Source organism: Bidens hawaiensis, unplaced genomic scaffold, assembly GCF_021521415.1.
Source record: "Bidens hawaiensis isolate Kalapana, Puna unplaced genomic scaffold, B.hawaiensis_p1.1 tig00000190_1, whole genome shotgun sequence".
In the NCBI taxonomy this organism is placed as follows: domain Eukaryota; kingdom Viridiplantae; phylum Streptophyta; class Magnoliopsida; order Asterales; family Asteraceae; genus Bidens; species Bidens hawaiensis.
This window is the reverse complement of record NW_027491020.1, coordinates 1-72,089: the sequence shown is the minus strand read 5'-3', so window position 1 is coordinate 72,089 and position 72,089 is coordinate 1. Positions and strand designations below refer to the sequence as shown.

Genomic DNA, 72,089 nt, shown 5'->3' with positions numbered 1-72,089 from the left:
TGACCTTCTAAAGTCAAATTGACATAGTCTTTCATTCTAATTAACTTACTAACTCTTATTAATACTTGAAGCTTATAGCACAACATATATATATATATATATAATATACATCCCTTGTTACCTTTGGTAGTTACTTATCCGGCCCCAGTTGGTTAAGTTTCGGACCTCGTAAGGCAATGCTTCATGGAGGACTTCGTGTCCTTGATATATATATATATATATATATATATACTTATATAACTTATTTATACATACTAACCATGCTTAACTTCTGCTCATTTTAGTTTGTTTATCATATTTATAAAGTTCCATGGTTATGGGTTTGAAGAGTCTAGCGTCGGTTTAACCGTAAATAGCTCCAAACCGTAAACCGAACTTGTTTACTAGTTTTGTTAAATAATTGTTTAAACATGCTTATTGTTAGATTTAAGATTCTAAAATCATTTTTATAAGTTCTATGGTTATGAATCTTACCTCGGTCTTAACCCGAAACAAGATCCGAACCAAAAACCGAACTTTCGTTTAAAAGACTTTATTGTTAACTTTTTGGTTGTAAAACTTAAGTATCTTCATTTATAAATTCTTATACAAGTTCCATGATATTTGGGCATGTGGAAACCATCTATGAACTTACTGTGAGATGGAAACCGAACCAAACCGAACTAAACCGATTTTCACTCGCTTAAGACACACAAGTGTGTTTTTAGCTATCAAGACTTGTATAAATCTTTAAAAATACTTTATAAACTGATTTTAATTATTTTCTTAAGTACTTGGAAATGTTGGATCCAACTTGATCTCATAACAAAGTTTGGACCGATAAAACCGAACACTCGCTTAACGTACGTTGTTAGTTCAAAAACGATAGAACTACATACTTTGTTAAGTCTTATTAAATTTTATTGAGTTATCTCATAACATTCATTATTTTGGAAAGTTGACTTTGGGTTTGACCAATTATCAAGACCCGAACCAACAACCCGAAACACTCGTTAAAACCCGTTTTAGTATCTATATTATAAAGGGACTTGCATTCTAGCATTTTTACCCGCCTTATTACTTAACATAGGTTGAGTAAATAATAAGGCTAGATATTTTAACCCGGTTTCGAGCAAACTTATATTTTTAAAGACTATTATTATAATTCCTTGAATATTTACATTTTAAACCTTAAACTTTAAATTGTTTGCATTTCTTATCTTTTATTTTATTTAAAGACTTCCTAGACAACCTCCCTAATACAAGACTTCCTTCCACCAAGACCTTGCTCGTTAAATCTCATCCTTCCGGTTACCCGTCATTTTACCAAATCAAGTTTGTAACTTGAGCGTGAGTACTTTCATACCCCGTTTTCCATCTTTCGTTTTGGGGGTGACAATTCATACTTACTTAAACTAAATGCTTTATACTTGAGCCTTGAACCACAAACGTTATTGTATACTTTACTTAAATAATTGCTCGATTTGGTGTTCTATGCTTACATGATTATATGCCTATGTGTTTATCGCTTTTGGTTGGTGGAACTATAAATCCTAGTCTATTTGGCAACCCCTTATAGCAATGCGTCGTTAATGTATGCTTATTAACGATAACTATAAAATCCTAGATTATTTGGCATCCCCTTATAGCTAGGTGTCGCTAATGTGTTTAGCGATATCTTTTTATCCAAGTTATTGCTATTATTTATTTTCTCGTATACAAGATTGTGGCTTTTCTTACTATATAATTATATGTTCAAACTTATGAATTGCTCACCAACCTTTGTGTTGATAAACTTTATTTTATGAAATGTTAGAGGTTGATTATAGTTGACTCGAGAACTTGGAGAAAACGTTATCAAGACTCTTAGGATATTAGCAAAACGAACAATATATATTTGTTTACTTGTATTCAATTTGTTTTGTATGAACAAGATGTGTTGTTTATTGACTTTATGAAATAAAATGAGTTGATTAAATATTGTCACTTTTCTTGTGTTTTGGGCAATCCGTTGCACCCCGGCATGTTCCGCCGCCTTTGGTCGGGGTGTGACAGATTTGATGTGTAAGAATTAATACATCTTTTCAACACAAAAATATCGCCAAATAAGTGTAAAATCGGCAAGTATATTAGATTAAATAACCACTAATTTTTATAATTTCTATCTATAGGTAAATATAGTCCCAAATAATAAAACAAGCTGATATATGAAGAAAAATAGAGATAAACGATGAAAACATACTCAACACACCCCATGGTGAATCAAGACATGGCCATGCCTAGAGCATACGAAGTAAGAACAAAAATTAGGAAGCCAAAACATGGACATGTTAACCAAGACACACCCATGTTATCAAGAACAAGAGAAAAGACAAAACAGAAGATTCTGAAGCAAAACATGGCCATGCCTTCCCAAAACACGGCCATGCCTTCAATACAAGAGAAAAGGACAAAATTATATGAAGTTTGGACTATTCTGGACTTAACACGGTCGTACCTTGCTTAACACGGTCATGTTAACCCATGTTGTACGAACTGAAGATGGAGCATTTAATGAAGCGGGGCAAAAAAGTCACCATGGCCTTGTTATACTCAGCACGGTCGTGTTTTGGACCCCAAGACAACCAAATTGAATGCTCGTCTCCTTCATTCAATACACTTTCCAAAATCATTTACTTCACTTCAACCACCTCTTTTCGACACCATTAATAAGGGAATTAGTATCATCCATCCAACCCTTGAAGATTAGGAAGATTAAGCTCTTGAAAGAGGTCATAGCATCAAAGATTAGTCATTCAAATTGGTTAGATTGTTTCAATTTGATCATGTTTGTGTCTATTACTCTGATGGTTAACATTATATTTATTTTTGGCTAAACATTCATAGTGTCATCTTAGTTTATAATGAATCTTAGTTAACATTTAATAATGTTAGATAAACGTGTGATCGGTTTTTAACAAGTAATGATTATGTTTCAGTTATTTTATGAGGAATGTTAAAATACTCATAAAAGATACCCCAAGTTTCAAGCTTGACGATAAGCCGAAAATAGCTAGTCTTGTGAGGCCTTGACGAACCTTAAATTAGACACCAAGTTTCGAGCTTCACGATAAGCCGGGGAACTGCCACTCTTGTGAGGACTTGGTTATTAAATTAAGAATCCTTAAATGAGCCGCCAAGTTCTGTGTTTGATGATAAATCGAGGAATCGCCATTCTTGTAAGGTCTTGGTTGGGGAAAAAACTTGAATCATAATATTGACATGGACCATGTGGAATATTAGTAGTGATTAATCATGTTCAAATGGAAACTATCAAATGTGTTTGTGGAAACGGATTGTTGATGTTCATCCACAAAAATCAGTTAATTACTCGATAAGTGAGTGCAACATAATATATTTTAACAACTCTTAGGTGGTTATTACATGAGTTCTATAATTGCTCAAGAATTGTGCGGATTAATACTTGGTAATTCAAGGTTAATCCTTTACAACTCAACTAATCGTAATTGACAGTTTGTGTATAATACAAGGGTTATTTTTACTAAATTATCATGGACAATTCACTTAGTAATTTAAGGGATTGTCTCATCTTTAAAGTTTTATTTAAATATTTATCATAAGCCACTTGCTTACATAAAATGATATTTTAGTGGAGATAATGAAGTTATACATATCTCTTTCTTTAATTATCATGGAATAATATGGCTTAGGAATAAGTTGTTATTCTCACATTTAATCATCATAGCAAGCTTATATCACATGCTTACCAATTCATTGTTAAACCAAAGTTAAGAGAAGCCTCTTCAGTCCAACGTCATGTGTTTCCCTCAAGCTAGCTGTCTTAGCCTATTTACCTGCGTGCATACTAAAAGTCAGCTACGTTGTTTCTAGTTAATCAGGCATCATACATTACATACACGTATTTGAATATGCATATTATATACTTAACCTGTTTACATTCATTTCATGCATAAATTCATACTTTTATATTATTCTTTTAACTTACTTTCAATAATTAGTATTTACATAATCATTCTATGTTTTAAAGAGTCTTTCACTCTATAATCTCCGCAGATATTATTAGGGTCTGCAGACCTTTATCCTTTGCAGATATCATTAGGGTATGTAACCCTTTAACCTTCGCATATTTTATTAGGGCCTACAATCCTTAACCATTCAACCATACAAACGATACATTCTTTACCATACACCATGCATATATATATATTCATATACATCCACATACATACTCTCAACTTGTTTATATCATTTAATTAACATGCATAAACATTCGTATAGCATACACTTACCAATTTAGGTATGTGTATTTACTAAGCACATAGGAGTATGCATACAACCTTGAAAAACATAACAAGGAATGGGGCTAGAAACTCACATGAGTCATGTTCTTTCTGAGTTAACTATGATACCCTTCCTTAGTTGTGTAGGCCTAACCGTGTCACAATTATAAGTATCAATTAAGTACCCCCTAAATAGTTAATATTCTAAGTAAGTGAAACCCCTAACGAAGGGAGGTCCGGGGGCAACACCCCAGGCAGCAGTGTCCTAGGGGCGGCAACCCCTAGCAGGGTTCAAGGGGCCTGGCTTCATTAAAAATTCATCAGAAAAATGCATCTTTAAACGATTCGAGTTTCGTATGAGTTGAGTTTAATTCTAATTGAATCAATTTTACATTCTAATCGAGTTTTCAATTCGATTCGCTTCGATTCGATTCGTTTCAATTCAATTCGATACGTTTTAATTCGATTCAATTCGTTTCATTTCGATTCGTTTCAATTCGATTCGATTCGATTAGTTTCATTTCATTTGAATTCGATTCGTTTTTCCTCAAAACGAATCGAGTTTCTTTGGAACTTGATTCGAATTTGGTTTTTCATGCCTATTCATTCTAATCACTTCCTTATAAAACGAGTTCTGGGCTATAACAACTTCCTTTTCCTGATTTAACTCGGTCCGAACATCACTAGTTCTTCACGATTCATCCCAAATAACTTTTTTATTACAAAGTTTACGTTTTTCTTGCATAGGAAGGTCTGATTTGCCTTAGTACCAAATCTTAAGGCAACTCGACACCTAAAACCTAACATTTATATCAAGAGCGTACCTTTTTGGGTTCCGGTTTAGTTTGGCTCGGATCTGGACCAACACATGAATCTAGACGTATTTCTTGTTTTTCTACGGAAATCGGCTGCAAATCACCCTCTTTATTGCTCGGCTCTGGATCCGGGATGAAGGAGAATGTTTGTGTGTGTTATGGAGTGTGTGGAGGCAAATGTGGAATGAGGGTTTTAGGAGGTTTAAGAGGGTGTATAAATATCCCTAAGCCCATGGACCTAATACCCATCATCATTCCTTATTCCATATTTTATTTTCCAAGCCCACATTCTATTATTATACTTAACTTAACTAAATAATAACACACAATTAAGTAAATTAAATTTTTTTTATTTATTATTATCAAAAGTAGGATGTTACAAGTTTAAAATCCTACTAATATTGACTAGGATTTAAAAATAAAAAAAGGGGGTCTTATAAGATTTTAACACATGATCTTTCAAATTAAAACAAGGGACTTACCACTACACCACAATGTTTGTGTGTGTTATGGAGTGTGTGGAGGCAAATGTGGAATGAGGGTTTTAGGGTTTTAGGAGGTTTAAGGGGGTGTATAAATACCCCTAAGCCTATGGACCTAATACCCATCATCATTCCTTATTCCATATTTTATTTTCCAAGCCCACATTCTATTATTATATTTAACTTAACTAAATAATAACACACAATTAAGTAAATTAAATTTTTTTATTTATTATTATCAAAAGTAGGATGTTACAAGTTTAAAATCCTACTAATATTGACTAGGATTTAAAAATAAAAAGGGGGGTCTTATAAGATTTTAACACATGATCTTTCCAATTAAAACAAGGGACTTACCACTACACCACATTACTATTAATGTTCCATCTATTAATTCTTATGGGGTCTTAAAAAATATAATATAATGTCTCTAATACTTTTTTAAAATACTGAGGTCCCTGACCCCAATCCACACTATGTGAGCTTGCCCCTTATTGCATACTAGTCGTGACCTTTAGATTATGCATTGTAGTTCACATCTTGGTTTTAGAAAGCGAAAAACACACCAAGACTACAAGGTCTATAAAAAGGGGCACAAATTTTAGTTGTAACTAAACTTTATATATGATTTAACATACAAATGACATATGTGTGCACTTTAAAAAGTAGTCGTACATCCTAATGCATTAAAAATCTCAATGTATAAGAAGAAGTTGTGCCTCAAGTCATTTTTGACGGGGTGTTTTATACAACTCATATCTCTTAAAAAAAGGAACCTACGCCTTACGCTTGGGTGCGCTTTTTATTACCAATGTTCACATGATTACATAATAAACACACAAGCGGGCGTTTCAGATTCCTTAGTTTACATTTTCCCAAATAAGTTACAACTTTGTAATTTGTTAACTTATCCCCTCACAATAAATTAAAATACCAAACCTTTTGGGCGCGTTTATTTCACAGAATTTGTGGGAATTCAAAGGAATTGGAATTAAAATCCCATGACATAGCGTGTTCATTTCGTTGGAATTGGAATCTTAATTCATGACATGATGTGTTCGTTTCGTTGGAATTGGAATTCAATTCCTTCAAATTCCATTAGATAAAGGAATTCCAAATTCTTCCATCATGTGAAGGAATTCAAGGAAATTCGTTGGAATCTTCAATCGGTCGACCGACATGGTCGCGTTCGGGTCAACATTTCAGGTGTGTTCACATTCAGGACGACGCTCCGGGTCGGGTCGTGTTTGGGTCAACACGCCGGTTCAGTTCGCATTCGGTTTGATGCCCCCACATCAAACAAAACACGAAAAAAAACATAAACCGAACCGAAACCGAAAAACTAGCCAAAACAAAACAAAAAAAAAGTTAAACTGAACCGAGTAAACCAACTAAAATGAAACAAAACAAAAGGGAACCGAATAAACCGAAACAAAAATATAAACGAAACCGAAAAAAAATGACATAAACGAACCCAAAAAATGACATAAATGAACCAAAAAAGCCTGAAGCAAGCCAAAAACCAAAAAACTGACCAAAAGAAGCAAAAACGAGCTTGAACCAAACATAAACCGAAAAACCAACCTAAACGAACCAAAAAGCTAAAACCGAGCCGAAACACAACTGAAAAAACTGACCAACCAGAAGCAGAAAATGAACTCGAACCGAAATGAAACAAAAAAAAAACAAAACGGAGCAAAAAAAAACCAAAAACAGGTCGGGTTGGGTGAAAACGGTTCGGGTCGTCGAGAGCCGGGTCATCCAAAAACGTTGTGGGTCGTCGCTAGAGTGGGGGATGAAAGTTTCCGACTCACTGGCCAACCAAACACGTTAGATGGAATTGAGATTCCAATTCCTTTAAATTCCGATTCCTATGCGAATTCCAATTCCAGTTCCAATTCAATTCTATTCCGCGAAACGAATGCACCCTTTAAGTTTTTTCAAAAGTTAATAAGTTGCTCAAAATAAGCAATCCCTAAGAGCATTCACATTCAATTTACCTTATTGTGTGAGTGGAGTTTTTATAATGTATGGGTGGTTTAGGGTGTTGTGAGTGAGTAAGAGGTGATTTTTCTGTATATTTGAAAGTTATTTTTTACACTATATAATTTTTTAAAATATTTTGAAAGTGATTGTGAGTGAAGGAAAGAGAAATGATAATAATATTAAAGTATTATTTAATTAAAATGAGAAAGAAAATGTAGTGAATTTTTAGTGTAATTTTGGATGTAGATATAGAAGATTGAATGCGAACGTTTTAAATCAATGAATAAGCACATAACTTTGGCCAAAAGAAAGGGGCGAATAGGCATTTTAGTAAAAGGTAGGGGCTAAAGATGAAATAGATAACTTGGGGCAAAAGCAGCCCTAAACGATTTCTTTCTACAAACCACCTTCACCTTCACCTTCACCTCACCTTGGGGCGATACAGATCTTGCTTCCGGTAATCCCAGCCAGGGTTTCTTTCAATCAATTTCATATATATTTTTTTGTATAACTCGTTTGCTTGCAATCATTTTACAGAAAAAACAATGACTCAGCAGGACGTTGAGATGAAAGAACAGCAGCAGCAGGTGGCAGTGAGCTCCACGTCATCCGCCACTCCTGTTTTACAGCGTAAGGATGCTTTGGTTTTTGAATTGGATATTTAGGGTTTAGTGTGTGCATTTGATGTTTAGATTTGAAAGAGATTGCGCAATTGATTGAGACCGGAGCCTATGGTCGTGAGGTTCGTCTGATTTTGAGGGCGGTTAGGTTGACCATTGCCTTGAGGAGGAAGCTGAAGGCGTCCCTCGTTTCCTCCTTTCTAGCTTTCGCTCTTGCTCCTGGATCCGAACCACACTCCCGCTTGTCTGCATATCTGCCAAAGGTATTCATTGATTGCTATGAGGTCCCTGACCCCAATCCACCAAGTTTGGATATGATATTGATTAATGCTATGTGAAGGATGATGAAAATGATATGGAAGTGGATACTGCAGCATCTGCTACCGTGAAGCATTCCTCAGAGCTCGAGATCTATTGCTACTTGCTTGTGCTCATATTCCTCATTGACCAGAAAAAGTACACTGAGGTCAGCAATCTTCATTTATCATTATTAGTTCATGCATAGCATCACTTATTCATTCTTCATCATCCAGGCTAAGGCTTGTTCTTCAGCCAGCATCTCCCGTTTGAAGAACTTGAACAGGAGAACAGTTGATGTTCTGGCTTCCAGGCTGTACTTCTATTATTCTCTTAGCTATGAACTCACTGACGATCTCTCTGAAATCAGGGGGTGTGTATTCTTATTTATCAATGTCTCGGTAAAATAGAATATAGTCAGTTATTATATTTTCATTTATTTGCAGTAATCTCCTTGCTTTACACCGGGCTGCTACATTGCGTCATGATGAACTGGGGCAGGTTTGTTTCTTCATCTATCTACAGCTTGTAGCTGTTGGCTATGCATGTGTTCATAAAAATAATAATAATAATTAATATTAGCATGAATGTTAATTCGTATTGTAATATGCAGGAAACCCTTCTCAACCTGCTGCTTCGCAACTACCTTCATTACAATTTGTATGATCAAGCTGAAAAGCTGAGGTCAAAGGCACCGCGTTTTGAAGCTCATTCGAATCAGCAGGTATGCTTTCATATCATTATTTTTATCAGTTATTTTTTAATAACAGCATTCACGTTGGAGCCTCTATATTCATACTTTCTATATAATATAGCGGAAACAATTAAACACCGCTACATTGAATTCTCTATAATAGAGAAACTTTTATAGAAAACTAAAGTACATCTCTATATTTGGTGGCTCATATTCAACACTCTTAATTTTATTGTGAGTGTATAAAAAAGAGGAAACTTAATAAAATGAGTGTGTGAGTAAGGTAGAGATGGAGAGTTTGATGTGGGAGGGTTTTTGAAAAATACACAAAACTTAAAAGAAACATGTGTTTTTTAGTTACAGTTATGTGAAAATTTATTGTAATCTTTTTTTATTTGTCTCAGTTTTGCCGGTACTTGTTTTACCTTGGGAAGATAAGGACGATCCAGCTGGAATACACCGATGCAAAGGAATCCCTTCTTCAAGCTGCGCGTAAAGCACCGGTAGCTGCTCTAGGTTTTAGAGTCCAATGCAATAAGTGGGCCGTGATTGTCCGCTTACTTCTCGGAGAGATCCCTGAACGAACTGTGTTTATGCAAAAAGGCATGGAGAAGGCCTTGAGGCCTTACTTTGAGTTGACTAATGTGAGTTGGTTTTTGACTTTTTACTTTTCTCTTCTTCCTAACTTCAGTTTGTATCTTTCTTAAACACAATTTCTTGCTTTTAGGCTGTTAGGATTGGAGATCTAGAGCTGTTCAAAACCGTAGCTGAAAAATTCTCAACCACTTTCAGTTCAGACCGGACTAACAATTTAATCGTGAGGCTGCGTCACAATGTGATAAGAACCGGGCTGCGCAACATCAGCATCTCCTACTCGCGTATCTCACTTGCTGATGTGGCAAAGAAGCTGAGACTGGACTCGCCTAACCCTGTGGCGGACGCTGAGAGCATTGTGTCAAAAGCAATCCGTGATGGTGCGATTGATGCGACGCTAGATCATGCAAACGGGTGGATGGTGTCCAAGGAAACTGGTGACATTTACTCGACAAACGAGCCTCAGCAAGCGTTTAATTCTAGGATTGCATTCTGTTTGAATATGCATAATGAGGCGGTTCGTGCTCTTAGGTTTCCTCCTAATTCTCATAAGGAGAAAGAGAGTGCTGAAAAGAGGAGAGAGAGACAGCAGCAGGAACAAGAGCTTGCCAAGCATATTGCTGAGGAAGACGATGATGATTTTTGATTCAGTCTATGAAATCATTTGAGGGAGCTCTGTTGCTTTATGTTCTTGTTTGAATATGTTAAAACCAAATTCTGGGATCTTTGAGAAAGACTTTTCAAGTAGACTTATGTATGTTTTTACATGTTATGGTCATCGTCTATGTCTCCCCTGTTTCCTTGATCTTGATAAACATTAACCAATTCTGGGATTTGTGGCATGATGGGTAATTTGTGTTTTAGGATTGTTGATCATCAATGGTTACTTGGATATTCGTACTATTAATAGCGGTCTTGAATAATTGTAGTAGGACTAGGATGGTCCAAGAAGACTTCTACTTTAAGCTATATAGCATGAAACATAGACGAATGAAATTAATTGCACTAAGCATGTCGACTAGTGTAAGCAGTTTTAGGTTTTGTTTTGGGATAACTACGTTTTTATTATTGAGTTTCTACAAATGCTAACGTTTCACTAGTATATGTGATAACCAAACTCTGTAAGTTGATTCAGAGAAAAAAAATGCACGTTAAGGATTTTTTTGGAAAAAGCTGCGATATCACTAAGTGTATGTATATATTAACCAACTCGAGTCGGTGAAATCATTCACTTGACTACAAAAGCATAAATCACACAGACTCCATCCGAGCTGGTTTATGTTAGAAATTACGTTAATAGTAGATTTGAAAAAAAAAAAGTGAAAAAGTTGTAGGTGCAAAGGTTGTTATCTAGATGGAGACTTTCGTGAATTTCTAATCCTCTATAACAAAGAAGCCAAATGCAAGAAATTAAAAGAAAACATCAATCTTTTGAACACTATTACAATTGAAAATAACATACTTTTAGTTAATTTAGGATATCACAATCACGTTGAATTTGGAAATATAACGGCTAATTTTTTATTTTTTTTTCCGAAAGCCTTTCAGGGATCGTTATAGAACTTTTCTAGTAATATATTTGCGTACACTAGTACACTAGGATAGAGCTCGTGTGGTAAACAAATACAACAAAAAAAAAGTTAAATTTAATAATATACATAATAACATACCTTATGGATTAATAAGATATAAATAATAAACAAAATTTTACAATTCATAAATCTCTAAAAATCTCTTTGTATACAACATTGGATAGTGACATGTGTGATTAGGAGAAATGTTAAGATGTGATATTTAAATATATTCAAATGTTAACTTATAACATGCTATTATAATATTTAATGAAATTGTGAGAAGATTTCTATAACTTATTTATTGCGATTTCCATATATAACATAATTGATTGGCTTGATAAAATAGGAAACTGTTCGCATGACATCTACGTGACATCCTATGAAAGTCCTATAATGATATCATAGAAAATCATCTTGCTTTAATAGTATAGTTATATTGTTAGATTGAATAATGTATGAACAAAACAAGATATAAAATTACTTGTAATTATATGTAATACGCAAGCCTAAGAACTAATTAAATTACATCGCAACAAGTTTTAAGGCTTGGATTCATTTGAAAAATATGTTCAAAGAGTAGGCTTTTGAGATCGTACCGAATAATACCTATACGGCTATACCAAAAACGAGTGAAAATATAAACCGAATATAATATTGATATTTTTAATTTGATACGATCAGTACTAGTATCATTGAAAGTGTTGAAAAATTACGAAAAATACCAGTATTTGGGGAAAAAGTTGCTTGTCCCTAGTTCCTAGACATTCATGATTATCTTTTGGAGTGCCCTAACGTTTTAAGGTGTATTATTACCTTCTAAAGCTATTTTCTCATCACAAGACCACACTCGTGAAGTTAACGCTACTCTCCAGTTAAGTCCAGTGCATAATAAAACTTATCAACTCTTGATAAGTTCAAGGCCATTGTGTATGTATGCCTAGACGCGTCTATAACAAGTAGTATTAGAGCGGATCTGTCCCTTCAGAGAGTTTCTGATGTGTTAATGTCTTTCTTCCGTTTATAATTGGTGATTGCATCATGATGATGAAAGCATTAATAAATCTGATGCAAGTCACATGCTAGTGAGCAAGATCATCATCATTCAACGATCGTCACGTGGACGACATGATGAGATGCCATAACTCCTATAATGCTCTTTGGTAATATTGGACCGTGCCAAAGAGAAGCGTTGGTTGTTGCACAATTGCATGTTGAAATTGGACCACCATAAAGAGTAATAGACCAACCCATTAGAGATTGTGATCAACTTTTATGGTCAAATGGATTTTCATCGATGAGACTGAGAGTAAGGAACCGGTGCAGGGAAAAAAAATTGATGCATATTCGAAACAAATTTGTGAATGCTGAGCACCGCACCTCTTTAGCTAGAAAACCAATATAAGGCCAAATCATTCTAAGATGTTGCAAGGCCTCTACTTAGCTCTTTTCTTTTTTCTTTTTTTTTTTCTTTTTTTTTGTTTAAACAAATAAATATTGCATCAAACAGAAAAGGTCTGAATCTATGGCCTCTACTTTCACACTTTAACCATCTCATCCAAGTGGTAATGAAGAATTATAACATATATATATATATATATATATATATAGGGTTTGGATCAAATACAAATGAAATTAATATGCTAAACGTGAGAATCAAGTAGAGTAATTATATATACAAGTAGAGTAATTATGTAATTACTCTATGATGTAATTACATAATTACTCTACTTGATTCTCACGTTTAGCACGTTAATTTCATTTGTACGTTAACCTTCCCATATATATATATATATATACTAGGCTATATGCCCGTGTGACACACGGGCCCGATAAAAATAGATGTGAATACATCAATTTTGAAATTGTAGTATAGTTAATGATATATGACAATGATATTAAAAAAAATATTACAAATTTATAAACACTTCTTTGTATACAACATTTGATGTTGTATTTGAAAGATTACCATCATTATCTAAAACAACAACTTTGATGCCATCTCATCTTGTAACTCTTGATAATGCAACATACAATTGGCCATAAGAGTAAAAACTGGTTTTTCAAAAACAAACCAACTTTTGATAGTGACTATCCTTGACTTTTGTTTATGGTCATTGCAAAACATACGGCAAAGGGGAATTGCCTTCTTTGTAGTTTAATGTGCAGTTTTTTGTCAGTAGGTATCAAAGTAATTCTTGAAATATAATGATGATCTCCAATGTGACTTCCGGATATAATTTCTACCTGTATAACACGATTGCCCAATGACACCACTTTTAATCTAGTTCTGTTACACAGGCCACTTTTTTGGTCAATATTTCTTAGAAGCATTACAGAAACTCCCACTTTTAATATTAATTTATGGTTTGGCAATCTTGAAGCTTTGATTCCATTAAGAATAGGTCTCATCAACTATATGTCAACCATTTTTATAACATGAATAATAAACATATTCTAATGTATTTAAAGACATCAAAGCAAGTGTCATGTTTAGAGAATAACTTGTTAACTATTTTGGTGTAATTCTTAAAAATATTAAAAAATAAAATAAGTAAACAGTTGTTCATGTGAAACATGAATATCTTATATTAATTTAAATTAAGACACGAATACTTTTAAAATTCAAAATATTTGTGTAAAGTTTTGTTAACATCAAATACAAAGTTCAAGTATGTTAGACTATAGAAAGTTTTAAAAGTATTCGATGTGGAGTGAATATATATATATATATATATATATATACTTTTTTAATTTAGAAATGGTTTATATAATAAAAGTTATTTAAAAAGTAGTTTAACCACCAATGATTATATTGACAAATGAGGTGATTATAAAGTTTAATACATTTATGGTGTAAACTCTTTAAAACATTATTCTAATCAATGAATCAATCTCAAACTAAATAGTTAACATATGAAATATGAAAACATAAATGCTATTTTCTAGTTTAAAAAAGTAGTTGGAATCCGAGTTTTGTAATACATATTCAAAAAATTATTCTTTTGTCTTGCTAGAGAACCCTAAATGAGGGTGAAAAAAGATAAGTCTTGTAAATATACAGGTATTAAATTCTTCTAAATTGTTTGAGTTTTGTTATGTGTTACCATATCTAACTACTTTAGCTATGTATCAAATCCCATGAACTAATGTATGTGTTGGAATTCGTGCTAATGTGTGATTTTAGTAAAAGTGTATGAAAACATGCATAAGTCTAAATCAACTATGTGTAAAGCCTTTTATAACACGGATAATAAACCTATTTTAAGGTGTTTGAAGACATCAAAGTAAGTGTCATATTTAGCGAATAAAGTTTTTAACTATTTTGTTGTAAATCAAGTCTTTATTATTTGAATAATCAAGTCTTATAAATTGTTTTGAATTTTGTTATGTGTTACCAAATCTAACTATCTTAGGTATGTATCCAATCCCATGAACTTATGTCTTTGTTGGAATTCGTGCTGATGTGTGATTTTAGAAAAAGTGTTTGAAAGCATGAATAAGTCTCATCAAGTATGTGTCAACCCTTTTTATAACATGGATAATAAACTTATTCTAAGGTATTTGAAGACATCAAAGTGTAACATCACAGGAATTTCGAGCCAAAAATGTCAAGTTTCCAAAGTTAAAGGACTAATTCTATCAATTTCCAAACTCTAGGGCTAAAATGAAAATTCTGCTTTCTTATCCTTTCGCGCTACGCGACGGGACAAAAGACAAGCCCATCGCGTACCGCGATGGGACTTGGTCAAAGATTCTAGAAGAGGTCAACGGCGATACGCGATCGCCGTTGAGCCTACGTCATCGCGTACTGCGATGACGTGGCCTGACACGCCTGACACCTTTTCACCACGTGTCACACGTGGCACACCGGTTGCCACGTGTCCCGACACGTGGCCACACGTGGCACGACGTCCGCCACGTGTCAACACGTGGCACACCATCTGCCACGTGACCACACGTGGCAGACCTACTGTGTGACGCATCTGAGCTACGTCGCGGTACGCGACGGGTTCCCAGGATGCAGGCGCGTACCGCGATGGAATCCAAAATTTGCCTATAAATAGCAGCCTCCGGGATTTCATTTCTTCACACCAAAATCTGCATACAATCCTCTCTCTACACATCTCACTAAACCTCGAAAATCGTACCTCGATCCGCCCCAAAAACCGTGCACGATTCCTCGATAAGCGTGCCACACCTCGATATTCGTACCACTCCCCGGCAACATCCCGAACAAGAAGGTGGTACTGTTATTACATCCCGAAGATCATCTCGAAGTGCATGCCGTGAAATGTTGGTGCCTCGAGAAGCGTACCGACGAGCGATAAAGATTAGTGATTTCGTTGGACGTAAGAAGGGTGGATCAAGTGGCGTGGAAGTGCTGCTCGAATCCTTAGGAATTTCTAAACGCCAACAAGGTTAGGCGTAATGTCAAATGAATATAATATTAAAGGCTTAAGCCCTAAGTCGAAATCATACTATACCTCGAGAATAAATGGTATAACAAAGAAAAGAAAGAAAGAAAAAGAAATGTATATATACTTATGTGTTATATAAATTCTTTGTTATAATAATTATTATTATTTAAGTATAATAAGTATTCTTAAATAATAAAGAAAAGAATACGTTTCTTAAAAAAGAAGAAACGTAGGATTTTTATAATAAACTAAAGGTTTATAAACAATACTTTTAAACTAAAGGTTTTCAAGTAATTGAGAAATGGACTAAAGGTTCACCGAGGTATAAGAAAGACAAAAGGTCTTAAGTCGGATTGTATATCCGACTAACGAATAGTTATACTCGTACTATAGGTGCGAGATAACAAGAAAGAGACGCAAGGACGGTGTTGGAAACCGATCCGGATCAAAGGTGAATACACCCCACTTTTACAAACTCGTTTTCAAACAAATAAATGTGTTGTGTGTAAAACTTTACATGACGCCACGTGTCTCTAAAAACATTGTAAATAAGAGTATGAGCCTAGCCCTCAGGCTGTAGTATATGTTTGTCTGGATCCTTACATATGTGGAAAGCGGTGGGCACATCGCACCACGCCTGGTCACGACCTCCAGCCACGATGGGCCGAACCAAAGTATGTTCGAGTGAGAATGACCTTGTGTATATTTATGGTACCTAAGTACGTCGAAACGCTGCGGTGTTTTGCTGGGTGACCTAGTGTAGAGACTCGAGTTTATAATGATGTTTTAACTTTGTTATTCCTAAGCCAAGATGTGTAACATTTCGGATTTTTCAAACCCGTATTCGTTAACATTTAACCCGACCCTGAAATATTTTAGTTCCTTAATATTAATCAGAATCAAATATTTATAAGTAAATAAGTTTCTAATATTTATTTTATACCCACCCTTAAAGTTCTTAAAGTTATTTATTCTTGGTTTAAACTTTAAAATAGTCAATAATTGAACATTTTTGAAAGTTTAGGGACCATTATTGCCAAAAAACCAAAGTTCCTTCCTTTTCTAGCCGGAGCGCTGCACGGGGAGACTCTCCACCCCCGTTGAGCGCCGCCTCCACACCACTGGTCAGATCGTTTAACTTTATTTCGTTTCCTAACTCGTTTAAGGCATAAAATCGTTTATTTTAGGCATGTTTGAGTGAATTAAGGTCCGAGTAAACATCCTGTAACTAAAATACAAGTGCTAATTCGTTTCTTACTGCCCAAGACCAGATCTTTATGTATAAATCGCTGATTATTTCCTTAAAACTTGTTTTACTTGCTTAAACGGGCCAAAAAGCCCATAATTAGTTTGTGTCATGTATTCTTATATAAACAAGCCCATTCATCTGCTGTAAACTTTAATCTAACCCTAAATAACATCCCATAGCCGTCACCTACCTCTGTTCATCCTCCAACCCTTCGGTTTTTGCATCTTCGTTAAAGATTCAAGACTTGTTCGTTGAGTTTGCTTGCTTAGGGATCTTTGACTTCCGTTTCTCGTCAATCCTTTCACTTTCCGGGTAAGTTGTAAACTTTAGAATTGTTCATACACACTCTTTAGTCAATATCCTTCAATCAATTTTTGAGATTGAAGGGTATTGACTGGTCAATTTCTTTAAAAACCCGATCAAGGGTAAAACAGTCAACAAGTTTGACTTTTCGTTTTATCATGCTTCTGGTTGGATTCAACGTTCAGTCCAGAAGAATTTTCTTCTCATAATTAAATTTTAAGGGTTCTGACCAAAACCCGACTCCCGAATCGAAGTTCGGATTCTGGTCAGACTCGACTCGTTTAAACATTAAAATCAACATAACTAGAGTTCTACCCATCCTTTTGGATTGATTCCAGCGGAATTAAGTTCGTTTTTACTTATAGTTTCATATCACAAAGTTTCAGATTCTGATAATTAATCTCATTGGACGCGTATTGGACGACTCGCTTAAATCATTAGTTCGTTGTCGAATTTATTAATCACTTGCCTTCCGTCTAAGGTGAGTACCACATTCCCCTATTTTACTTGTTTTTCCACGTTTTGGGGACATATGCGTAAATATATTTCTCATTATATACTTATACTTAAAACTGCAACTTTGTCTTATGTGTTAACAACTTATACCTTACTTGTTTATGTGCTTATTTGCTTTGTATGCTTTCGCATTCGGAGAGGTCCAACATAATCTCAGTCTAGTATGATCATACGCCAGTCGTTATAGCTTTGTGCTTCTCAACATCTCAGTTATACTTGCTTATTTAGTTAATTTGTTATACTCATATGACTTGTTGCAAATACTTATTTTCTATATGAACATTTAAAATGGTGTGTTGCTCACTCAACCTTGTGTTGACAAAACCATTCTATTTTTAACGCATATGCAGGTTATCGTTGATATTCAAGCTGGTTTGGAAGAAAAACTTAGGATTGCACGCTAGAGAGAATAAACAAGATTATAGACTTTGATATATTTGTATTGTTTTATTTATTTGATATATGGATTTTGTATTTGATGTTTTTGATTATTTAATTAACTTAATAGATATTGTCACATTTAATATTGCATGATAGTAACCTTTGAAAAGCTGTGAGCAATCAGTTCGCCCCGGCATTTCCGCCGTAGGTTGGGGTGTGACAGATTGGTATCAGAGCCGAAGGTTTAAGATAGGTCGTTAGAAATTGCCTTAGACACATGTTTAGGGACCCTATACGTGCCTATCTGTTTACCTTTGTGTGTTCAAATTAAATTGTTTACAGCTTTCTTAGATAATTATTATTTACTATCTATTGTATTGTTATGCACACACACACAAACTCCGAGGCTATGCCTCAACATTTAAAGAAAACTTTTCAAAAAGTAGATTGCTTTTATTTTCGGGAAATTCCTTAAGAATTCCCACCTGTAGTTTTTACTCGCACACCTTAAGGCTAGGTTATGTGGCATGTCCCTATGATGAATGAAAGGAGAAGAGAAACTGTGAGTTAGGCACTGACAAAACGGTTCCAAGAACCAAAGTTAAGATGTTATTCCTTACCTGGGTGATAACCTGACCACAGTACTCAACCCTATGGACCCGAGCGAGACCCATAAATGCCATATGACCGACACCTTAGGCTGATTTTTAAACCGAATTCACGGTGGTTCGTGGCTAAACTCGTTTTTCCGATTATTGTGTTCCGTTATTTAAATGGTTAGTTGGGTGAAAAATCCATGGAACCCATGGGCACTCCTACTATCCATTTCTCAACTTGTTTTCGTGTTTTTGTTAGAGTATTCAAAGTGGTGGTTCACAAGATACTCCGACTAACCATATTTATTTCGATAGTTCGTTATTTAGTTTGGTCGGTTAAAACGCCGTGTAACGCTCATTGGGCCGACAAATTTCATTGCATTGTTAATTCGTTAATTAGTTGGGACAATCAAATTGCCATGTAACGCTCATGGGCTGTCCAACTCAGCTGTTTTTCGTTAGTTCGTTGGGCCATTCAAATTGCCATGGAAAGCTCATGGGAGGCCAACATCCACAATTTATATTTCGTTAGTTTATTGTAGACTTAATCAAATCTAAATTTTAAACTGACTTAACTCTTTATGTAGTCATCACACATTAATCTTATTGACTACATCATTTAATAAATATTTACGCAATGTACCCCACTCATCTTATAAACTTTTACTTTTGATTCTCATGACGCAATTCCCTTTATTTCTCAAGGCAATGTTATTATAACTTACCTACATACTTAGACATTTTATTATCCTAATAATTTCCTCAACTCATCCTTCATCTTATAAATCTCTATTTTTGGTTCACGTAAAATGTCTTCCCTAGGAAATTATCGTAATCAACACCGTTCACCTACTTCTCGTGATTGTTGTTCGACTACTAGAACCACCAAGGAGTGCTGCTGTATGCTAACAATCGACCACCCGCCAATCTCGACAAAACTAAAATACGCCGAACAAGAAATCTCATACTAAATCATATCCATGTTATTTAAATTGCATTTTCTTATTTATATCCATATCCTCAACTATAAATTTCTAAGTACATTTAAATCCTTATCCTCAACTTTAAACTATAAATATTTTATTATCTCTTATTTTCCTCAATATCATGATGGTTTTCACAACTTATTTTCCACTTTATAAATCTTCATTATTAAATTCAATTATTGTAAATTTTATTATTAAACTAAATTATGTATTTTCTAAATTTAATTTCTATTTCTAAAAAATAATTTCATTAATTTAACTTTTATTATTAAATTGACTTTTTGAACCTTCATCGTAAATATTTCAAACTCTCTACTTTGAATTTTTAGAAAATTTTGAATTTTCACTAGTACTAATACATATACATATACGCATCCCCATTATCTCATATCAACTCATTCCCACATCTTACCCGTCATTTCATTAAAATTTCATCCTTGGTTCAACTCTCTAAATGATAAATTTGAACGTTTTAAATGATAAATTTGTAGTTGTTAGAATAGTCATGGTTGTTCATGCATTTCTAGCCTCACGTTTATCTCAATATATTATATGCTTCACTTTAATTTAAAATTTATTATTTACTCAAATTTCCATTATTGGTGATTCAAATTACTTACTCCCTAATATTTATAACGATTTTGTGAAAAAGGAAAAATCCACGAATTCCCAAAATTTAATCTAATTTATCAATTACCTACCTCATATTTAATATAATTTTAACGGTTTAATTTGAATAGGACTATCTCGCTGATTCGAGAATATCCGCTTCCCAGTTTAATATATTAACAATTTAATTCAAATACGTATATTTTTGCATTATAATTAGTATTTAAATTATTAATTACTAACTATTATAATATTATAGAACATCTTAAACGAATTAATCTAATCTCAAAATCACCAACTTGAAAAGCTATAAATTTATAATTAATTCCTCTTTAAATCTTATAAATTCTCAACTAACTAAACTCGGCACACCAAAATCTTCGTTTAAACTTATACTCTCGATCTTAAGAAATGTTATAAATTAAACATTTACGTAATCCATCCCCCTAATAAAATTCCTTTATCAAAGATTAATCAATTAGGATCTTGTATCTCCATCTCATTTCCTTTATTCTCGATTATCTTAAATAACACCAAAATCACCAAATCTATTTTCTTCAATTTACAAAATTTTACTTTTAAAAGCAAAAGAGGCTTTCGAAATCTTACGATTTTATTGTCAACTAGAACATTTACTAATTATCATTTGAAATTATATTTAAAATTATCAAGACAATTGTTTTCACTTAAAAATTTTATTTCAAAACGTTTGTTTCTTACAAAATGATGATTTTAATGTTTTATAACCCACATGATGGAACGAATTATGCGGACCATCCGACGATAAGACTAATTATGGTCCGAAACATAATTATTCAAAGTCCTCGCATGGAAATCATAATGCGTACAATTATGTGTTATGATCTAAAACTTAAGGTAGCATGGGTAACGGTACGAATGATGAGATGATAAGGACATGGTGGATACGCCGCTGGTACATCCTATATATAAGTGCCCTTATCGGAATGCCATTTGAAGCGTTGCTTCGGTTATTGGAAGTTCTATGTTATGATATTTCTTTAAAAAGTTTAAATTGTTTTCAAAACGATAATTTTTTTTGTTTTCCTTAATTTCGGGACGAAATTCCCTAAAGAAGGGGAGACTGTAACATCTCGGATTTTTCAAACCCGTATTCGTTAACATTTAACCCGACTCGGAAATATTTTAGTTCCTTAATATTAATCAGAATCAAATATTTATAAGTAAATAAGTTTCTAATATTCATTTTATACCCACCCTTAAAGTTCTTAAAGTTATTTATTCTTGGTTTAAACTTTAAAATAGTCAATAATTGAACATTTCAGAAAGTTTAGGGGACCATTATTGCCGAAAAAAACCAAAGTTCCTTCCTTGTCAAGCCGGAGCGCCACACAGGGAGACTCTCCACCCCCGTCGCGCGCCGCCTCCACACCACTGGTTAGATCGTTTAACTTTATTTAGTTTCCTAACTCGTTTAAGGCATAAAATCATTTATTTTAGGCATGTTTGAGTGAATTAAGGTCCGAGTAAACATCCTGCAACTAAAATACAAGTGCTAATTCGTTTCTTACTGCCCAAGACCAGATCTTTATGTATAAATCGCTGATTATTTCCTTAAAACTTGTTTTACTTGCTTAAACGGGCCAAAAAGCTCATAATTAGTTCGTGTTATGTATTCTTATATAAACAAGCCCCATTCATCAGCTGTAAACTTTAATCTAACCCTAAATAACATCCCATAGCCGTCACCTACCTCTGTTCCTCCTCCAACCCTTCGGTTTTTGCATCTTCGTTAAAGATTCAAGACTTGTTCGTTGACTTTGCTTGCTTAGGGATCTTTGACTTCCGTTTCTCGTCAATCCTTTCACTTTCCGGGTAAGTTGTAAACTTTAGAATTGTTCATACACACTCCTTAGTCAATAGCCTTCAATCAATTTCTGAGATTGAAGGGTATTGACTGGTCAATTGCTTTAAAAACCCGATCAAGGGTAAAACAGTCAACAAGTTTGACTTTTCGTTTTCTCTTGCTTCTGGTCGGATTCAACGTTCAGTCCAGAAGACTTTTCTTCTCATAATTAAATTTTAAGGGTTCTGACCAAAACCCGACTCCCGACTCAAAGTTCGGATTCTGGTCAGACTCGACTCGTTTAAACATTAAAATCGACATAACTAGAGTTCTACCCATCCTTTTGGATTGATTCCAGCGGCATTAAGTTCGTTTTTACTTATAGTTTCATATCACAAAGTTTCAGATTCTGATAATTAATCTCATTGGACGCGTATTGGACGACTCGCTTAAATCATTAGTTCGTTATTGAATTTATTAATCACTTGCCTTCCGTCTAAGGTGAGTACCACATTCACCTATTTTACTTGTTTTTCCACGTTTTGGGGACATATGCGTAAATATATTTCTCATTATATACTTATACTTAAAACTGCAACTTTGTTTTATGTGTTAACAACTTATACCTTACTTGTTTATGTGCTTATTTGCTTTGTATGCTTTCGCATTCGGAGAGGTCCAACATAATCTCAGTCTAGTATGATCATACGCCAGTCGTTATAGCTTTGTGCTTCTCGACATCTCAGTTATACTTGCTTATTTAGTTAATTTGTTATACTCATATGACTTGTTGCAAATACTTATTTTCTATATGAACATTTAAAATGGTGTGTTGCTCACTCAACCTTGTGTTGACAAAACCATTCTATTTTTAACGCATATGTAGGTTATCGTTGATATTCAAGCTGGTTTGGAAGAAAAACTTAGGATTGCACGCTAGAGAGAATAAACAAGATTATAGACTTTGATATATTTGTATTGTTTTATTTATTTGATATATGGATTTTGTATTTGATGTTTTTGATTATTTAATTAACTTAATAGATATTGTCACATTTAATATTGCATGATAGTAACCTTTGAAAAGCTGTGAGCAATCAGTTCGCCCCGGCATTTCCGCCGTAGGTTGGGGTGTGAGAAGATGGGCCGAGGCTTGCGTAACCCTCGAGGGGTAAAAAAGTAAAGGAAAATATTTTTGCGTCAGCATATTCACCAACAAATGTTTGCTGACGTATTTTTATAACATTTTGCAGGTAATCAAGAATAGAGCTTGTGAAGACGAAGGGCTCAAGAATCCGATGGCTCGGATAATTTTTGTTAAACTTAAATATAATTAAATGGTGGTTTTGTAAACTTATAAACAAGCAAACTTAAAATGAGACTTTTGTCTCATCTTTTGTAATGTAAATATTTATAACTTATATTCACATGTTTTATAAAGACTTCCGCTAATAACCCTTAACTCTGATATATTTACAAATGTGGTACCAACTTATGAGTCGCACTCCTAGGCCCAAGAGGTGTTCGAAAGAATATCAAATATGAATGGGGAACAAAGCAACAAGAGGCGTTCGATATACTTAAACAAAAGCTTACTCAAGCTCCTATACTGGCCTTGCCGGAAGGTATTGAAGATTTCGTTGTGTTTTGCGATGCATCTCATTCCGGCTTGGGATGTGTACTAATGTAACGCAAGAAAGTTATCGCTTACGCCTCTCGTCAACTCAAAGTACACGAAAAGAACTATACGACTCACGATCTAGAGTTAGGCGCCATAATCTTCGCACTTATGATATGGAGGCACTATCTCTATGGAGTAAGATTTACCGTGTACACTGATCATAAGAGCTTAAAGCATATCTTTGATCAAAAGGAGCTCAACATGCGCCAACGACGCTGGATGGAGACTCTCAACGACTATGACTGCGAAATCGTTTATCATGAAGGTAAAGCCAACGTTGTGGCTGATGCCTTAAGTCGTAAAGAGCACGAAAAGCCAAAAGAGTCCGAGCGTTAAGGCTAGAACTTCAAATCGATCTTGTTGACCAAATCAAATCCGCTCAAACTCAAGCGATCAACGAAAACCAAATCTCTGATGAAAAACGTAATGGCACCATTGACTCGTTAGTCAAAGGTGATGATGGTATTCTTAGAATGGGAAACCGAATTTGGGTACCAATTGTTGGAGGATTGCGTGAGAAAATCTTGAACGAAGCTCATAAATCGAAATACATGATGCATCTCGGAAGTGATAAAATGTACCATAATCTCAAAGCGAATTATTGGTGGAATGAGATGAAAAGGGATGTTGCTTCGCATGTTGCGAAATGTCTTACATGTTTGAAGGTCAAGGCCGAACACCAAAGACCTTCGGGACTGCTCCAGCAACCCGAACTTCCCGTATAGAAGTGGGAGTTAATCACAATGGATTTCATTACCAAACTCCCTAAAATGACTCGACAACATAATGCAATCTGGGTGATTGTGGATCGATTAACAAAATCCGCACACTTCATACCCATCAATGAGTCGTACTCAATGGACAAACTAGCTCGTATCTATGTTAACAACATCGTCGCTTTGCACGGAGTACCACTGTCCATAATTTCTGACCGAGACAGTCGTTTCACGTCTCATTTTTGGAAAAGCTTCCAACAAGCACTCGGCACAACGCTTAACCTTAGCACCGCCTATCACCTACAAACTGATGGGCAAAGCAAAAGTACTATTCAAACGTTGGAAGACATGCTCCGAGCCTGTGTGATACACTTAGGTGGAAGTTGGGATGACCACTTACCCCTAATGGAATTTTCATATAACAATAGTTATCACACGAGCATTCAAGCCGCATCATTTGAGGCGTTATTTGGTCGAAAATGTAGAACGCCCGTGTGCTGGTCTGAAACCGGAGATAATCAATTATCTGGAACCGAAATAGTCCAAGAAAACACCGAAAAAGTTATTCAAATCCGAGAACGACTTAAGACGGCACGTGATCGCCAAAAGAGTTACGCCGATGTCTGTCGTAAGCCGTTAGAGTTTAGAGTCGGTGATAAGGTTCTTTTGAAAGTTTCGCCATGGAAAGGCGTAGTCCGCTTCGGCAAGAAAGGAAAGTTGAGTCCACGATTCGTTGGACCCTTTGAGGTACTTAACGAATTGGTACCGTCACATACCGATTGCGACTACCCGAGGAAATGCAAGGGATACACGACGTATTCCATATCTCGAATCTGCGTAAATGATTAGCCGACGAATCTCTCTCGATGCCGTTAAAAGATGTTGAGATCAACGAAAACTTAAAATTCATAGAACGACCAATCCAAATCGAAGATTCGAAATTAAAGAAACTTAAAAGACAAACTTTGAAAATTGTGAAAGTAAAGTGGGATTCCCGACGAGGACCCGAGTATACTTGGGAACTCTGAGTCCAAAATGAAGAAGAAATACCCCCACTTGTTTTCGTAAAGCAATCTCGAGGACGAGATTTATTTCAAGGTGGGGAGGATGTAACATCACGGGAAATTTGAGCCAAAAATGTCAAGTTTCCAAAGTTAAGAGACTAATTCTGCCAATTTCCAAACTCTAAGGGCTAAAATGAAAATTCTGCATTTTTGTCCTATCGCGCTACGCGACGGGACAAAAGACAAGTCCATCGCGTACTGCGATGGGACTTGGTCAAAGATTCTAGAAGAGGTCAACGGCGATACGCGATCGTCGTTGAGCCCGCGATGACGTAGCCTGACACGCCTGACACCATTTCACCACGTGTCCACACGTGGCACACCGGTTGCCACGTGGCATGACGTCCGCCACGTCTCAACACATGGCACACCGTCTGCCACGTGGCGACACGTGGCAGACCTACTGTGTGATGCATCTGAGCTACGTCGCGGTACGCAAGGGGTTCCCAGGAAGCGGGCGCGTACCGCGATGGGATCCAAAATTTGCCTATAAATAGCAGCCTCCGGGATTTCATTTCTTCACACCAAAATCTACATACAATCCTCTCTCTAAACATCTCACTAAACCTCGAAAATCGTACCCTCGATCCGCCCCAAAAACCGTGCCCGATTCCTCGATAAGCGTGCCACACCTCGATATTCGTACCACTCCCCGGCGACATCCCGAAAAAGAAGGTGGTACAGTTATTACATCCCGACGATCATCTCGAAGTGCGTGCCGTGAAGTGTCGGTGCCTCGAGAAGCGTGCCGACGAGCGATAAAGATTAATGATTTCGTTGGACGTAAGAAGGGTTGATCAAGTGGCGTGGAAGTGCTGCTCTAATCCTTAGGAATTTCCAAACGCCAACAAGGTTAGGCGTAATGTCAAATGAATATAATATTAAAGGCTTAAGCCCTAAGTCGAAATTATACTATACCTCGAGAATAAATGGTATAACAAAGAAAAGAAAGAAAGAAAAAGAAATGTATATAACTTATTTGTTATATAAATTCTTTGTTATAATTATTATTATTATTTAAGTATAATAAGTATTCTTAAATAATAAAGAAAAGAATACGTTTATTAAAGAAGAAGAAACGTAGGGTTTTTATAATAAATTAAAGGTTTATAAACAATACTTTTAAACTAAAGGTTTTCAAGTAATTGAGAAATGGACTAAAGGTTCATCGAGGTAAAAGAAAGACTAAAGGTCTTAAGCCGGATTGTATATCCGACTAACGAATAGTTATACTCGTACTATAGGTGCGAGATAACAAGAAAGAGACGCAAGGACGGTGTTGGAAACCGATCCCGATCAAAGGTGAATACGCCCCACTTTTACAAACTCATTTTCAAACAAATAAATGTGTTATGTGTAAAACTTTACATGAGGCCACGTGTCTCTAAAAACATTGTAAATAAGAGTATGAGCCTAGCCCTCAGGCTGTAGTATACGTTTGTCTGGATCCTTACATATGTGGAAAGCGGTGGGCACATCGCACCACGCCTGGTCACGACCTCCAGCCACGATGGGCCGAACCAAAGTATGTTCGAGTGAGAATGACCTTGTGTATATTTATGGTACCTAAGTACGTCGAAACGCTGCGGTGTTTTGCTGGGGTGACCTAGTGTAGAGACTCAAGTTTATAATGATGTTTTAACTTTGTTATTCGTAAGCCAAGATGGGCTGAGGCTTGCGTAACCCTCTAGGGGTAACAAAGTAAAGGAAAATATTTTTGCGTCAGCATATTCACCAGCAAATGTTTGCTGACGTATTTTTATAACATTTTGCAGGTAATCAAGAATAGAGCTTGTGAAGACGAAGGGCTCAAGAATCCGGTGGATTGAATAATTTTTGTTAAACTTAAATATAATTAAATGATGGTTTTGTAAACTTATAAAAAAACAAACTTAAAATAAGACTTTTGTCTCATCTTTTGTAATGTAAATATTTATAACTTATATCCACATGTTTTATAAAGACTTCCGCTAATAACCCGTAACTCTGATATATTTACAAATGTGGTACCAACTTATGAGTCGCACTCCTAGGCCCAAGATGGGGGTGTGACATAAAGTAAGTGTCATGTTTAGATAATAAACTTTTTAACTATTTTGGTGTAAAGTCTTAAAAGTATTAAAAAATAAAATAAAGTAAACAGTTGCTCATGTGAAACATGAATATCGTATATTAATTAAAATTAAAATTCGAATACTTTTAAAATTCAAAATATTTGTGTAAAATTTTGTTAACATCAAATACAAAGTTCAAGTATGTTAGACTATAGAAAGTTTTAAAATTATTCGATGTGGATTGAATATATAAATATATATATATATATATATATATATATATTTAATTTAGAAATGGTTTATATAATAAAAGTTATTTAAAAACTAGTTTAACCACTAATGATTATATTGACAAATGAGGTTGTTATAAAGTTTAATTTATGGTGCAAACTCTTTAAAACATTATTCTAATCAATGAATAAATCTCAAACTAAATAGTTAACCATATTAAATATGAAAACATAAATGTTATTTTCTAGTTTAAAAAAGTAGTTGGAATCCGAGCTTTGTATTACATATTCAAAAATTATTGTTTTGTCTTGCTAGAGAACACTAAGGGTGTGTAAATCAAGTCTTTATTATTTGAATAATCAAGTCTTATAAATTATTTTGAATTTTGTTATGTGTTACCAAATCTAACTATTTTAGGGATGTATCCAATCTCATGAACTTATGTCTTTGTTGGAATTCGTGTTGATGTGTGAATTTAGAAAAAAGTGTTTGAAAACATGAATAGGTCTTATCAAGTATATGTCAACCATTTTATAACATGGATAATAAACATATTCTAAGGTTTTTGAAGACATCAAAGAAAGTGTCATGTTTAGAGAATAAAATTTTTAACTATTTTGGTGTAAAGTCTTAATCTACTATTTGACTATGTATATGACTCAATAAACTATTTGACCACAAGCATTTCTAACATGCATTTAAATGTTTTAAAAGGTATCATGTGTAAAGAGTTTAACCTTAAAGAAGATAAAAGTTTGAAGCTATATAAATAGGATAATATATAAAAAATTAACCAATTTTTTATAAACATATTGTATATTGAATATGTGTATTAAATATGTAGAGTAAACTAAAATGAAACCTTAATCAACTAATTTATTTGAAAACTGAATCAACCTATGTACACAAGCCCTATCTCAAATTTAAACAAAAATAATAATCACCTGGAGGTTTGAACTGAACAATCTACTATTTTGAATACATATTCCTTGGACTCAATAATGTAAAATTGTTAATTAAAGTATTTAACTATGTACACAAGCCCTATAAAAATGCTTCTCTCATAACAAGTAAAATATGATGACACCTTTTATATTTTCAAAATATATATATATATATATATATATATATATATATATAATTTTTAATTTGAAAATGGTATATAAAATCAAAGTTGTTTAAAATTAATTTAACCATCAATAAATATATTGACACTTGTGTTGGGCATAAAGTTTAATACATTTATTGTGCAAACTCTTGAAAACATTATATACAATGAATAACTCTCACTCTAAACAATTAACCATATGAAATATAAAAACTTTATTATTGTTGAGTTTTGGTTATGTGTTAACATCTCTAACTATTTTAGTTATGTACAAGCCCATGAACTAAAAGTAAAACAACTATTTTAAGTATGTATCAAAAAGCATACACTTAAATCAGTGTTGATAATCGTGCTAATGTATTTTATGGTCAAAAGGTTTAAAAACATGGATATGTCTCAATCACTACTCGACAACTTTTTTATAACATGGATAACAAATTTATTTTAAGGTGTTTGAAAACACAAAAAAGAAGTGAGGTTTTAAACTGTTTGAATACATAAACTTATTTTATGTGTTAATAAGTATAATTTATGAAATTTTAAAAATCAAATAAACATGTTAATAAGATTTTACCTCCTTATACCTTATTTAAGACATAAGTTACAACTTTATACCTTATTTAAAAGTGTTTTGTTTTCTATTGTTATCTAACATAATAAGTTCAAAGTTAACACCTTCAAAGTACATTTATATACTTAAGAAGGTCATCTTACTCACGGCTTATTAAAAAAATACAAAAAAACAAAAGCATAATAAACCGATAAATAGTTTTGACTAATTACTCTACACGACACAACAACAGTAGAATCTGATAAACAATAAACAAATGAAAGAAAAAACTTGGATGCTGAAATCCTAGGTTTGACTGGATCTCCTCAGCTTGAACCATGAGGGGTGGAGTTTTAGGTCTCAAAACTACAAACATGTAAAATCATATTCATTAATCCATAATAACTATAAATATATTTCGATTTAAAAGAACTAATATTGTGAAAGAAAACACCAATGAAATCATAAATAAAATCAAAAGCAATACAAGATAAACAATAAACACCAAAATTTAACAAACCAAAATGAAATAAAAAATTCAAACGCATTACCTCTAAGAAATCGAAATGAACCCTAAAAGTCTTCCCCGTGCAACTGAGATGCACCATCAAAATATTCACAGACTCCATCTCGCCGTAGGCCTGGAGTGTGACCTAAACTCTAGCTTCACCGGAAAAATAACATAAATCTAAAGATCTGGCCTAAATAGGTATCAATTTACTGAAATGTTAATGTAGGTATAAGTTTGTACCTGATTAGTCGAACCAGAACGACTGTCATCGGATCTTGGTAGCCGGAAAGAGGATTTCATAGCCGGAACCCTAATAGATGTCGATTCCAAAGGTTCCATCACCATGGTTGTGTGGTTGAATGGTTGTTCACTTTGCCAGATGCACTAAATGATAGTAGCACTACTACCACTGAAACTGAACCATAATTAGAGAGATGCTCCCGTTTTTTTTCTTTAAAAGATGATGAAGTAGAGAGAGATAATAAAGTAGATAGTTATTTGTTTGAAAAGGTAGAAGATGGGTTCAGAATTTCCTTGAATAGAGAGATTACATTTGAAATTTCAAAAGAAGTTTTGCAATAGACCTCCTCTGTGAATGACACGTAAGCGAAATAGCTTCTTTGATTTACACGTGTCTAAAGACTTTATATGGATGACACGTGTCCAAATTGTTCTTCCTTTATTATATATATATGATCCCATCCCAAGATATAAAAACAAGAGTTAAGTGTCATTTTAGTACCTGTGGTTTGATCAACTATGCAATTTTAGTACTTTTTTTGAATTTTTCGCAACTGGCTACTCCATGTTTCAAAAACTGGTCATTTTAGTACTTTTTCGTAACCTCGTTTAATTTTTCCGTTAAGTCAAGGGCATAATGGTAACTTTAGTTATTTTGTCTATTTTCCTTTTAAGCTCCAATAATAGTGGCTCTCCGGTTTTTTCTCTTCATTTTTCCCGCCACTATTATTGGGGCTTAAAAGAAAAAGAAAATAGATAAAATAACTAAAGTTACCATTATGCCCTAGACTTAACGGAAAAATTAAACGTGGTTAACGAAAAAGTACTAAAATGACTAGTTTTTGAAACATGAAGTAGCCAGTTGCGAAAAATTCAAAAAAGGTACTAAAGTTACGTAGTTGATCAAACTATATATACTAAAATGACACTTAACTCTAAAAACAAAGAAATCAAATTTTGAGTTGTATAAAAAATAATAATGATTCCATCAAAGAAAAGAAAACAAGGCAAAAACAATTTTAAACTTGGAAGCAAAATACAACACCCGTATCAATACAATTACAAACAATAATCAATCAATAACCTGAAGAAACAAACAAACCGATTTTCATCCATCCATCCTATGGCTACCACTCCTCTCTCCGCCCGTCCCACTCTTCTTCCCGTGGTCCGCCGTCACGGACAGCAGCCTCTTACACCTTCCAACACCACCGTTAATAATAATAATAGTAAAGTAGTGAAATCCAATCGACTACTGGCCTCCTCTGGGCGCAGCTCATTATCACGATTGGTTGTTCTGGCCGGCGGTGGTGCCGACGACTCGTCGTTGGAGATGTCGGTTGAGACGGCTTTGAAATTGTTAGGTGTATCGGAAGGCGCTTCCTTTGATGATATACTCCGTGCTAAGAGTTCCGTCGTCGCTTCCTGTAAAGACGACCAGGACTCTATTGCACAGGTTGCTATGCTTATAGATAACCTTACTTGTAGGATATTCAACTACATATACTTTTCAACTTAAATCAGCTTTAATTTCATAATTTTGATAAATCAACCCAACGTTAGAAGTTCATCATTTCCATTGCAGGTTGAGGCTGCATATGACATGCTACTGATGCAGAGTTTATCACAGAGACGAGCAGGGAAAGTTGTAAATAGTAGCATTCGTTATGCGGATGTTAAACCTGTAAATAATACATCTCAAATGCCTCAATGGCTACAAGGTGCCTTTAAGAATCCACCAGTTACGATTGAATCACCATCTGCTACTGATTTGGGGATTCAAGCAGGAGTCTTTGGAGCTCTAGCTGTCTTAACTTATGTCAATGGTGCATCTACTCCAGTCGGTGCCATTTCAGGCGCCGATGTTCCTGGGCTTATTTTGGCAACTAGTTTTGGGGCGTCATTATATTTCATGACCAAACGAAACGTTAAGCTAGGTATGCCACATTGTCGCCTATTATTATTATTTAATAAATTACACATAACAAAACTCGTGAATACTTATTAATATTGTGTTGATGGATTTTTATTTTCAGGGAAGGCGACTGTGATAACCATAGGGGGTTTAGTGGCTGGTGCGGTGGTGGGATCTGCGGTTGAGACCTGGCTGCAAGTAGATATCGTCCCGTTTTTGGGTATACATTCTCCTGCAACTGTGGTAAGTGAATTTGTTCTTATCTCACAGTTTTTGGTCTCGTTGTATTTAAGCTAATCAAGGCTGGAATTTCAAGATTAAGCTGCGATGCCTCTTGAAATGTGATGGTTATTTAGGATGTGTTTGTATATTGTACAAAATGGATGTTTCAGAACTTAAGTTATATATAGCTTGGTCTTGAACTGTCACCGTCTTTTTTTGTATGTAATCTGTACACGGAAATGTATCTTAATGTGCTACCATTTTCATCCATTTAACAAACACGGAACCATGTAGTTATCCTGAACCTTTTAAGGTTCATAGAGGACACATTTTTTCTTGTGTCTAATACTCCAATTCCTAAACAACTTTTAACTTTAATGCAAAAAGTATGTGTGAAACTGTGAAAGTTTAGTTCATGATTAAGCTTAGTAACGTTAGTTTTTTCAACTTCGCTATCATCGAGTGCAACTTTTCGTATCATACAATCAACAAAAAGTCATACATCACACTTTCTTATCACAATGTAAAAATAGCTTGCGGTGCGCGCATATAATGTATATATGTGTGAACCCTCGGGTGGGCAAAAGTAAAATTGCACTAATTTTGACGTTATTTTACTAATCTCGTGAAAATAACGTTAAAAGTGGCGGAAGGTTAATCAGGCATCATGTGGTGGCGTTGATAGCCGAAAGACAAGGGCACATGCACCGATCAGCCGGTGTCCCGATGATTGAGTGCTATGTGCCTTATGTCCTAGGCTTGATGCAAAACTACTATCGAGCCGGGGGTCTCACCGGAAGCAGCCTCTCTATCCCTATGGGATAGAGGTAAGGCTGTCTACATCTTACCCTCCTCAGACCCTACCATAGCATTGCTATTGGTGGGATATACTGAGTACGATGATGATGATGATGATGATGATGATGATGATGATGATGATAAATGTAAAAATAGCTTGATCCCATTTGGAAAAGGTCCAATTACTGCAACATCTTTGAAGGTTGACTTTATTTCCATTATGATCAAAGCTTTTCTAATATTCATCTTGTGACATTAACTCCAATCTCTTACGGAGACTATTAACCTTTACATTTTTAGCTGTTTCAGTTAAATTCTCACCGAAATACTGTGCAATACTTGTTGAGAAGCAATTTTAGCTGTTTCAGTTAATTTATTGTATTGTGTCATCCAATTACTTTATTCTTGCATCCATGTCTTTAACCTACTTTGAGAAGAAGCATATAATTGAGTTTGGAAAAGCATCACTTTTGCTTAAGGACTAATACACATTTTTCTTTTGTCTTTATTAAAGCCCAATTTCATTTCTTTTGGACTTATCTATTCTTATTATTAAGAATAGCTCTACTGCTTTATCCTCCACTTTCACTGGTTTCTAGGGGTGTACACGGACCAAACGGACGGGACGAGACCCTGTCCGTGTCCGTCCGTTAAGCTTTTGACAGACAAACGGACGGTTCACGAACACTCTACCGAACGGAAATTCATGTTCGTGTCCGTTCATTAAGAAATTGAGTTTGTCCGTGTCCGTTCGTTAATGTTGTAAACAGACGTTAACGGGCACTAATGGATAAACAAACCCATGAACATTAATGGACAAATGAACATATAAACATTAATGGACAACTAACACTAATGGACAAACATAAACGGTTACATATTAATTCGGAACATAAATCCAACGGACTTTACCGGACGTTCACGAACACTATTGAACGGACCTGACCTTTGTCCATGTTCTTCCGTTAAGATTACCGAACGGAATTTTTTTGCCCATGTCCGGTTCGTTTATTAAACGGAAAACATAAACGGACTTCTTGCTAAACGGAGGGACGTCCGGTTCGCTTACACCCCTACTGGTTTCACTTCAAATATCACAAAAGAATCCCCACGATGCCAGAAATACTGTAGAAAAGCTATTAATTTCAAACTTAACTTGATTAGCAAGAAGTCACGAAACCCACAAAAAGAAAAGATTCTAAAGGTGATGCTTTGATGTGTAAAAGAGATGCAGGAGTTCGCATATCTCCCTGTAAATGCGTTGCTTCCAATCCACGAATGGGTAGGGTTCTTTAGTTCAAAAGTGCAACATTTGTCTATATATGTCGGCTAGTAATGGCTATGGGACTACATAAAACAACAATCTGTATGCAGGTGCGATCAGTTGCTTCAAGTTAAGTGTTTTCTCTTCTTAAAGCAATTTACCCTACAGTTAAATCAAACGTACTGCACATGGTTTCCTTGCATATCGCTTCTCAAGAGACAAATGTATGAGGGAATGTTTGTTTAATCAAACGTTTTGTACAGTTTAATTGACGTGTTGGAGCAGGACGGAGGCGAGAAAAGGACTAGATATGTTAAAACCAAGTGGGAGAAAGTTTATTAATTATTATCACATATCAGAAAGTTAAGTTTATTACCATATGGTCCATATCAGAAGTTGTCATAAACATTACAAAAATAAGTGAATAACCTTATAATTATGTGTTATTCTTCTGAATTACTCATGGAGTTCGGATAAAGTAATTGTCATATTTGACTAGAAGCTTTAAAGAAATATTAAAGATAACCTAATAAAAATTAACACACTCTAACTTAATTAAATAAAGAGTGAATGCCTAAAATTTAAAATAAATGCTAAATTATAAAAAAGTTTTTATATTGAGTATTATAGTTTGTTAGGCAATGTGTAGTGGGCGGTAATTTTAGGGTGACGAGAGGCGACAACACTGCCCCTGGGGCGATAAAAGGGACGACAAGGTGTGTGTGTGTTTGGGGTGGGAGTGGGGGGGGGGCATGTATTTGTCGCATGGTTTTCTTGTTTTAGTTGTTATTATTGTAATCTTTTGTGTGTAGCACGCGCACACACACAATTACATCCCTAAAACAAAAAACCTTTATTTGTTGATTGGACGTCATATAGCAAACATCGCCCACAATTTGTAGCCCCCACTACACATAGCCTTATGAATATTTTTTTTCATTATTCTCGCATTCCAACGGGTCCACATACCAGTTCACCATTCAAATTAATGGTCATCCATCAACAAGGGATGCTCAATCATTTAAGGGGTGTATGAAGACACGAAAAACCAGGTGCATCTTTTGTCAGAATGGGACTATATGATCGGTGGTAAAAGATTCATAAGGATAAACAAACATCTGTATACTTGGATGCCAAGCATCATAATATACATAGGAGTTTGTTTGTTGTATGTTGTTTTTGAGGTGTACACCTGTCCAACCAAATTACATTATTCAATCATTTACCCTCCATATCATCTTTCTCTCCCGTTAAAAACATTTAAAATGCACATAACATGGGTGCTCTTGCTCTCTGGATTGGCTGCCTCCAACCGGTGTGGGCCCAATGCTTTGTCATTTGAGGAAAGCCCTTCACTGTAGCATACCCCTATAATATAGAGTAATTTTCCACTAATTATGAAATCAAGTTAGGCCCCTCTTAGACTTAGTTGGCCCCTTAGATGACACATTCAATCATAGATTTCCCATTACAATATGGCAATCGCAAATCCTAAATCGCGATAAGCCTTTACAGACTCTCCGTGACTTAAACCCCCCCAATTATGCTCATACACCATATTATATTTTTGCTCAACATTTCAATTATGCTCACTATTTTCACTTGTAAAAACACCAGATTTAAATGACAATTTGTCTACATTAAACTGAATTCCGCAACTTGAATAATTGTCTTGGTTATGTGTTAATTGCTTAAAGATTCATGAAACTGATATTATTTGGATTGTAACAACAATTACATTTTTTATAAAGAACTACTCCATCCGTCCCAGTATAAGTGTCATAGTTTGACTTTTCAAGTCTTTCTTTTGCAACTTTGACCGTAAATATTTTTGTTCGTGTCATATAATACTTGATGAAAATTATATCAATGTAAAATACATTTAAAACCCAATCCATTCATATATTTTACATCAAGTATTATATAACACGAACAAAAATATTGTCAGTCAATGTTAAACAATAAAGATTTGAAAAATCAAACTATGACACTTATAATGAGACGGGGGAAGTAATTATTAAAGGTTAATTGGAACTTATTGTTGGTAATGAAAGCTACAGTTAAAATAAGAAAAGCCTATTTACTTTCAAATTTTTAATCAACAAAACACAAGTTTTTTATACATCTCTGACTTTTTTTAACAGCGTTTGAAAATATCATTAATACCCGAGTGAGCCTTTCTGAGACGAGATGTCAACCGTCCATACTGATTTTAACGCTCCTTGACTCACTAAGAAACACCATCAAGGAGGAATCTCATTATTGTGGAAAAACCCTCTTGAGTTAAATTTCGAACATGAAATAATATAGATCCCAAGCTTCAACCATCGCTCTCATACTATTGGACCAGAAGACTCTCCATCTAACAAAGCACCATGACATTTTACCAAACTTCTTAGGTCAGGTTATATTTAGCAGCGTTTGAAAAAAAAGCAAACAAAAACCAGCCGGCAGGGAACTAATTGTCCTTGTCACAGTAGTTAATTACAATATAGTTTGTCTGATCTATTGGCAGGTAGTGTTTATTGAGATCTGCAAAATCAGTGTTATACTATATAATATACTAAACACAACATCATGCCACACACTTTATGATGTGCTACATATAAACTATTCCTGTGGAGTCCATTCACCACATCATCTCATCTCATCTGATCTATGAACTTCACTAAACTTGATTTACTCCAAACGTAGTTGACATACTCAGAGATAAAATCACTGAAAAAAAAAACCCTTCAAAAACTTATCCTTATAAATTATAATAGAACTATGGTAGAGATTAAGTAAAAGTTGTTTATTATAATATAAAAATTGTTTTCAAACATTGCATATGAATCTCTACTTATAGGCTATGTAGAGGTAGGGTATGAAACCCATCATTTGACAAAGTATGACACTAATTGCATACGCTGGGCGGAACACTAGGCGCCAGGAAGCCACTAACGCCAGGCGTAGTGCATGGCGCGAAGAGTGGAGTGCAATATAATTTTCCCTGATACCTCGGGAATGGTAATGCAAAGGTACCACCAGCATGGGACAAAAAGATGGTAACCCACATAGGGATAAACACCAAACCAATGGGGATTGGACAACACATAGAGAACGGTACAAACAATACAATCACGTCCTTGTCAAAAGGCCATGATGCTCACCAACTTCCACCAACCACCACGACCGCATGAGTGGGGAATATTATTGGTGGAGAACCTGACAAGGTGGTTGGTCACACACTCTCTCCTCCGGCTATAAATACCGCTAAACCTCCAAATGGTAAAGGAAATACTTTCTCCTACTATCACTATCAAATTATACTCTATCATACTATCAAGTACTGATCCTCACACCGGATGGTGGTTACGAGTATGGCTGGCAATTGGGTACCTGTTAAAGACACGATAAGACCTGTTAATCAAAAAAGTGTGATAGGTAAAAATAACTGAAATTAGTAGGCTAGACTCCCTCATTATCCCTTATTGGTACACAAAACTTAAAACTGTCTTATAGTCATGGCATATAAAGTAGTTAAACGAGTCGTATTCAAGTTTTATATTTGTGTCACACGCGTCGCCTCTTACCTGTTAAACCTGTTAAGACACGAATTGCCAGCCCTAGTTACGAGAGAATCCCCCCTCCCCCCCCCCCCCCCCCATTCCTCGTAACGAGCTCACGGTGTTCTGTTTTGCAGGTTACACTTGTCTGCGCCAAGAAGGTTTTATAACCCATCGTGTAGAATACTCATCCATTAACCACGGACTAACGTGTTAGACCTTGAGGGGCGGATTGGTGTTTCTTCATTGGCGCCATCCGTGCTTATAGCTAGAACAGTAACTCACTCCGTTCTTGACTCAGATGAGTGGCAAGACCACACCGAAGGAGGTTGGCCAAAAAGCCAACCTAGAAGGAAACGTCAAAAATCTGGACGTAGAGAATATGGGCGGAGGTCTCCTTAACGCCTCCACCGTTCACCCTACCATGACAAATAAACAACAAACAAAAGCGCGTTCCAAAGCAACTATGCCGCCAGACATCATGGTGTGGCTCGAGGCAGAACAACAAAAACTGAGAGACAAAGTACAAGAAAAAATGGCGTCCGTTGTGAAACCTAGATCACTGTTTGACACAGACTCTAGTAGCAAAGAAGAAGAAGAATCTGAAGAAAACTCGACACCCGGCTCGTGCGAAAACACCATTCGCCAAAACACCTGCTAAGCAAAACAGCAAAGAATGAGAAAAGTCTCAGCGGTCGAACCTAAAGGCAGACTCACGCCTAGACGACCCTGACTATGAAGAGAGCTGGAAAGGACCAGACGCCAGGAAATTAGTAAAGTACCACCCAGAAGCGGCGGTTGATTTTTCCAAACCATACCGGCCAACAACATTGGCGGGAAAATTAAAGTTCGTGGCAAGAATAGCCGAAGCTGAGCTACCAGAAAATCCCAAAATCCCGTCAACGGTGGGCCAATATGGTGGTATCTCAGATCCAGACGACCACTTGCAAACCTTCACGGCTGCGGGGTTAGCATCAGGGTGGACCATGCCGTTATGGTGCCATATCTTCGCGCTAACCCTGGAAGGAGCCGCTAGAGCATGGTTCGAAAGGTTTCCAGATAACCAAATTACAAGCTGGGAAGACCTAGTAAAAAAGTTCACTCAACAGTTTAGCCAGCAACGATGACACATCAGTGACCCAGCAGATATCCTGTATGTCGTCAGAAAAGATAACGAAACGCTTGAAGATTTCATCACTAGATTTAACCAAGAAGGCCTGAACATCGGCGGCGTAAGTGAAGAACTCCTACGGGCGGCCTTTTGCCAGAACGTAAAATGTGACGATCTTATACGTAACCTTACGGGCAGAGATGGGATGCCGCAACGATGGGACGATGTTATGACCGCGGCCAAAAGATACGCGCGGATGGAAAAAAGTTTGGGAAAAGAACTGGCAAAGAATGATGCCAGAAATGACATTAATAGGGCCCGCCAGGGCAAAAGAATGTCTTCCGTATGGTCAAGGTTGAACAGCGAAAGGGAGCCCACATTCGACCCATCCAAAACAAGACAGAAGAGGCAATCGAGTGCGCCCCAAGCAAACGGATCCAGGTGGACTCCGCTAACAAGAAGCCCAGCCCATATAATGTACAACGAAGGGATCCAGCTGAAGAAGCCAGCGCCAGTCAAGCAGGGGTCGAGCACAGATATGAAAAGTTATTGCGACTTTAATGAACAATATGGCCATACGACAAATCAGTGTATTAACTTGAAAGACGCGATCGAAGAGTGTGTCAAGAATGGCAAATTGGATCACCTTGTCAGAAACATACGATGGAAGTACAGACGCCCACCCCAAAGAGATGGCGGAAGACCAGAGAAGAAGATCAAAGATCTACACGCTAATATGATCTTGGGCAATGTTCAAAACAAGAAACGGAGAACAGAATGAGCGCCATGGAAAGAGGAACAAGTCATCTTCCCAAGAGTACGAGGAGGGGCGAACAAGAAAGCACCCTTAGTGATCACAGCCGTTTTCGGTAATTATAGGATGCCACGTTTCTTTGTTGACACGGGGGCAACGTCCAACATCATGTACCACCAGTGTTTCGACTTGGTAGACGAAGAAGATAAACGTCGGTTGACAGCAGTTAACGCCCCAATCACGGGGTTCAATCAAAGTATCGCATACCCGATGGGACAGCTAACATTCCCAGTCGAGCTAAGTGATGGGCTCCATTCTCGAACAGAAGATGTTGATTTCATAGTAATGGAAACTTCTCACCCACAATACGATATAATCTTTGGAAGAGAAGCCATCGGTGACTTCAACGCTACCCCCGTCAACAGCACATGGGATAGTCGGGGTACCAACCCCGACTGGGATAGCGATGATCCACGCCAACAAAGAATGTAACATGGAAGAGAGGAAAGCACCGAAAGTATAAAGAACGAGCAAGATCAGAGAAGTGGAAAAATGGGCACTCAACAAGAAATTCCCAGAACATAGCGTAACCATTGGACCAACTATCTCAGAAGAAGCGTGCGCGGCGCTCAAGAGCTTATTACTCAAGAACATCGATGTCTTCGCTTGGATCCCTGCAGACATGACGGGGGTCCCAAGAAGCAAAGCGGAACACGAGTTGAAAGTTAACCCAACTTTCGTCCCGGTGGTGCAGAAGCAAAGAAAGATGGGGCCAGAACAAGCAAAAGCCTGCGAAGAGCAAGTCCAACAACTGGTCGATGCAGGTATAATCCGAGAGATTCAATACCAAACATGGGTTGCCAACCCGGTAATGGTGCCCAAAGCAAACGGCCAATGGCGCATGTGTATTGATTTCAAAGATCTCAACAAAGCGTGCCCAAAAGACTGTTACCCCTTGCCAGAGATCGATCTTAAAGTTGACACACTGGTACCTTTTCAGTTCAAATGCTTTCTAGACGCTTACAAAGGGTATCATCAAATCCACATAGCGGCAAGAGACCAAGACAAAACGGCGTTCAGAACAAACAACGGAACATATTGTTATAAAATGATGCCATTCGGCCTCAAGAATGCCGGGTCTACTTACCAAAAGTTGATGGACAAAGAATTCAAACCTCAAATTGGAAGAAATTTGGAAGTCTACATGGATGATCTCGTCATCAAAAGCAAGACGGAAGAAACCATGTTGAAAGATATCGAGGAGACCTTCCAAACTCTAAGGTCGATAAGCATGAAGCTTAACCCAGGAAAATGCTCCTTTGGCATGGAGGAAGGAAATTTCCTGGGAGTAATCGTGACAAACGGTGGCTTCAAAGCCAACTCAGAAAATTGGAAGCCGTGCGAAAAATGCCATCGCCAAAATCGGTCAAACAAGTGCAAACGCTCAACGGGCGGTTAGTCGCGCTGAATAGATTTTTGTCTGGTCATGCTGAAAAATCATTCCCGTTCGTCTCAACCTTGAGAAACTGCCTCAAGAAATCTCAATTCAGATGGACGAAAGAAGCGGAAACAGCATTCCAAGAAATCAAGTCACGCATGGAAGAATTACCAACACTCACAGCCCCCAACGCTGGAGAACCATTAATAGTATACTTAGCGGCATCAGAAAGAACAGTCAGCGCAGTCTTGATGGTGGAAAGAAATGGTACTCAAACACCCATTTATTACATAAGCCGCACCCTGGCAGACGCAGAAACAAGATACCCCACCTTGGAAAAGTTGGTCTTATCCTTGGTCCAGACGGCGCAACGTTTAAGATGATACTTCCAGGGCCATCCAATACATGTTCTCACCAACCTTCGCTTACAAAGTGTACTGAGCAAGCCAGAATTGTCCGGGAGGCTTGCTAAATGGGCGATAGAATTGGGAGAATATGCCATTGAATACAAACCAAGGCTAGCAATCAAGGGCCAGGTTTTGGCTGATTTCATCGCAGAAATCCCTCAAGAAAAAGAGGAGGAATGCAAAAGAGAGATCGAAGCCCCTGTGGATCAAAAGAAAAATGAAGTCTGGAAGATGTTCACAGACAGAGCTTTTAACGACGAAGGCGCTGGAGCGAGCCTAAAGATAACCAACCCAGAAGGGCAACAATTCACGTATGCACTACACCTAGAATTCAAAAGCACAAACAACGAGGCAGAGTACGAAGCATTGTTGGCAGGGTTGAGAATCGCTAGAAAACTAGGGGCCCGCCATTTGGAAGCACATGTGGACTCCATGTTAGTGGCAAACCAAATTGAAGGATCGTATGATGCGAAGGACGACAAAATGGCATCATACCTAGCGCAAGCTAAGGCGCTAATGGCAACTTTTGCCACATGCAAGGTGAAACACATCAATAGAAGCGAGAACAAACAGGCTGACACCCTAAACAAACTTGCATCCGTTGGGTTCGAACACCTTGCAAAAGATGTCCGCATCGAAGTCCTAGCAATGCCTTCAATAATGAACAAAGAAATTCCCGTTTGCTCAGAAACAGGAAAAACTTGGATGACACCAATCATCAATTACCTCGCGAGAGGTATCTTGCCAGAAAAGAAAGCAGATGCGCGGAAGATCCGCCATAAAGCGTTGAATTACACAATCCAAGGGGATATCCTATATAGGCGATCATACTTGGGTCCACTTCTCAGATGCGTAGACCCGCAGGACACAAATTATCTGCTCAGAGAAATTCATAAAGGAATATGTGGCGTACACGCAGCTCCAAGAATGGTGGTGTGACGGGTGGTCCATGGGACAACCCTTAATTGATATAAAAGCCGTAAGAATTATGTTTTGAATAAGTTTATTTTGTGGAATTAGATAACTACGGTTTTGTTGGTGAATTTTAGTTTCAAAGATGGTTCCGGGGCTATTATGGTGGATACCGAGGCAACTGAATGGACCGAGAATGTGTGAGAGATTAAAAAATGAAGAAAACAAAGAGTTTTGGCTGAAGACCACCGTGACCCACGGTCCAAATAAAAAATTGAAACAGAAGCCACCGTACCGTGGCCTCTGACTGACACCGTAGCCTCAACCGTGACCCACGGTTCAACCGTGGGCCACGGTCCAAAATTTTCAGATCACCACCGTGACCCACGGTTCAACCGTGGGCCACGGTCCAACATTTCCAGAAGAAAACCGTGACCCACGGTTTGAACCGTGGGCCACGGTGCGCAGTCGTAACTGCTGTTTTATTATTATTTATTACTCGTTTTTGGCGAGACTTTTCATTATCTTTTCATCAAGAACTACCTAGGGGCGATTGGGAGAGAGCAAGAACGATATTTTGGTGATTCTAATCAATTGTTTGGGTTTATGATTTGCTTGAGTAACCTAATCGATATGGTGATGATTCAGACAATGTGTGGCTAGTCATCTTTATGTTCTCTTCCAGAGTAAGGTTTTCAATTAGATACTTGTGAATCGTTTATGTTAATTGTGGGATAGTCTTTTGATCTTATGAATATATTGTTTGGTGATTGTGAGTTTGTATTGTAATTGTTAGTATTGTTTGATTTCGTGTTCTTGACTATCCGTTCTTGGTGCCATAGGCAATCGAGATTTAGTAGAAGAGAATTAGGGTTGATAATACTAAACTGATTTTTGAGTGACAACCTTGCGTTTGTGTAATCCAAGTACTTAGTCCTCGTTTATCACAATCAATTGAATTTTCACAAAACTATATTCGTGTAGTTTGTTCCATAAATAAACGTTAACTTGATCTACATTGGAAACCTGAAATTGGGAGAGAGCATTGTTTCTTTTATTGTTTAAAAACTTGTTTAATTGCTTAAGTTCTTTTTATTAATCAAAACCAAACAACCAAAATACTTGATTTTAATATTTGCATTTAGTTTAATTTAGATTAATTATCAAACTACTAAGTAACGCATATTCCACAAAACTCCTTGTGTTCGATACCCGCTAACCGCTATCTAATTAGTTGTATTCGGTTTATTTTTGAGTGAGTCTTCGACCTCACGTCAAATTTTGGCGCCGCTGCCGGGGAGTAGTGCGCAACGTGTGTTAGTTTTAGTAGTTTTTGTTTGTTATTTTCGGGTTTACGCTGGTTGTGTTAGTGTGCAGGTACCTACAGGTGTATGCATACTAGAGGCTCTAACAGGTAATCACCGCTAGTAATCGATCCCGAGATTGACAAAACACTCTGAAGAAACCGAGTCTTATTTAGGGAGAATAAGCTTCTTGTTTCTCCAACAGCATCAAACAATATGGATTCACCAGTTCCCACTTCGGGTCAACCAGCCCCGACTACACCTCCACCAAATCCACCTCCACCAATCACTACTACTACATCAAGTGATCAACCACCAATCATAACCGAACATATACCTATGCAACATCATCTACATTGCCACCTATCACCAACCTTTTTCCTCAATTTGGTACGTCATCATCATCTCAACGATATCAACCACCACCATTTCAACAATCACAATCAAACTACCAATACCAACCCCAACCCCAACCGTTTATGCCACATTCAAGAACACAAGGTGACGGATTCGGATATGGGTTTGACAGTGAATTTGATGGGTATGAAGATGAAGGTAACTACATGGGAGGTGATGGAGGAAAGATGGTAAATCCGGGAACTTTCGGTTATGGTCAATGGCAACAACCACCGGTTATTCAAGAGGTTAATCGACAGCAACAACCACCGGCGGTTGTTCAACAACAAGCTCAACCATCGGTTCAACAACAAGTTCAACAACAACCACCGGTTGTCGTTAATCAAGTTCAACCGCCACCGGTTATTCAACAACTGCAAGGGCAACCTCAAGATCAACAATTCCAACCACAAATGCTCCAACCACAGTTTCAACAACAATATGCGCAGCCAAGGCCCGTTTATAGGCAAATGGGTCAACCGAGAGTACCGATGGGTGTACCAAGAAGGCATGCAAGAGAGATGGTAAGGGGGATTGAAGCCCATTTCCGACCAATTATTACTAATAATCCGTCTCCGGTAGTTATCCCGCACAATCAACAAGGGAGGACATTTGAAGTGCGAACCAATGCACTCCAAAGTCTACCTAAGTATATGGGGCTAGCAACGGAAGAACCATACTTTCATTTGGAGGCATATGACTCCATGTGCAACACAATTGGGGGTCAATTTTTTTCGGCGGATGAGGTAAAGTTGGTTCTTTTTCAATTTTCTTTGGAAGATAAAGCAAAGAGATGGTTTTACACTTTGCCTTCCGCATTAATTTATACTTGGGCCGAAATGCAACAAAGATTTTTAGAAGAATTTTACACGGCCCAAAAGACTAATTATGCGAGAAGGAGTTTGAGATCTTTCCAACAACAATCGGGCGAAATGTTTCACGATGCGTTTGAACGGTTTAATATGATGATCAAGAATTGTCCGCATCATGGTATTGCTCTTTGGGAGTTATTGAATGCATTTCATGAGTGGTTGATCACGGAAGATGAACAAAACTTAATGTCGATTACAAACGGGTCATTTGGTACAAACTATGAACAAGATGATTGGGCATATTTGGAACAAATGGCGGTTACATCGAAGAGAAAAGCTCAAACCGGAAGAAGGGCAAGACCGGCAATTGGTAGATCGCACGTGCAAGCGGTGGAAGAAGAAAATGTACAAACCACCAATCAGGTAATCAATGTTTGTACAAATTGTAATGAGTTGGGCCATGCGGCGGAGGTGTGTGTGGTTGGTCAAGCACCGGTAGAAGAGGTAAATGCACTTCAAGGGGGAGGTGGTAGGAATTACAACATGAACTCCAACACCTACCACCCCGGGTTGAGAAATCACCCGAATTTTCGATTTGGAAACCCGGCTACTCAAGCCAACCCGAATTTTCAAAGAAGTCAAAACAATTACGTTCCTCGTCAACAATATAATAATCAAGGTAATTATCATGGCGGGAATAATCAAGGATTTCAAGGTCAAAGCGGGTCAACGGGTCAAAGTTCATCGGGTGGAAACGAGGTGATGGACATGTTGAAGTTGATGCAACAAGATATGCAACGAAGAAATCAACTTGATGAAGTGAGAATGCAAAAGGATGAGGTTAGAGACAAGGCCATCCAAGCGTTGACCACACAAATGGGTCAACTTGCAACCGAAGTGTCGGATTTGAAGAAGAATAAAGGCCAATTGCCAAGCGACACAAAGGTAAATCCTTCTCATAACTCTTCTCGTAATGTTCCTATTAACCATGTGAGTGTTTTAAGAAGTGGTAAAGAATATAAAAAAGATTTATCACCGGGTGTGGTTGATGGGGAAGTTGAGGATGTTACGGGTAACGAAAGTGATGATGATGAAATAGTAATAACTAAACCCACTAAACATGTCACTTTTGAAAAACCGTTACAAAATCCGGGTCAAACTTCAAATTTAAAAGATAAAGATAAGGAAGTAGAACCAAAGGTGGTTCCATTTCCTTCAGCTTTACTTGACCCGGGTAAGAAAAATATAATTTCAAGAAGGGGTCCTCAAAAAGAAGAGATGTGGGAGGTCTTTAAGCAAGTAAAAGTAAATTTACCCTTACTTGAAGCAATAAAGCAAGTACCCGCTTACGGAAAATTTTTAAAAGAATTATGCACTCAAAAGAGGCAACAAAAAGTGCCTTTAAGAGTGGATTTAACTGAGCGGGTAAGTGCGGTTTTAAAAGGAGATCTTCCTCCTAAGCTTCAAGATCCGGGAACGCCTTTAATTAACATTCAAGTAGGCGATTTTCAAATGTCTAAGGCGTTACTCGATCTTGGAGCCGGAGTAAGTATTTTACCGGGGGGTTTATATGACCAATACGATTTTGGTCCTTTAAAACGAGTCTAGACAACGGTTGTGTTAGCCGATTTGTCTCATAAACTCCCCCGAGGAATTGTGAGGGATGTGATAGTAAAAGTTGAAGAATTTTACTATCCGGTTGACTTTTTGGTCTTAGACTACTCATCGGTTGACTCGACCCAACAACAAAATGTTATATTGGGTCGACCGTTTTTAAACACCGCTCATGCTATTATTGACTGTCGATCGGGCACAGTTGATATGGCTTTTGGAAATCGGAAAATGAGATTAAATGTGTTCACTAACGGATCTAATGCTTTATGTGGTGATGAGTGTTTTATGGCAGATATAGTTGACACGTGTGAACCGCACGATTATGAGGACGATGCTTTGGAAGCATGTATTTGTGATTTTTCTGAACAGGTACATCTTTGTGCATTGAGGATGGAAGAGAAAAATCAAGACGTGTTGGCGGTTAAAGAAGGAAGACCACCATGGACTCATCAAATTGAAAATCTACCAGCTGTGATAGATTCGGGTACAAAACCGTCATTGGAAAGTCCACCAAAGTTGGAATTGAAGGATTTGCCAAGCCATTTGAAGTATGCATTTTTGGGGGATAATGACACATTACCGGTCATTATTGCATCCAATTTGGAAGAGACGCAAGAACAACAATTATTGAAGGTGTTGAAGGCAAACAAGGCGGCCATAGGTTGGACAATTGCTGATTTAAAAGGCATTAGTCCATCTATAGTTATGCACAAAATCATCACCAATGAGGAGGCAAAACCAACCCGAGAGACTCAAAGAAGGTTGAATCCCAATTTGAGAGAAGTTGTGAAGCAAGAGGTAATCAAGTGGTTGGATGCGGGAATCATCTATCCTATCTCGGATAGCGCATGGGTAAGTCCTACACAGGTGGTACCGAAAAAAGCAGGTATACAGGTAATTAAAGATGAAAGCGGTGAACAAATCGCCACCCGACCGGTCACCGGGTGGCGAGTTTGCATTGATTATCGCAAATTAAATGCCGCTACATCTAAAGACCATTTTCCATTACCTTTTATTGATCAAATTATTGAAAAATTATCGGGTCAAAAGTATTACTGTTTTTTGGATGGGTACTCGGGTTATAACCAAATTGCCATTCACCCGGATGACCAACACAAGACTACTTTCACCTGTCCGTATGGCACTTTTGCTTTTCGGCGAATGCCATTCGGTTTGTGTAATGCCCCGGCCACATTCCAACGTTGTATGATGAGTATTTTTTCGGATATGGTCAGGGAATCACTCGAGGTATTTATGGATGATTTTTCCATTTTTGGCCCAACTTATGAAAATTGTCTCAATGAATTAGAAAAAGTTTTAAAAAGATGTGTTGAGACAAATTTAGTTCTAAGTTGGGAGAAAAGTCATTTCATGATGCAAGAGGGGATCGTGTTGGGTCATGTGATTTCGGAAAGGAGAATGGAAGTGGACAAGGCAAAAGTCCGGGTAATATCATCTTTACCTCCACCTAAAAACATTAAAGGGGTAAGGTCATTTTTGGGGCATGCGGGTTTTTATAGAAGATTTATTAAAGGCTTTAGTGTAATCACAAAACCTTTATGTAATTTATTGTTAAAAGATGTTCCTTTTAACTTTACTAATGAATGTTTGCAAGCATTTAATGTTTTGAAGGAAAAGTTGGTGGAAGCTCCCATTTTACAACCACCGGATTGGTCTTAGCCGTTTGAGATTATGTGTGATGCTAGTGATACTACTATCGGAGCGGTATTGGGTCAACGAGTTGATAAAAAACCGGTGGTCATTTATTATGCAAGTAAAACTTTATCCGAAGCACAACTTAACTACACCACCACCGAAAAAGAATTGCTTGCGGTGGTTTATGCTTTGGATAAGTTTCGCTCGTATATTTGGGGGAGTAAGGTGATCGTGTATTCGGATCATAGCGCGGTTCGATATTTGATGGAGAAGAAGGATGCAAAAGCACGTTTAATTCGATGGGTATTACTTTTGCAAGAGTTTGACTTAGAGGTTCGGGATAAAAAAGGGTGTGAAAATGTCGTGGCGGATCACCTATCCCGAATTCCATTGGAGGGTGTTGATGATCCATTGGAGATAAACGAACGGTTTCCCGATGAGCAATTATTAGCCGTGTCGACCACACCATGGTATGCCCATTTTGTGAATTACTTAGCAACGGGATCTATTCCAAGTCATTGGGTGAAGAAAAGAAAACAACGGTTCATGGCCCAAGTGAAGCAATATATTTGGGATGAACCGGACTTGTTCAAAATTGGTTCGGATCAAATAATAAGGAGGTGTATCCCCGATTCTGAGGTATGGGAAGTTTTGGCTCATGCACATGCATCGGCGTGTGGAGGTCATTTTAGTGGTCAAAAGACGGGTTACCGGGTGCTCCAATGTGGGTTTTATTGGCCCACCATTTTTAAAGATTCAAGTGCGTATGCCCGATATTGTTTAAATTGTCAAAATTTGGGTAGTATTTCAAAACGGGATGAAATGCCATTGCAACCGATTTTGGTGTTAGAGATTTTCGACGTATGGGGAATTGACTTTATGGGCCCGTTTCCAAACTCGAATGGATTTTTGTATATTTTGTTTGCGGTTGACTATGTGTCCAAGTGGGTAGAAGCGATAGCAACAAGAACGAATGACCATTCGGTAGTTTGTAAATTTGTTCAATCAAACATTTTTTTCTCGGTTTGGCATTCCGCGGGTTATTATTAGTGATGGTGGGTCACATTTCAAGAATTTCAACTTTGGGAAACTTCTAAAAAGGTACAGTGTGAATCACCGAATTGCTACTCCTTATCATCCACAAACAAGTGGACAAGTCAAAGTGTCTAATCGCCAAATCAAAGAAATTTTGATGAAGACGGTGCGGGTCGATAGGAAGGATTGGTCTTCTAAGTTGAATGCTGCATTATGGGCATATCGGACCGCTTACAAAACTCCTATTGGCACGACTCCTTATCGGTTAGTTTATGGGAAAGGGTGCCATTTACCAATGGAATTGGCACATAAGGCGTTTTGGGCGATCAAGAATGTTAATGCGGATTATAAGGAAGCGGGTGAGTTAAGAAAGTTGAAGTTGAATGAGATTGAGGAAATTCGGGATGAAGCGTATGAATGTGCTTCCGCATATAAAGACAAACTAAAAAAGGTCCATGATGCAAAGTTGAGAAAACGGACTTTTGAAGTGGGTCAAAAGGTGTGGTTGTACAACTCAAGGTTGAAGTTGTTTCCGGGTAAGTTAAAGAGCAAGTGGATGGGCCCATATGTCATCACAAAAGTTGGTCAATTTGGTGATGTGGAGATAGAAGATGTCCAAGAACAAACGAAACAAGTGGTGAACGGTCAACGACTTAAACCTTACTTGGAAGGAAAGGACATCAATATGCTCGATGTGGACCGGGTGAGTTATTTGTTACGCTCACCGGATGAGGAAACGAACTAAATGGTCAAGGTATGTTGTATATTTTAGTTAGGGTAATTTAGATTTTATTTAACTTTGGTTTAAAAAAAAATTAATTAGGTGAACCGTGTGTCACGGTCGGACCGTGTGACCGTGAGCCACGGTTCGGCGAAAATAATTACGGGGAGCCGGGTTTTTAGGTTAAATAAAGAATTAAAATTAACATTTACAACAAATCTACACCACATAAATCACCTAACTTCATTATTTACTCCATCTTTCATCTTCTTCTTCCTAAAAACCCACCTTCACAAACCCTAACTCTCATCTTCAAACTCTCATAACTTTTTCAAATCTCTACCAAATCAAACGATTTTTGAGTCTATTTTGGCTAAAATTTCACAAGGATTTCGAATATACCCTTGAAATTGAAAGAATCTCCTGTTTGGTTGGTCGATTTTGGACATTAAGTGTCTGAAAAGTTTTGAAATTTTTGGGCTTTTGGTTTAGTTTGAAGCTTTCTTCACATTCAACAACACAAAGGTATGAATTTCTTGTCATTATTGATGGTACATTGTGTTGAAGTTGTAAGTTTGAATGTTTATAGGTACCCACTTGCTTGTTTGAGTAATGAGTATAATGATTGTATGGTATGGTTGTGGATAATTAACAATTGTTACAAAAATATGTTGTTATATTGATTAATTGGAAATTATTGGTTGAAGCAAGTGTGAAATTTTTGGCCAATTAATTAGCAAGTAATTATCCACAACCATAATAACAAGCAAGTGTGGGGATGAGGCTGTTTATCTAACTTGGTTTGGATGGGTTGTTTGTTGTGTGTAGATGGGTAGAACGGCAGATAAGGGTAAGTCAAAGGCATCAACTTCGAGTGGTCGGGCAGCCCAGTTAAAGAGGCAAAGAATGCAAGAAGAGCAAGCGAATGTTCCGGTACAAACAATGAAACCCACTTGGAGGGGTGGGGGGTTGACAAAGTACCCATTGGAATGGCAAGCGGAGTTGTTTGTTGATAAAATGGCTACGTTAAAACACCAATTTCATGGATTTATGTGTGAGAGTGAGGTAAACGATCCAGGGTTTGAAGTTTTTGGTATAGTCGACAAGTTTAAAGCTTTGGGTTGGGAAGCGGCGTTAAAGTGTTATGATGAGGAAACGAACACTTTGTACGACCAAGAGATTGAAGAATGGGTATCTACGTTACGATGTCCTCCCTACAAAAAGGGGAACGAGATGAAGTTAATTGGGACGGTAGGAGGTCATGAAGTAGTGATGTCATTTGATTCACTTGATGAGATTGCACTTTTTGACACTAAGCCAAGTAAGTCATATGTCTACCCCTCTTCCCAAGAGTTATTCGATTGCCCCGAAAAACACCCTAAATGGCACGACATGGTAGATAAAGTGATTAAAGCAAGAGTCAATAATAGTGATACGATTTTGAGAAAAAATTTGAAGATTGAGGCAAAGTTATTGATGTCTATCTGCTTGCACAATGTGATGCCTCGTCGGGGGGACATTTCAGTAGTGAGGAATAGTGATGTTCCTATTTTGTATGCACTGATGTGTGGAAAGCCTCTTATTTCTTTTCGCTATCTTGTCATGCAAAATATTTGGATTAGTCGAGAAAGTAATAAGCGGAAGTTAATTCCGCATTGTCGACTGATTACAGCCTTGTTAAAGAATCATGGTGTGATTACTGATGAGTCGGTTGGAACACCAAAGGTACTTAAAGAGTTTATATTGAAAGATTTGTCGGGTTGTGATTACTCACAAACCGATAGGCATCACTTGCTTGTGCTTGATAATGTGAGATGGAAATTTTTAAGGGAGGATGTTGAAGAGGATGATGATGATGAGGATGAGGTGATAGAAGAGTTAAGTGAGCCCGAGTACATGGAGGTGGGCGGTGGTAGTAGTTCCCAACAAGGGGGTTGGGACTTTTCGGATGGTTACAATTCTTACGGGAACAATTGGGCCCATGTGGGGTCGATGAATGAAGTGGTGGAGAGGCATAGGCCCTCCACATATGAAAACTGGTCAGATGAGTCGCGTTCATTGTTCGATCATCAGACGTTTATGGGAGCTTATGCTGAACGGGCTGCGAAAGAGAGGCATGATCGGTTAGAGATGTGGAACCGCAACAATGCGTATGGGCGTGAGCATGAAATGAATATGAGATATTTGGATGATCGTAATAGGAGGATGCATGAACAGTGGCATGCTGGTGTGCCGGTTGTAGCGGATCCACAAGTCGTGGATTATACGACTCTTCCTCCGTTTGACGGTTCGGTACGATATCCCGAACCGCCACTTCATCATTCAATGTGGATCGATCCAATGCAATCAATGGCACCTCCACCACCACAAGGAGAAGGAAGCAGCGGCGGTGATGGGGCATTTAATTTTGGCCAATTCCACGATTTCATGACATCTATTTTCGGGCCGGGCCACCCGCCATACAACTGATCGAACCGCATGAATCCAGGTGAACCCCGTTTTGTATATTATGTATAATTGTTTTTACCTTTGTTTTCAGTTAATTTTGGGTGGATGGGTGGTGGATGGAATACTTTTGATTAAGTATTAAGGGATTGTGTTGGAATGAAGGTGGTGTTTAATTAGTGGTTTGTTTTTATTTTTCTTAAAACCGTACATTGGGGACAATGTATCCCAAGTGTGGGGATGAGGAAAATTTTCCTTTATTTTTGTTTGCTTTGAAAAAAAAAATTTGAAAAAAAAAATAAATAATAAAAAATAGAAAAATGAAGAAAAAGTTTAAAATGTTTTAAAAGAATTGGAAAGTGGTAAGATGGCGGGGTGAAGTTTTGGGTCCCTTTTCATGGTCACAATTCCTTAAGTTATATGTGCCTAGTTGCTTTTAAAAAAAGAAAAGAAAATTAAAATGGACCGTTTAGAGGGGATAACGAGTCAAGGGGACGGGTATACATGTTTCATATCGGCAGCCCATTATTCCAGACATATTGTGAGATGGCCCCTATACTTAATACACATATTATATAATAGATATGAAACATGTCTTAAACCATTGATTGAGGGAAACCGGTATGTTTTACAGACTTAGAACTTGCTTGTCACATGCTTATCGAGATCTTAATACCACCATCTGTATGGAGATTAGGATTTTAGAAAACCTTTACATACACTTTTCCTCCACTAAATAAATTTCCTTACCCGACATAATCCCCTTAGGAGCCCGTTTTGACCTCATTCCTGTTTATTTGTTAAACCAAACATTACACACCATTTCAGCTTTGGCCTTCATTATATTTTAACCTGTGTGATGAAATCCAGTTCGTTATCGAGTTGTATATAGTCAGTTGTTGAGTCAGTTGTTGAGCATACTACACAATGTATGTATGTCTCGGTTGGGTTGTAAATATGTGTTTGTCAGAGTTGTATAATTGTTTGATTCAGTGTATTGTCTATCAGTAAAAAAAAAAATCCAAAAAGAGAGTTCGTTCTTATTCAGTTATGTAATTAGCAGTCTGTTTATATTTGATTAGTTGTTTGGGTATTTGTAAACTGGGTTTCATTCACCTTAGTCACTAAATATGTCTATTTCGCACCCAACCTAAGCCTCAGAAAAACCCTAATCCTAGTCTTTATGCAACCGGTGGGTAATGGGTGGAGATAAGACTGGCCTGCAAGCTTATTAAATTGTAACTCATACTTGGTTTTTGAGGGCAGAGACATATACTGGCACATTTTTTTTTGCTAGTCCAGATATTAAACCGAGAAGAGTGTTGATAGTGTGAGAGGTATGAACATGTATACTCGTTTAGGCGGTTCCATAAGTTTTAAATGGTAACATCAAATTATTTGGTGGGTTATCAACTTTGATCTAGTGCACCCGATAAAAAAACAAAGGAATAGGGTATGACTTGGGACTTTAACTGAACCGGACTTGTGGTAAGATTGGTGGAAACAAGTTGAATGTAATCGAAAGTTGTTTTGAGATGTTGCTTGAGGACAAGCAACGTGTAAGTGTGGGAATGTGACGGGTGGTCCATGGGACAACCCTTAAATGATATAAAAGCCGTAAGAATTATGTTTTGAATAAGTTTATTTTGTGGAATTAGATAACTACGGTTTTGTTGGTGAATTGTAGGTTCAAAGATGGTTCCGGGGCTATTATGGTGGATACCGAGGCAACCGAATGGACCGAGAATGTGTGAGAGATTAAAAAATGAAGAAAACAAAGAGTTTTGGCTGAAGACCACCGTGACCCACGGTCCAACCGTGGGCCACGGTCCAAATAAAAAAGTGAAACAGAAGCCACCGTACCGTGGCCTCTGACTGACACCATAGCCTCAACCGTGACCCACGGTTCAACCGTGGGCCACGGTCCAAAATTTTCAGATCACCACCGTGACCCACGGTTCAACCGTGGGCCACGGTCCAACATTTCCAGAAGAAAACCGTGACCCACGGTTTGAACCGTGGGCCACGGTGCGCAGTCGTAACTGCTGTTTTATTATTATTTATTACTCGTTTTTGGCGAGACTTTTCATTATCTTTTCATCAAGAACTACCTAGGGGCGATTGGGAGAGAGCAAGAACGATATTTTGGTGATTCTAATCAATTGTTTGGGTTTATGATTTGCTTGATTAACCTAATCGATATGGTGATGATTCAGACAATGTGTGGCTAGTCATCTTTATGTTCTCTTCCAAAGTAAGGTTTTCAATTAGATACTTGTGAATCGTTTATGTTAATTGTGGGATAGTCTTTTGATCTTATGAATATATTGTTTGGTGATTGTGAGTTTGTATTGTAATTGTTAGTATTGTTTGATTTCGTGTTCTTGACTATCCGTTCTTGGTGCCATAGGCAATCGAGATTTAGTAGAAGAGAATTAGGGTTGATAAAACTAAACTGATTTTTGAGTGACAACCTTGCGTTTGTGTAATCCAAGTACTTAGTCCTCGTTTATCACAATCAATTGAATTTTCACAAAACTATATTCGTGTAGTTTGTTCCATAAATAAACGTTAACTTGATCTACATTGGAAACCTGAAATTGGGAGAGAGCATTTTTTCTCTTACTGTTTAAAAACTTGTTTAATTGCTTAAGTTCTTTTTATTAATCAAAACCAAACAACCAAAATACTTGATTTTAATATTTGCATTTAGTTTAATTTAGATTAATTATCAAACTACTAAGTAACGCATATTCCACAAAACTCCCTGTGTTCGATACCCGCTTACCGCTATCTAATTAGTTGTATTCGGTTTATTTTTTGAGTGAGTCTTCGACCTCACGTCATGGTGGAGAAAATCATGAATACGGGATACTATTGGCCAGGCATGCATGTTGACGCCGAGAAAGAGTTGAGAAAATGCAACGCCTGTCAACGCCACGCACCAAACACCCTGCGACCAAAAAACGACATGATATCAGTAACAGTTTCTTGGCCATTTCAAAAATGGGCAATTGATATAACTGGACCATTTCCAGAGGCGCCAGGCCGCGTCAAATTTCTGATAATTGCAATCGATTACTTCACAAAGTGGATCGAAGCAAAGCCGGTAGCAACAATCAACGCAACCAACATCAAGAAGTTCATCTGGGAATTCATAATCTGTCGCTTTGGATTACCCATGAATTTGGTCAGCGACAATGGAGCACAATTTGCTGAACAACATATCCAAAAATGGTTAAAAGAGCTCAATGTCACGCTGACGTTCACCTCCGTGGCTCACCCACAAGGGAATGGTGAAGTGGAACACGCCAATAGAACAATCGTGGACAGAATCAAGAAAAGATTGGCAAACCACAAATTAGGATGGGTCGATCAGCTACCTCACGTACTATGGGCCATAAGAACGCACAAAAACACAAGTAATGCAGAAACGCCGTTCAGCCTAACCTATGGTACCGAAGCAATGATCCCCTCCGAAGTCGGCGTTCCATCACCAAGAATCACAATACCAAAGGACAACGACGCAGAAAGGAGGTTAGACTTAATGCTTCTCGAAGAACGACGAGAGTTGGCTGCAATAAGAGAGCAAAATTACAAGCGCCAGCTACAAAAGTATTACAACGCCAAAGTGAAAATATGTGAGTTCAATGTCGGAGATTACATTCTCCGCAACAACGAGGCATCAAGAGCACAACCACAAGGCAAACTAGCGCCATCTTGGGAAGGCCCATACCAAATCAAGGAAGTATTGGGAAAAAGGCGCCTACACTCTGATGCACCTTGATGGCTCAGCGATTCCTAGAACATGGAACGCAGCACAATTGCGAAAGTGTTATATGTAACTCGATTCCTATTGTAAAAACAAGCCAAGGGTCAAATCTGAATGGAAACGATACTCCGCATTTCACAAAACAAACCTTTTCATTTATAGACAAAAATTTACAAGCGAGCACTTACGCCCGCACACAAAAAAAACAGAAATACATGACAAGAACAAACATAGAAAACCTAATCTACATCGTTGATACTCTTCCCAGAGTCAACGACAGCGTCATCTCCTTGACCGCCAGCAGGAGCGGCGGAAGGTCCAGCTTGCGAAGGCTCAAGCAAATTCCTCAACAGTTGCACGCCATTTTCTTCCTTAGCATACTGAGCAACTTGGGAAAGAATAGGAAACGTAAGAGAATCATATTCCATCTCAGCAACGGAATACTCCTTTTCCACATCAATGGCGTGAAGAGCGTGGGCCTCAAGGGGGAGGTTGTCACGCATATGCGTGATAGCATCCTCAAATCCAGCCTTGTAACCAAGATGTTGGGAAGCATTAACAAGGGTTCCAACGCAACGCGTCAAATCATCATCGCTAATGATGCATTGAGCAACCTGCAAAAAAAAAAAAAAAAAAAAACATCAAAAGAAGGAGTAAGAAAGGAAGCAAAAAAGCGGAGTAATACCTTGCAAATAGCATGCTTCAACAACCAATCGCGGTCGGCAGCAGCAGCGGCACGCTCAGAAGTCAAGACTTTAATGGTCTCTTCATTGGAAACCAACGTGTCAGCTAACTTACCTGCATCCGCCTTCCTCACCGCGGCTTCCGTCTCCAACTCTTCAATGCGTTTGCGAATATCAGCGTTTTCACTCTCGAGTCGAGCGGAAGCCTCCTTGGCAGCAACAGCGCGGCTGCGTGCGTCCGCGAGATCAGCGTTAGACTTCTTGCACGCAGCCTCAAACTCCTTATAGCGGGCGGCGCGGTCGCGGACAGACTCCGCCAGGTCCGCCTCAGCCTTAGCCAATTTCGCCTCAGCATCGCTTAAAGCTTGGCGATGATCAGACGATTCTTTATCCGCTTTCCAAGCGCCGGCCTCAGCATCTTTCACCAATTGTTCCATCTCACTTATGCGAACACTGGCATTAATCTTGTCCTCATGAAGGGCACGGTTCTCGCGCAGCAACTCCGCAAAACAAGAGAACGCTTGGACTGGGTGAAAATCGGCGTCGGAGTACAAACTACTCCGGGACTGGATTTTACGAGCGATGCGCTCACCAGAAGGAACCGCATACTCCAAAAATTCAGAGCAAGTGGCAGGATCTTCAAAATTGGCGCCACAGTTAACCTTCCACCGAGGGCGAAAAACTTGGCTTGCCTCCATGGAGTCGCGGGGGTCCATATCCACATCTAGCACACCCCCACTCAAGCATCCACTCAACCCGCCACTGCTACTGCCTGGGATTTCAAAAAATTTACCCTGCACCGTCGCACCAAGGCGAAATGGAGGCAACGGCACAGCTTCATCACCATCAAGAATTAAAGTCTTGTCTGGTGAGGACTGTCTTGATTTCAAAAAATCAGCAATAAGAATCCCGCTGATTCAAGACTAACCTTAGGCGATTCGTCCACAATCGCCTTCATCGGTTGCACAGATGAAGCAGGTAGTGCAACAACGGGAATTGACCCAGTCGGCGCACGTACAGTCGTCACAATAGTTTCAGCCTCAGACGGGCCAACCACACCCGCCATCATTGGCAAACTCAGCATCTGTACAGTAGGCCCAGCCTCAGACAAGCTGCCAACACTTGTCATCATCGGCAGACTGGAAAAAAGAGCCGCCAAAGAAGATACAACGCCAGAAGTGGCGGGAAAAACAGTCGATGAAGAAATCGCCAGCACGCCTGAAATGAGTTAACGACTTTAGAAAAGGTTAAGCTCAGACAAAAGAAAGAATAGTAAAATTTATACCTGACGATTTGACAAGACCACGTTTGACAAACCCGCCAAGACGAGGTTTCATGACGGCGCAGAGCATCTCTTCATCATCTTCATTAATCACAGGGGTGGGACCCAAATGGTGTGGAACAGTGAACGCACCACCCGCTAAAGAAGAAGAGGAGGAAGATGGACCGGTAGATACGAAATTCGTATCCACAACGGTTCCAGAAGCTGCAGCTACAGAAAACACATCAGTCGCCACCAAAATTGGAGTGGCAACCGTTGTGGTTAGTGCAGACACAGCAACCACAGGCTGTGAAGATGTTGGCGAGGAGCAGCCAACAGAAACCTGTGCGGAGGTGGTTGGGGAAGACGCCATGCTGGCACTCAAACCAAGTGCCTCAAGCAATGAAGCGGAAGAAGACACCGGAGCCCCAAAGGGAACGGTGGAGATCATGACGACATCGTCGTCATCATCCACGGCGTCTCTTGCGGCGGCGTCTATCGGAGACGCAACCGTCTCCCCACCACTGCGTTGTACCCCCTACCACTGCACTTAGGAAGGCGCACAACGTTAGATCGTCAACCTGTAAAAGAGAATGAAACGTTAGCAAAATAAGCAAAGTAAAGTGATTAAAGCAGCTGAACTTACCACTCTGAAGGGTAACAGAGCTTGGAGGTGGCAGCGGCCGCGAGGCGGATGATTGCCCCATAGGAAGAGGAAACACAAAGTTTCGAGCGGTCCGAGTAAGGATCGGCTCCTCAAGGGGACCTAACTCCCTCCGCCCTAACATCTTAACGCCCTTAGGCGCAGGTTGTAGGAGGAGCATGCGATCGTCCACCTCTGAAAATAAACAATTTAGGATACTGCTAAATAGAATATACATCAGAGAAAAAGCAAAGAAAACACTAACCTTGACCGCCATTAAGAATTACCGGTACAAAAGCCGCATTATCCCAGATCCGACTCATGCCGAATAACACCAACGCGCGCTCCGAATAATAACGGGGCGGAGACAGGCTAGCCTGCGAAGTGGTGAACCAGTCCGAACCAGAATAAGGAGCCACTTTCGGCTCAGGAAGCTCCTTTACATCCGTAAAGAACATGGAATTCGGCACCACACGAGCATACACGTAGAAGAACAAACTCTTCCACTCATGCAAACTGGGTGGCGCATCTAGGGCAATAGCCTTTGCACCAGGGCGGGTATGTAAGTTATACCATCCCTGGGCGAAACGCCACCGGTAAAAAGCTGATAACCTATCAGCCGTCGGAGTAATACCGAGGCAATGACAGGTATATTCGAAATGGCGAAGGCGAGCCATTCCGAACGGATGAATCTGGCTGAGATGCAGCCCAAAAACACTCAGAACATCCACCAAAAACCGGGTAAGGGGAAAACGGAGATTGCCCAAAAAGAAATACTCCCGGTACACGACAATCTTGCCGATAGGAGCCTCTCGAGCAGTCCTACCAGGGGCAGGCAGCTCAGGCTCATACTCAGGGCCAAGGTTATACACCCTGACAAAGTCCTCGGCATACATGCGACAACCGACGAACTCCATGGAATTATTCTTCTTAGTCCTCGAGGTTTGGGAAGACTCAGCCATAAAATAAAGAAGGATCGAGAGAAAGAAAATGAAAGGAAAACGATGAGAAATGGTGCTTAAAACGGTGTAATCTCCCCCTATTTATACTAATTGCAATTAATGAGGGACGGAGATACAAAAATGATAATTAACACGTGGCCCAATCAGAAAGTGTCACGATAATAGAGTGGCAGAGGATATGTGTTACAGCTGGGCGCGTCACCGGGATTATCGCCCACTCGCCTGACACAAGCAGAAAGTCTGCAGGGCAGAGCAACCGTCGTCAAACTGTCACGTCCAGCAGTCGTTTCACTGACTTGCATTTAATTCACTCATCCACGCCAAACTACACGTCATCCATATAAAAGGAAACATAAACGATAAGTGTTGGCAAAACAGGCTCCGTCATGGGATGATTTAAGATAAATCACCCGCAAAAATAGGCGCCATCATGGGATGATTTAATATAAGTCACCCTCCAAAACAGGCGCCATCATGGGATGATTTAAGATAAATCACCCGCCAAAACAGGCGCCATCATGGGATGATTTAAGATAAATCACCCGCAAAAATAGGCGCCATCATAGGATGATTTAAGATAAATCACCCGACAAAACAGGCACCATCAAGGGATGATTTAAGATAAATCACCCGCCAAAATAGGCGCCATCATGAGATGATTTAAGATAAATCACCCGCAAAAATAGGCGCCATCATCGGATGATTAAATCACCCGCCAACATAGGCGCCACCATAGAATGATTTAACACAAATCACCCACCAAAATAGGCGCCACCATGGAATGATTTAACATAAATCACCCGCCAATAAGGGCTACAAAATGGGATGACTTAACATGGATCAACCGCCAACCTACGGTTACGATTAATGAAGTCACCCACCCAATATGTGGAATTACCCACGAAAATAAACCAAACCAGCAAAGAAAAAATGGGAAAGCTAAAAGCCCATGATAAGTCCACAGCCCCCACTTCTTGAAAGAAGGGCGACTATGGACTAGGGAGACTTGTAGAGGTAGGGTATGAAACCCACCATTTGACAAAGTATGACACTAATTGCATACGCTGGGCGGAACACTAGGCGCCAGGAAGCCACTAACGCCAGGCGTAGTGCATGGCGCGAAGAGTAGAGTCCAATATAACTTTCCCTGATACCTCGGAAATGGTAATGCAAAGGTCCCACCAGTATGGGACAAAAAGATGGTAACCCACATAGGGATAAACACCAAACCAATAGGGATTGGACAACACATAGAGGACGGTACAACAGTACAATCACATCATTGTCAAAAGGCCATGATGCCCACCAACTTCCACCAACCACCACGACCGCACGAGTAGGGAATATTATTGGTGGAGAACCTGACAAGGTGATTGGTCACACTCTCTCTCCTCCGGCTATAAATACCGCTAAACCTCCAAATGGTAAAGGATATACTTTTTCCTACTATCACTATCAAATTATACTCTATCATACTATAAAGTACTGAATCTCACACCGGATGGTGGTTATGAGAGAATCCCCCCCCCCCCCCCAATTCCATGTAACGAGCTCACGGTGTTCTGTTTTGCAGGTTACACTTGTCTGCGCCAAGAAGGTTTTATAACCCATCGTGTAAAATACTCATCCATTACCCTCGGATTAACGTGTTAGACCTTGAAGAATGGATTGGTGTTTCTTCAGGCTACACTCATAACCGGACCATTTGATCGAAATCAAAGTAACCTGCATGTTAGCTAATGACATCAAAGAACGTAGCAGATATATTATTAGTTTCGGTCAACACTACCGACATTCTAGAATTAGTTAAAATAAATAATAAAACCAACAATTTAAATTAAAACGAACTATTTTCCTAAAATTTTGACCCGTTTGTTTACACCATTTTTCACATTCTCGCCAGTTTGAGTAATTGGTAATTAAAATTCTTTAATCAGTTAAAACCATGGAAGAGCACACAGTGGTAATAATAAACATAATAAGAACCACACATGAACAGAAACTATCAGACAAATTCAGTTATGGATCGGAATCCTTGTCATGTTGTTATTCAATCCAAAGGTACCACGTGACCTGCCAACTTGTGAGCTCACTTATCACGTGACTGTCTACTTCAACCTATTCTTTATTTTCAAACATGCTGCTGGCACTTTGGTTTTACAGCTATTATTATTATTATTATTATTATGCCAGCCTAATCAGATCTACAATAACATACACACCCTCCAAACTCACTTAAACTGGTTCTTTTGTTACAGATAATACAATCTTTTATATACCAAACAAACACTATAATATAAAAGAAACATCAACAACGAAACTCTTGTGCAGAATTTAAAAGATCACACCATGAATAACAAAATTGCATGATAATTGTGATTAGAGAATAAGCAGTTATTAAATTAAACACAGCAAATCAAACAACAATAAAACAGATAAATCTTACTAACAATAAAAAGTAACCAAACGAGTGCTGCAAAGAAACAAACGATTAATAAACCTCAACTTCACTGATCAAGATTCTTGTGGTTTCTCCGGCTTTTTGCAGAGAATCATATGCATTGGGGAGAAGATTCCGGTTTCCCCTCCTTTGGTGAGGTAATCAGCGGTCTTGAACAGCATCTCGTGAACATCCATGGTTCCTTTCGGCGCAATCCCTAGGGTTTCAAGCACCGTTACTACAATGTGGTTTCTCCAGTACGCGATTCGCCCCATCTTCAACCTCGACCACCACGGATGCGACGGAGGCTTTGCCAAATCCTTCTCTTTCACGACCTCAAACCCTACCTTCTTTGCGACCTTAGCAATGTCGGAATAACTCCTTAACCCGGGCAATGCATCACCTCTCTCGATCCCGTGGATAACTGCCACATGTTCCGGATCTTCAGCGCGGTATAATTCAGTGGTTACCTAGTAGACACAATGTAATTAGTAAAATTTAGAGGTATGAGTGCAAATCAGCCAAGCTCGGATCGATAAAAAGCTCAAAACAAATCAAGACCGACCCTCAAATAAAGCTTGTTTAGTTATCAAACCAAAGCTCGAACCTTGTGTTTTTCTAAGTTTTACCTCTTTGGTTCGTTTAAAGCTCGAGCCACACTTAGGCCAGTTTATTTGTTTTTTTTCTCAAAATGAGTACAAACGTATATAGATTAGTTAAAAAATAATAATAAACGAGCTGAGCCCAAGCAGCTTAAAAAACGAGGCCCTCGTCTTTAACTACAGGCTGTAGTTAAAGATGGGGATTTGTAAATATGAGTTGAGCATATAACCCAATACAAATACAATTTAAAGTTGAATTACACACTTGTGAGATTAAAGAGATGAAGTTTACCCATTCGTAGGAGACGTACATCGCCCCGGGCTTCAAAACCCTAAAGATCTCAGCATAAACATCTTCCAGCTTGGGGGCATGGCAGGTGGCCTCAATGGAGTAGGCCCCGTCAAAGCTGTCGTCTTGGAACGGCATCTCCAGGAAATTCCCACACACCACCTCACACAGCTTATCCAGGCCGGCCTTCTTGTTATGCGCCTTGGCCCGCTGACCTGGTACTCGTTAATTGTGATTCCTACCACACTGCAGCCCGAGTGGTTGGCAATCGCCCGCATGGGGCCCCCAACCCCGCAGCCGGCGTCCAGTATCCTCTGACCGGGTTTGACCCCGATCAGATCTACGGCCATCTCTTCGTGTTTTCGAGTCGACTCCAGGTTTGACGTCCCGGGTATGGCTGGAGAGAAGTGAAAGGACTGGCCCCACCCCCACTCGTAGATGTCGGTTACGAGGTTGTAGAAGGTGTCGACGAAAGCGGGTACGTTCTCTGCCTTCTCGATCTCCTTGGGGCGGCGGAAGAAGGACCAGTAGTTGTTGTAGTTTTCCTGAACGTGGTCGCGTTCGATCGAGCCGCCGGAGAGCTTGACGGCGTGCTTGCCTTTCTGTTCGGCGGATCCGAGGACGCACACGAACCAGTAAAGGCCGCCGGCGACGATGGAGAAGGTGAACACCAGAGTGAGGGAGTCCATTGAGGAGAGAATGTGATTGTGATTGTGATTGTGATTGTGAGGGTTTCTGACTGCCAGTTTGCTAGATATTTATTAATGACCAAATTGAGTTATTCTTTTCACATTATCTTACAAACAAACAAAAGCTTATAATCTCTCATAACTCGATCTTAATTAAAACTAGTTAGGTGCCCGCGCTATTCAACAGAGTACGTACGCAAACCTGATAACGGTGCGTTCGTAACTTGAAATTAGACACATAACACGTGCAAAGCCAGTACGTGTGTAACTTACAGTTTAACACGCATAATTGGCACCTGAATGCATGTTATATGCATTAAACATGCTTAACCGACATCATGTGTGTAACTCACGTTGATTACTTGTGCGTTACGTGGTGTTGGACATGTGTTTATCGGGTATGGTACGCGTAAACAATGTCATCACGAAACTGATGTCTAAAATGTACAACAATTTCAAATAAATCGAATTTCAAACCAACCCGTTTTGACCCGAAACCCATCTAGACCAGAAACCGTTTTGACTCGAAACCCGCTTTGACCCGATACCGCTTTGACATGACCCCTTTCGACCTGAACCCATCCCGACCCAACCCGAACCATTTCAACCAGCTTTGTATTGACATGTTCCAACTCTAATATATTTTGACCCATGATTCGAACCGCCTCACGTTACCCATTGTCGTTACAAACCGGTAATCACGTAAATGTTATTTTTTTTAAATTAATAAACTCTAGCAATATCATACTCAAATTAAAGTGTAATAAATTGTTCGTTTTTATAGAATAATTTTCTTAAAAAATATTAACGTTTAAAAAAGTTATGAATGTTTAAAAGTCGTGGAGTTAGTTTGTTTTGAATAAGGGGTAGATGTGTAATTATTCTATATATTAACAAAATTTTATTAAAGTAGAGGACTAAAATTGAAACTATTATGTAAGAAACTAAAATAACCGTACATGGTTATGATATAAAGACAACATTACCCTTAAAATTTCTTAAATTTATGCATAACATGTTGTATAATAAGCAACAATTTAGGTACCTCTTAAAATTAAAAAGGTCATTAACTCATGCTTTGTATATAATAGAGATAATAATATCTCTTTTTTCTATGGGCGCTGCTAAAAGTACCCTCCCTCTCTTCATTTTTACTAAACGTATCCCCTTCCTCAGTTTTGACGTTAATATGATTTAAACATTTTTTGTTTTTTCTTTACCATTTTGTTATCTTTTACTATTATTATTATTATTTTAAAAAGTTTTGTTTTATTTTGTAAAGAGTTTTTCTATTCCTTTTGTTTTCATATTATAAAAAATTTGTTTTTTTTAATGACAATTTTTTTTGTTTAAGTAAAAAACAACAACGAAGGAATTTTCTTTCTAATGTGATACACCACATCATTTCGAACCTAACAAAAAAATTATTTATTAAACAACATTGACTTGATCAACAAGTTGATTCATGTGACAATAATCTATGCCTGAACCTAACAAAATATACTCAAAAAAAAATTGTCGGACGGGAGACACATAATAAGATAACAATATACAAATCGTTTTATCGTTTTTATAAAGAGATTGTATCATTATTTCTTTAAATATATTTTATAATGATAATAAATATTATTATTATAATAAAGAATAATAAACACAAAAGAAGAGAAAATAAAAAAGAGTTTTACAAAAATAATCATTATTACTATTATGATAGCTTTATAAAATATGTTAGAGTGTAGTAATACGTCAAATAAAATTGTTAAAGGAATTTAAAGTTTATGAGAGGGGGTATGACAAGTACACAAGGGAGGTACGTTTAGCTTAACCTTTTTTCTATCTATACACCCAACCCTACTCAATTTTTAACACACATTCACAACTCATCCCAACTTAAAAAATGTATTTTTTTAACGAAGTCTGTTTTTAATAAAATTTATGTCAGAATGTTTTTAATTATATTTTTAGTTCGAATATTAAAAGTTAATTGAATAATTAAGTTATTTGGGGTTAGTTTGGATTGCAATCTGGGTTTGCTCCACCAACCCATATTGCCAATCTAGATTGCTTTATTTTATTTTTTAACTTTTTTTTTACTTTGGGTCCACCAATTTTATTATGAAATTGCCAGTGAAAGTAGTTTAAAACATAAAATATAACGTGTATCAAAGTTTATTTATATTAGTGAAATGGGAAGAATTTAATACGTATAAAAGTTTTCGCGTGAAAACGTGTAAATTTACGTTGCTGAGAAAAAAAACGGTGGCTGGACCACCATTATGACGCACCACTACTTTATATATATTATAAATATATAGGAAATGAGTCACGATTTATTAAAAATATATTAACAGAGATTATAAATATACTCACTTTGGACATTTGGGGAACTGTAGTGTATGCATTGTATACATATAAAAACAAAAATAACATGAAATACAACATATGTATGTATACACACTGATTCAAGTTGTGTTGTTTGACAAGTGCTTGAATCGCATAATCTTGAACACTCTTTTGTGTAGTGTTCAATGAGTGCTTGGGCCGTGACTTGTATGACTTCTTTGAACTGAAATAAACAAATACGAAGAAATAGGTAGAAGTAGAAAGTCAAGACCCGTGTTTAACACGGTTTCCTTAAAACGTATTTCGCGTCTCCACTGAGAACACCTGTCTTCCAGAGTATAACATCTAAAAGTTGTTGAAATGCTAGAGTAGACCATTGAGCTCGAAAAAGCACCTTCAATATTGCTGGAACGAAAGTATATATTGAGTGTTCTTGAGAGCCTACAAAGTATCTCAAGATTGTTGATTTTCTTATCTTTTTTTTTCTCAACTCACCTTGGTTTATATAGTGAATAAAACGAAGAGTTACCAATATTAAAGATAGCTTAAGGGCATCGAAATTAAAACAAAAATAAATGGCGTTGGACGTATATATGGAAAATGACAACTTTAGCACGTATAAACATTCAATGCTTAGCTCCTTTTTTTGTATTGTTGTTAGTTCATTATAAAACTCTCTCAACATAGAACCCAAATGAAATATTTAACTTATATATCCTTCAGTTATATACAAATATTTATGTCCAAAATTTCAAAAATATATTCTTAACAAACTTATCAAATACTATTTATCCAAACCGAATACTAATATATTAAGATCCTTTTATAATAGTTAAAATATAATATATATATATACACACACAGGGGGTTGTTTTATATTATTTGTTTATAATATTTATTTATTTTTTGAACTTTTACTTTTTTTTGTTGTATGAAAGTTAATAATATACTTATGGTTTGATTATAAATTGTTTAACAAATAAATGAGATATTATAACCTAGTTTAAAAGATACATGGGTTTGATGAGATCAAAACCCAATTATTTTTTTACTACAAATTGGTTTTGTAATTATAAATAATATATCTTTTTTAAACAAATCGTATATTAATTTTTAGTATATCCTCACTTTATAGGATTATTATATCAAATATTTGATGAGATTAGTTTTTAATTTAATGAGATATTATAACCCGTTTAAGAAATATATGGGTTTGATAAGACCAATACCCGTGAATTCGGGTCAAATGCATGAGAAGCCTCCATTTAAAAATCAAGCAAATCTGGTGACTCCAAAAAAAGGGGGAGCGACCACATCGCGACACCTAAGATTTTTGGGTTTTCGTTTATATATATTATAGATATATGGCTTAGATCAAATATAAATGAAATTAACGAAGAGTAATAATGTAATTACATCATAGAGTAATTACATAATTACTCTACTTGTATATATAACTACTCTATTTGATTCTCACAGTTAGCACGTTAATTTCATTTATATGTTAATTTCCCCATTTTATAATTTTTTAAGGGTTTTTTTTGTCCAAAATGGTTCTTAAAGTTCTCTTATGATCATTACCCTATATATATAGTAGTTTTTTTAGAACCACTTTGAGTTTTAAGAACTTGAAAGAACTTAACATAACAATATTTTTTTTTTGAATTTTTTACATATAGAAAAATTACAACATTTTTTACGTACCGAATCAACTTTTTACACAGGTGTAACGTACGTTTAAATTAGTGTAATCATTGTACATATTTATTCTCTTTCCTACTTAATTTTTTAGTCTGATTTAATCTCAATCACATAATCTAACCTATTAAATTAAATGTGTGGTTAAGAATTGGATTCTTAAAGTTCTTGAAACTCAACAAGTTCTCATATTATCCCTCTCATATATATATATATATATAGTTGATTTATTTTAAGAACTACTTTGAGTTTTAAGAACTCGAAAGAACTCACCGTAACAATTTTTTTTGAGTTTTTTATATATATGTAATATATGTAGGTTACATGTACGTAGATTACATACAACATTTTTTATGCACCGAGTCAACTTTTTTACATAGGTGTAACAAACGTTTAAATTAGTGTAAGACAGAATTATAGAAAATGTTTTATGTTTATCCCAAATTTCACTGGTAGTCCTTTATCTTCAAAAGTAACATAATTTGTACTTTATGTTTCAAAATGTTACACCATTTATCCTTTAACACTAACCCAATTAGTTTTTCTCGTTAAGTATAATCATGTGCCTTGCACATGAGGGAAAATTAGTCATTTAAATACTTTATTTAAAAAGACATTTTAAAATAATTAGAAACAATTTAATTAAAATATTTATACACATATAATTATAATTAACCCAACCCACAGTCTCCGCTTCTTCCTCCATTACCATCGAGCTCCATCTCTGGCAAGCCACTACTTGGGGCAAAAGGCCAATGGGACCACGAGGAAATGCGGGCAGTGAGAGGCCACGTAATAACATGCACGTCCAGGGTTCACTTGTAGCTTAATTACATCCTATATATACAAAACATGAATACTATAATTATGTATACTGGTTTCGTTTAAACTTATGAAACTCACGAACTATTCGTAATTGACCCGTTTTAACATGCTTTTCAGGTATACCAAAGTTTGAATGATGTGCTATGTGCTATATGCCAAGTAACGATCATGACTGTTGCAGATAGATGCAAGTATACTGTAAATGAATAAAGCGCTTAGAGGACCGATTATGTTTTGAAACATTTAGTTTGTAACCATAGTTAAAATAGTGTAACATGTTGTAAATTAGTTTGTTAATTTTCTTTACAAACAATGTGGTTGATACCAGATGTGTCTGTTACATTACCGTATTACGCTTCCGCATTTACCTAGACGGAGTGTGCCAATTCTTTTACATGTTTTTATAATTTTTCCAGTTAACTTGACTTTTTTACTTTAGCAAGACCTAAATCGGGAATATGATAAATATAGATCAAGGACAGGACAAGCTATGACCCATTCATTTTTGGTCGTTCTTGGTTCCAGTCATTCAGTTTTCTTAGTTGGATAGAGACAGTGGAATAATACTTTTGTTTTCATAAGGATTACAGTTCAAACACGGTTTAGGCTGTTGGTTCCGTGTATTCCACTAATTTTTGCTCATAATTTTTTTTTTACAATTATGGATGACAATGGACAGGTTTGTCGTGTATCCCATATCCAGCCAAAAACCCTCGGGTGTCGTGTATATATACGGGTTTTGAGTATGGTCAATACCTTATTATATAAACCTGTTGGATAACTATTAATCAAATACATTTGTGAATGGTGAGATGGTGAAACTATGATGAAACTGTAGGATTTAACAAGACAGGAGAAGACAGTTACATAAATACGATATATATACTTAAATTGATAATCTTTTTTTTTTCTCAATCATTTACTTTTTCATTTTCATATCCATTCTTGATCTCCATCTTATGCAGTGTTGAGTTGGATCAATCTTTACTATCTCTCTCTCCCTCTCCCACTCCCACTCCCAACCAACAAGTTTTGTAGTCTAGATCTTTGTGAAGAACTTTGTGCGTGTAGACATGAACAACACCTCTATTTAATGAAAATGGAAAGTTTTGGATATTAGAAAAGTAAACGGTGGAGATTTTAGGTCCATCGCGATAAAAGTTTATAAATTTTTAGTTCAGTGACCCACAAGCAAGTTCGAGTTGTTAATGAGCAGAGTTTGAAGTTGATTTTCAACAGAGTAGAGGACTTTTAGCTGAGCCGATTCAAGCTTTGTAAACTCGATTCCAAGTTTACCCTAGCTTGACTCGTAACCAGCCCTACTTTAGAGGGACTGAGAATTTGATATTGTATTTCTTATATTAATAATTACAACATTGTTATTTTTTTTATATGTCTGTAACCTATCGGTGGCCTGATTGGTCTTGTGGTACGATGTCCATCATTTTAAAAGTGAGGTGGTGGGCACAAGTACTTGCATATGTAAGGTTTGCTGAATTTTAAGATGGAAAAAATTTGATGATGAATAAAATTGATGTTAAATAAAAATCTATATAAGTTACATTAACTATTTTATAAAAAAATATTTTTTTAAAAATAGTAATTTGCCATGCTTGGAGTTCTTTTATTAAAGGGCAAATACTATTAAAAATCAATATATTTTATGTTTTTTCACACAAAAGTCCCTCAACAACTTTTTGCACGTCAAAGTCTCCCCTCATCTAAATTTGAACAAAATAGTGACGTAACTTATAAAAAACAATATCAAGGTACCCTCAGCATCAGGTCTCTTCCACTAACAGCCAAGTGGCTTTAACTTGAAAATCTCAATGTTGGTGGAAAACGTATTCTCCGAATTCGTTGACAATGAAACGAATTGTCGAGCTGATTCTGTGAGATGATCTATCTTCCCAATGAAACTCTTTAATGAAATGAAAAAAAGTGGTGATTTCCATCAGCAAAAATAATATGTATGTGGCACTAGAATTAGAAATTGCATAGAACTATTACAATAGGCTTAAAAGAAAGAAACGTATGTATGGATTTACAAGCAATGAATGAAGAAACATGAATCATGATGGTATGTGTGTTGGGTTTCGTAGGCTTTGTTGGCCCGATTTATTAGTTGAAGTCCAAAGGGCAGACGGTTGTAGGGTGGCCAGACCGAAGCCCGGCCCAGTTTGGATTTCTTGGTTAATAAGATACAAACCCTAAGTTTATCTATATATATTCTTGTTATGTACTTGTAATCGCGGTCACTCAATAAAGAATATCTAGTTGCCACCCGTGGACGTAGGTCAGTTTAGACCGAACCACGTTAAATCCTCGTGTCCGTTTATTGCTTTCGTGTTTGTGTTCGGTTCGTGTGAGTGTTTAATCCTAACAAGTGGTATCAAGAGCTTAGGTTCGGGTTCGGATCACACGAAGAACACTTTGAACCAGCGGAGTCGCCGCCAAACCTTCCAGCCGCCGCCTCCCTACTGCGTTAGGGCCGCCTCCTACGGTTTTCCGACCGTCATTAGGTTTATGCCGCCGTTTCGCCGCTAAAAAACTAGTCCGTAGATCGCGACTTGGGTTTTGTTTTCGAAAGCTACTAACCACCGTGTACAGCCAGAAGAAGAATATTAGGAACAATAGATCAATTTTTGAGGCAGAAGCCTTGATTGGTTGTTTTTATTTTTTTTCTTTGTAGAAAAAACTATTGGCGTGGTATTGAAGCAGAAGGCTTTGACCATTATTTTTGGTTTGACCAAGACCTCGTACACCTTTTGCAATTTTTGGCCCTAGAACATTTGTTGGTCAATAATTAGGGAGCAACCCATTTGATATTTTTGACCCAAAATCAAGATCCAATTTCTGAAGAAGCGTTGTCAATCTGAAGAAGCGTTAAAGAAACGGAGAGCCAGTTGTCAACCGCATTTGTCAGGTTTTATCGTTTCTTTAAAGTTTCAGTTTTCTGATTTACAGTTCGTTATTCCGCTGCGGTTTAAAATAGGTTGATTATTTAGCAGAGTTCAGTAGAACAGATGTTAAGTTCAGGCCTCTGCGATTGTTGTATTTGTCTCTGTTTTATCCAGTTTTTCGTTTTAGACATTGTCATGGTAGAAGACGGAAATGTTTTGATACAGAAGTTTGATGGACAAAATTTTG

The 72,089-nt window shown here is 37.4% G+C and overlaps 3 protein-coding genes and 1 pseudogene across 4 annotated transcripts; 3 read left to right on the top strand and 1 right to left on the bottom strand.

Moving 5' to 3' along the window:
* Window positions 1-8,108: 8,108 nt before the first annotated feature.
* LOC143593650 (putative 26S proteasome non-ATPase regulatory subunit 3) lies at window positions 8,109-10,610 on the top strand. Its single transcript, XM_077073239.1, has 8 exons — window positions 8,109-8,193; window positions 8,256-8,446; window positions 8,524-8,649; window positions 8,717-8,853; window positions 8,927-8,981; window positions 9,094-9,204; window positions 9,579-9,818; window positions 9,902-10,610. The coding sequence occupies exons 1-8, from the start codon at window positions 8,109-8,111 to the stop codon at window positions 10,412-10,414; spliced, it is 1,458 nt and encodes a 485-aa protein (XP_076929354.1). The 3' UTR covers window positions 10,415-10,610.
* A 20,885-nt stretch (window positions 10,611-31,495) lies between these two features.
* Window positions 31,496-32,957, top strand: LOC143587263 (protein CHAPERONE-LIKE PROTEIN OF POR1, chloroplastic-like). The gene is made up of 3 exons (XM_077068622.1): window positions 31,496-31,836; window positions 31,966-32,317; window positions 32,417-32,957. Exons 1-3 carry the CDS (start codon window positions 31,504-31,506, stop codon window positions 32,590-32,592), a joined length of 861 nt encoding a protein of 286 aa, XP_076924737.1. The 5' UTR covers window positions 31,496-31,503; the 3' UTR covers window positions 32,593-32,957.
* Window positions 32,958-40,674: 7,717 nt separating this feature from the next.
* Window positions 40,675-42,953, top strand: LOC143584238 (uncharacterized). Its single transcript, XM_077066356.1, has 4 exons — window positions 40,675-40,860; window positions 40,993-41,446; window positions 41,881-42,770; window positions 42,858-42,953. The coding sequence occupies exons 1-4, from the start codon at window positions 40,675-40,677 to the stop codon at window positions 42,951-42,953; spliced, it is 1,626 nt and encodes a 541-aa protein (XP_076922471.1).
* Window positions 42,954-62,552: 19,599 nt separating this feature from the next.
* Window positions 62,553-64,097, bottom strand: LOC143587166 (24-methylenesterol C-methyltransferase 2-like; annotated as a pseudogene). The gene is made up of 2 exons (XR_013144839.1): window positions 63,388-64,097; window positions 62,553-62,963 (listed from the first exon to the last, which is right to left on the bottom strand). The product of XR_013144839.1 is annotated as a 24-methylenesterol C-methyltransferase 2-like (transcript).
* Window positions 64,098-72,089: the final 7,992 nt, after the last annotated feature.

Bases quoted from the DNA above. Each gene is read 5' to 3' on its own strand.
- LOC143593650 (XM_077073239.1), top strand. From the start codon at position 8,109: ATGACTCAGCAGGACGTTGAGATGAAAGAACAGCAGCAGCAGGTGGCA. The intron at 8,650-8,716 runs GTCAGCAATCTT...TTCATCATCCAG, and splicing joins ACCAGAAAAAGTACACTGAG to GCTAAGGCTTGTTCTTCAGC. The intron at 8,982-9,093 runs GTTTGTTTCTTC...TGTAATATGCAG, and splicing joins GTCATGATGAACTGGGGCAG to GAAACCCTTCTCAACCTGCT.
- LOC143584238 (XM_077066356.1), top strand. From the start codon at position 40,675: ATGACGGGGGTCCCAAGAAGCAAAGCGGAACACGAGTTGAAAGTTAAC. The intron at 40,861-40,992 runs GTAATGGTGCCC...GTACCTTTTCAG, and splicing joins AAACATGGGTTGCCAACCCG to TTCAAATGCTTTCTAGACGC. The intron at 42,771-42,857 runs GTGTGACGGGTG...TTGTGGAATTAG, and splicing joins ACGCAGCTCCAAGAATGGTG to ATAACTACGGTTTTGTTGGT.
- LOC143587263 (XM_077068622.1), top strand. From the start codon at position 31,504: ATGGCTACCACTCCTCTCTCCGCCCGTCCCACTCTTCTTCCCGTGGTC. The intron at 31,837-31,965 runs GTTGCTATGCTT...TTTCCATTGCAG, and splicing joins ACCAGGACTCTATTGCACAG to GTTGAGGCTGCATATGACAT. The intron at 32,318-32,416 runs GTATGCCACATT...TTTTATTTTCAG, and splicing joins CAAACGAAACGTTAAGCTAG to GGAAGGCGACTGTGATAACC.